We start from the raw sequence: 72,089 nt of genomic DNA on the forward strand, positions 1-72,089 counted from the left end.
AACAACAACCCAAATCAAATCATGTTGTCTATGGGTGTGAGGCAAACCCGTAATGAAGTCCATACTCAAGTCTTACCACTTGCAAGTACGAATTTTAATATCTTGAGCTAAACCTCCCAGTTTTTGATACTCAAATTTCAGTTGTTGACAATTAGGACATTTAGCCATGAACTCTGCAATATCCCTTTTCATGCCATTCCACCAATACACTTTCCACAAATCTTGATACATCTTTTTGGAGACCTGATGAATAGAATATCGCGAACTATGAGGGTCAAACAATATCATTTCTCTCAAACCATCAATATTGTCCAAAAGGTCTTGATATCAAAGTACCCCATCTCCTCCTTGGGAGAAAGACTCAATGGTTTTTTCAGCAATCGTTTTCTTCAATTCAACCAAAGTAGGGTCATTATCTTGTTTTGCCTTAACATCCATCACAAGAGACAATTTTGAGCCATCTTGAACAATAACACCACCATCTTCCGAGTCAACCAAGCGAACACCTAAATGAGCTAGTCTATGAATATCATGAATCAACTCTTTTTCATCCTTAAAATGGGCAACACTATTCGTGGACAATCTACTAAGAGCATCGGCAACCATATTCACTTTATCCGGATGATACAATACACTTATATCATAATCTTTCAATAACTCAATCCATGTCCTTTGCCAAAGATTCAAATTCTTTTGGTTGAACACATATTGAAAACTCTTATGGTCGATGAATACATCAACTGGACACCATAAAGATAGTATCTCCAAATCTTCAAAGAAAACACAACCGTCGATAACTCCATGTCATGAGTCGGATAGTTATTTTCATGCAGCTTTAGTTTCCTAGAAGCATAGGCTATTATTTTATCATTTTTCATCAAAAAACAACCAAGACTAACCCTTGAAGCATCACAATACACAACAAATCCTTCGAAACCTTCTGGTAAGGTTAACACCGAAGCGGAAGTAAGCCCATCTTTCAACTCTTGGAAACTTTTCTCATATGACTTAGACCATTGAAAATTTACCTTCATTTTAATCAAAGTTGTAAGACCCCGGAAATGTGAAAGGTCCTAAACCAAGGAACCAAGGAAGAATTCTTAGAAAGTTACAAAAAACTTGCACCAGAAGCTGACCACGGAGGCCTTCACGGACCATGGTAGGCACCACAGACTATGATGTGCAACTGTGGTAGAGATTCAGAGGCTCAGTCTGTTGAAGACAAACCATGATGGAGGACCACGGATCGTGGTGAGCACTATAAGCTATGAATCCCTCCGTGGTGAGATCTCCCAAAAGTCCTCACGCATTTTCCCAAGGCAGGGTCCACGAACGACCACCATGGGCTGTGGAGACTTTCATGGACCATGTAGTGGTTTGTGGTGGCCACTTTTGTAGGCCTCCTACATGACCTGCACCATGGTCACCCTACACGAGCTATGATGCATTTCATAGACCATCAAGGTGTCCATGAAGAAACTTCAGAGACTACCCTGTAAGTGTTTTTCCCAAAATTCTATAAGTCCCTTACACAGGACCCCACCACAGACCGTGAAGGGTCTTCATAAAGTCTCTTTCGGCCAGATTTTTTATGTGCATTTTAGTCTTTTCTAGTATTTTAACCAAAGTAAGGTCATTTTGAAGGTATATTTCACCTATCTAAGAGACCCCTAAGACTTTCTACACTCATTCACTCTCACTCACACTCTAAGAACAAAAACCCTAACCTCTCAAGTTCCTCTCAAGCTTTCTTCCTCCATCTCCAAGGAAGATTCTAGGGTTTCACTCCAAGAAGATCAACCCTCTATTTCTCTTCAAGTTTTTCATTCAAGAGTTGACTCCTAAAGGTATGTGGGTTTTCATTCATGGGTCCTTCCACCCATGGAGCTCAAATATTTTTCTCAAACTAGCTTTTCAATTTTAAATGATGAAATTTTATGGGCTTTTACATGATAATCCCAAATGCATAGTTCATGATATATTTGAAGTTTACTTGTTTATATTGATATATATGGACTCTCAATTTCATGAAATGAATCTCTTATATGAAGGTTTTAAAGGTAGTTTTAAAATGCATATGGTGAGTTGTTTTGAAGGTGTTTGATCTTATATATTTATATCACTCTCATGCATACAAGTATTCTTTAAATGTATTTGAAGGTCTTTATGAAATGAACCCACCTAGTTTCTTATGATGAAGTAAAATTAAAATGAAGTTTGACTCTAATGAATGTTATGAAGTAAATGCTTATGAATGGGAGTCTTTAAGAAATGGTTGATTAATGAAGGGCTTCTTCGCCAAAGTAAGGTTTCAATGTGAAAGGAAAATTTTCGCATTGAATAAAATGAAAGGTTTTAATGAGTTATTCCACCGATTGATGTTTTGCTGTTAAAGTTATATAATGCATATGTTATATTAATGTTTAAATGTTACTCTGTGGACTTGACCTAGCACCGAATGTATCATATAGATGGGGGCTCGACCGAAGGGGTCCTTAAGTAAAGTTTCATGTCGCATTAACTATGTGCCACCATAGGAGCTCTTGTCGGCTATTTTAGGCTAGTGGATCTACAATTAGCCATTAAAATTAAAGTTAAAGAATTTTCAAAGTTGATCGGAGTTCTACCTGACAAGTAGTCTCCCCATGACAACGTAGAGGGATATGTTGGATTCCATGTAATAGCTCGCATGGTTTTAAATATTGGTTATGGTCTCTTCCCCACAAATCAAATGTTTTAATGATTTACATGATGATTCCTCATGCATGCATTCACTTATGCATATTGCCTATATAAGTATCTCTACTATGTTCTTCATTGTACAACATACTCACATACTTAGTACATTCAAATTACTAATGCGTACTTTTGCCCACATGATATCACCATGTAGGGACTGACTTTGCTCCACACTCTCCTCCCTATGGCTAAGTTGAGCGTTGAAGGCTACCACTTTGGTGAGTTCCCATGTTTCAGGAACGACACTCCTATCTTATCTAGCTTATTTTATGTTTATACATTTAAATTAAGTTAGGTATTTTTGACTTAATCTTGAGGGTGAGGTAGGGATATGTCTTTGCCCCCTCTAAGTTTTAATGTAGAAGGTATTGTTGGACATAGTAAAATATGTTATGTTGTTTTTGACTCTTATTAACATGAAGTCCCTTAGCCCCTATATCCCTTCTGTTTCCACTTGTTTTGTTTATTATTACCAATGAAATGCTTAATGAATGCTATGAGGCTTGGGTGAGGTACCTCCGAGTGTCTCATTCGCCGTGTCACATCTTGGTCCTAGGCTTGGGTCATGACAAACTTGGTATTAGAGCATGAGGTTTTGAATTAGTTCTCGGAGTCCAATATACCACGTCAAATTGGGTCTTGTTCATGGTTGTAAAGCGCTCCACAACTATGAATTAGAGACTATGGGACGTTTAAGAAGGTATTCACTTTTTTTCAATTCATGTCGTGCCCTAGACTGTCCTAAGTTTTACTCTAACTAACAAATGATTTTGTGTTCTTTAGATAATGCCTCTGGAAGACCACCTACAAGATCAAGGGTTGACAATAAGGACCAAGCTCCTCTGATTTTGGATATCCCACATCATGAGGAAGGGGTAACTCATGTCGAGTTCCACAACATCGTCACATTATTGGCTCAAGTTGTAGCCCACCAAGGCCATCAAGGTGTCCCTCCTCCTCAAGTGTAAAATTTGCCCTCTCGAATTCGGGATTTTCAAAGGATGAATCCGCCCAAATTCGATGGTTCTAAGCTAGATAAGGACCCTAGGGAGTTTATTGATGAGATATACCGGATTGTGGCTATCATGGGTGTGACACCGAATGAAAAGGTCGAACTTGTGACTTACTAACTAAAATGCGTGGCTCAAGTGTGGTATGAGCAATGGATTGTTGAAAGGAGTGAAGAAAGGGGACCGATAGAATGGGAAGAGTTCAAAAATGCCTTCCAAGACTGCTTCTTCTCATTGGAGATTAGGTAGACTAAAATCTAAGAGTTCATCAACTTCCATCAAAGGATATGACAGTGAGGGAGTATGCCCTCAAGTTCACAAAACTGTCCAAGTATGCTCCCTTTATAGTCTCCGACCCTCGGGAAATGATGAGTAAGTTTATTTTTGGTGTCTCAAGCTTGGTGTCCAAGGAATGTAAAATGGCCATGTTGGTCAAAGAGATGGACATCTCCTGGTTAATGATTTATGCCTAACAAATCAAAGACGAGAAGTTGAGGGAGAGGTCTATAGGGTTCAAGAAATCTAGAGTAAATGGTGGAGGATCCAACCCTTAAAGGTCTGGATATGGTAGCAATGGCAAAGGTCAAGGTGGGCAACGGTTTATGGGATAATTTTTCACTAATGTTTATCCTCCTAAGTTCAACAAGGATAAGGATCCTAACCAAATGGTCCCGAGAGATAATGTTGGTGCCCAAGCTTTTACCCCATGTAAGAAGTATGGGAGGACCCATAAAGGGGAGTGCTTGGCTGGCTCAAATGCGTGCTTCAAATGCGGCAAACCGGGTCACCATGCTAAGGATTGTAGAGATGGTGGTGGTAATAGGACTCAAGGCCAAGTGTCTCATGGTCAACAAGCTCAAGGAGGTGGTCAATGCACCAACCATTTCTATGCCTTGCACGGGAGAAAAGAGGTTGAGAGAGCACTAAACGTTGTTACCAGTATGTTAAGGATATTTACTTTTGATGTATATGCATTATTGGACCCGGGTGCAAACTTGTCATTTGTTACTCCATTCCTAGCTAATAGGTTTGATTTATTCCCAAAATATTAGTAGAGCCTTATTTGGTGTCTACCCACGTGGGTGACTCGGTTATGGCTAGAAAGGTCTATAAGGGTTGTCCCATGTCCAACTTGTATAAAGTCATTCCTTCTGATCTTATAGAGCTTGACATGGTAGATTTCGATGTCATCCTTGGGATGAATTGGTTACATACATCTTATGCTTCCATAGATTTTAGGACTCATCGAGTCAAGTTTTATCCCAAATGAGTCCATTCTTGAATGGAAGGGTGAAGGGTAGATTCATTTCTTGTCTCAAGGCTCAAAAATTGATTGCTAAGGGTTGTATTTACCACATAGTGAGAGTTAGGTATGTCGACTCCATAAGTCCTCCTCTTGAGTCAGTCCCCGTAGTTAATGAGTTTCCCGATGATCTTCCCGGTGTTCCTCTCGAAAGAGAAGTTAATTTTGGTATCGATCTCCTTTTTGATACCCAACATATCTCTATTCTTCCTTACCGAATGGCCCTGATGGAATTGAAGGAATAATTAAAGGATTTGTTAGAAAGGGGGTTCATAAGGACAAGTATTTTGCCGTGGGGTTCCCCCATTCTATTTGTAAGAAAGAAGGATGGGTCGCTTCGAATGTGCATAGACTACCGGATATTGAATAAGGTGACTATTATGATCAAGTATCCACTTCCTAGGATAGATGAATTATTTGATCAACTGCAAGGAGCGAGTCACTTCTCTAAGATCAAACTTCGGTCTGGCTATCACTAACTAAGGGTGAGGGAGTGTGACATTTCCAAGACGTCATTCTGGACAAGGTACGGTCACTTCGAGTTTGTAGTAATGAGTTTTAGGTTGACGAATGCGCTAGCGGTGTTCATGGACGTAATGAATAGAGTGTTCAAACCCTACCTTGATACTTTCATTGTGGTGTTCATTGATGATGTTTTGATCTACTCTCAGATTGAGGAAGAACATAAGGATCATTTTTCAGGGTTATGCTCCAAATACTGAGGGATAAGCAATTGTTTGCAAAATTTAGCAAGTATGAGTTTTGGTTGAAGGAGGTGGCCTTTCTTGGTCACATAGTATCCGGCGAGGGGATCAAGGTGGATCCTAAGAAAATGGAAGCAGTCAAGAATTGGCCTAGACCATTATCTCCTTCAGACATTAGGAGCTTCTTGGGTCTAGGTAGTTACTATAGAAGATTTTCAAGGGTTTTCTTCCATCTCATCTCTTATGAAAATGTTGACTCAAAAGAAGGCAAAATTCATATGGATAGATGAGTGTGAAAGGAGTTTCCAAACTTTGAAAGATTGACTTACCTCCGCTCCTATTTTGACTCTGCCAGAAGGATTAGAAGGGTTTGTGGTTTATTGTGATGCTTCGAAGATTGGGTTGGGTTGTGTTTTAATGAAAAATGGTAAGGTCATAGCCAATGCTTCTAGGAAATTGAAAGTGTATGAGCGTTACTACCCTACCCATGATCTTGAGTTAGCGGCCGTTGATTTTGCTTTGAAAATTTGGTGGCACTACCTCTATGGGGTACATGTAGATATGTATACCGACCATAAAAGTCTTTAATCTGTGTTCACCCTCAATCTAAGATTAAGAAGGTGGCTAGATCTCCTCAAAGATTATGACATGAGTGTGCATTATCATCCGGGTAAAACCAATGTTGTTGCCGATGCCCTTAGTAGAGTGTCTATAGGGAGTGTAGCCCCTATTGATGAAGGAAAGAGAGAGTTGGTGAAAGATGTTCACCAGTTGGCTAGACTAGGGGTGAAGTTGTGCGGTACCAGTGATGGTGGTATGATTGTCCAAAATGGGTCTGAATCCTCCTTGGTGGTGGATGTTAAGTCAAAACAAGACCTTGACCCAACCCTTGTCGAGTTAAAGAAGTTGGTGAAGGAAAAGAAGGTAGAGGTCTTTTCACAAGGGGGAGATGGGATGTTATATTACGAAGGTCGGTTATGTGTTCCACATGTGGATGGCCTAAGGAGTTTGATATTGATGGAGGCACATAATTCTGCATACTCCATTCACCTCAGTTCGACGAAAATGTATTGAGACTTGAAAGAGTTGCTTTGGTGGGGTGGCATGAAGAAGGACATAGCAAGGTTCGTGTCTGAATGTTCGAATTGCCAGCAAGTGAAGGCCGAACATCAAAGGCCGGGTGGTCTAGCCCAAGATATTGAAATCCCTACTTGGAAATGGGAAGATGTGAATATGGATTTTGTAGTGGGTTTGCCTCACACTCGGAAGCGACACGATTCTATTCAGGTAATTGTTGATGGAATGACTAAGTCGGCCCACTTCCTACCGGTTAAGACTTTCTATAGGGCCAAAGATTATGTAGAGTTGTATATTCGGGAGTTGGTGAGGTTGCATGGTGTGCCATTATCAATCATTTTGAATCATGGTACTCAATTTACTTCTCACTTTTGGATATCATTTCAAAAGGTCCTCAGTACTAAAGTGAAGTTAAGCACTGTATTCCATTCTCAAACCGATGGGCAAGCCGAAAGGACAATTAAAACCCTAGCGGATATATTAAGGGCTTGTGTGTTGGAGTTCAAAGGAAGTTGGGATGATTACTTACCGCTCATTGAATTTTCTTACAATAGTAGTTACCACTTGAGTATTGAGATGGAGCCGTTTGAGGCTTTGTACGTGAGGCAATGTAGATCCCTGGTTCGTTGGTTTGAAGTGGGTGAGATGACCATTTAGGTACCTATTTGGTACTTGATTATTTGGAGAAGGTGAAAATCATTAGAGAAAGGTTGAAGATATCTCAAAGTCGTCAAAAGTCGTATTCCGACACTAGAAGAAGGGATCTTGAATTTAATATAGATAATTGGGTGTGTTTGAAGGTTTCATCCATGAAGAGTGTGGTTTGGTTTGGTAAGAAAGGGAAATTGAGCCCTGGGTATGTGGGGCCTTATAAAATCCTAAAGCGGGTCGGCAAAGTTGCATATGAGTTGGAATTACCTTCGAAAATGACCATGATTCACCCGGTGTTTCATGTGTCAATATTGAGAAAATGTGTGAGAGACCCTAACTCCATTGTGCCTTTAGAGGTAGTGAATGTTGGGGAGAATTTGACCTATGAAGAAGTCCTAGTTGAAATTTTGGACCGGCAAGTCAAAAGGTTGAGGAACAAAGAAGTTGTCTCCGTTAAAGTCCTTTGGAGGATGAACTCGAAAGTGCTACATGGGAATCGGAAGCGGATATGATGAAACGTAATCCTCATCTCTTTCATTCTACTCAAGCTTAAGGTAATAACTCATTCATTTTCAAATGTTTAAGACACTTATGTTTTGGTTTTTCCTAAGTTTTCATATGCATGCATGTTCATGAAGTTGAATTTTAAAGTTATGTTTTATGTTTAAGTTTAAAGATCTCATGGTTGATACATTTCAAGTGTCACTGTATTCATGTTGGGTTACTAGTCCTCGTGCCGTGTTCTTTCTATACTAAAAGTTTTCATTCGAGGAAGAATATCCCCAAAGGGGAGATATTGTAGGGTTGGGGTGGCTTGCTGGGTGAGACTGATAGGAATGAGACAGGGAGTTTTATTTCATTTCCCTCTCGACAGGGAACTTATCTAGAGGAATTCATTTTCTCATACTTGAACTGTTGTAGACAAAATGGTCCTAAACCAAGGAACCAAGGACAAATTCTCAGAAAGTTGCAAAACACTAGCACCAGAAGCTGACAACAGAAGCCTTCATGGACCGTGGTAGGAACCATGGACCGTGGTGTGGTGGATATTAGAGGCTCAGTCTGCAGAGGACGAACCACGATGGAGGACCACAGACCATGGTGCGCACCATGGACTGTGGTGGGGTCCCGTGGTAAGGGACTTAGAAATATTTGAAAAAGGGCTTGCTGGGGTAGTCTCTAAAGTTTTACCAAGGAGCCCCTTCACGGTCCGTGAAGGTCTTTACGGGCCGGGAAATGTGGTCTTGGTGCAGGTCCTACAAGTGGACTTTCAGGGTGTCCACCACGAGGACACACTACGGTTTGTGGAGGGTTCCACGATCCGTGGTGGTCGTCTGTGGACCTTGCCTTGGGAAAATTCTGAGGGTCTTGGGGAGGGCTCACCACGGAGAGCTTCACGGCCTGTGGTGCTTACTACGGTCTGTGGTCCTCCTTTGTGGTCCCTTCCCTGCAAGTTTGAGTCTCTGAATCTCTACCACGGTTTCTCACCATGGTCTGTGGTGCTTACTACGACCATATATGGCTTCTATGGTCAGCTCCTAGTGCCAGGTTTTTGCACTTCATGAGAATTCATACTCTTTTCTTTGGTTTAGGACCTTTTGCATTTCTGGGGTCTTAAAATATCTCCCCTTTGTGAACATTCGTCCTTGAATGAGAATTATTAGCATAGAGAAAGGACATGTCAAGAGGACTAGCAACCCAATATGTATACAATGACACTTGAAATGCATCAAACATGAAATTTTTAAGCGTAGCATAAAACTTAACTTTAAAATTCAACTTCATGAACATGCATGCATATGAAGACTTGGAAAACTAAAACATAAGAGTCTTAAATACTTGAGCATGAATGAATTATTACCTTAGGCTTGAGTAGAATGAAAAAAATGCGGGCAACGTTCCATCATATCCACTTTCGCTTCCCATGTAGCACTTTCAACTTATTGATTCCTCCAAACGACTTTAATGGATCAGACTTCTTAGTTTCTCAATCTCTTGAATTGTCGGTCTAGAATTTCCATCGAAACCTCTTCATAGGTCAAATTCTCTACAACGTTCACTATCTCCAAGGACACTATGGAATGAAAATCTCCCACACATCTCCTCAACATAGACACATGGAACACCGGATGAACCATGGCCATTTTCAAAGGTATTCCAACTCATAAGAAACTTTGCCAACCCGCTTTAAGATTCTATAAGGCCCTACATACCTAGGGCTCAATTTTTCTTTCTTACCAAACTAAAACACGCCCTTCATGGATGACACCTTCAAATACATGCAATCATCCACATCAAACTTAAGATATTTCCTTCTAGTATCGGAATAGGACTTTTGACGACTTTGAGCCATCTTCAACCTCTCTCTAATGACTTTTACCTTCTCTGAAGCATCAAGTACTAGATCGGGGCCCAATAAGGTCATCTCACCTACCTCGAACCAACCAATCGGAGACCTACATCGTCTCCCATACAAAGCCTCAAACAACGCCATCTCAATACTTGAGTGGTAACTATTATTAAAGGCAAACTCGATGAGCAGTAGATGATCATCCCAATTTCCTTTGAACTCCAACACACAAGCGCTCAACTTTAAAATACGGTGCTTAACTTTACCTTAGTTTTGAGGCCCCTTTGAAATGACCTCCAAAAGTGAGAGGTGAATTGGGTACCACGATCCAAAATAATGGACAACACACCATGCAACCTCACCAACTTCCGAATATACAACTTGGCATAGTCTTCGGCACTATAAGAAGTTTTAATCGGTAGGAAGTAAGATGACTTAGTCATTCTATCAACAATTACCCAAATCAAATCATGACGCTTTCTAGTGTGAGGCAATCCCACTACAAAATCCATATTCACATCTTTCCACTTCCAAGTAGGGATTTCATTGTCTTGGGCTAGGCCACCCGACCTTTGATGTTCAGCCTTCACTTGTTGTCAATTCAGATATTCGGACACGAACTTTGCTATGTACTATTTTATGCCACCCCACTAGTAGAACGCTTTTAAGTCACAGTACATTTTCATCGATCCGGGATGAATGGAGTATGAAGAATTATGAGTCTCCATCAAGATCAAACTCCTTAAGCCATCCACATCCGAAACACATAATCGACCTTGATAATATAGCACCCTATCTCCCCCTTGTGAAAAGACCTCTCCTTCCTTTCTTTCACCAACTTCTTTAACTCCACAAATGTCGGATCAAGGCCTTGTTTGGACTTGACATCCACTACAAAGGAGGATTCGAACCCATTTTGAATAATTATCCCACCATCATTGGTACCACACAACTTTACCCCTAATCTAGCTAATCGGTGAACATCTTTCACCAACTCCTTCTTCCCTTGATCCACATGAGCCACAATTCCCAGGTACACTCTACTAAGTGCATCGGCAACCACATTGGCTTTTACCCGGGTGAGAATGCAAACTCATGTCATAGTCCTTGAGGAGATTTAGCCTCCTCCTTTGCTTTAGCTTGAGGTCCCTTTGGGTGAACACATATTGGAAACTTTTATGATCAGTACATATATCCACATGTACCCTATAAAGGTAATGTCTCCAAATCTTTAAAGCAAAAACAACGACAACCAATTCAAGGTCATGGGTAGGGTAGTTACATTCATGCACCTTTAATTACCTGGAAGCATAGGCTATAACCTTACCATTTTGCATCAATACACAACCCAAATCGATCTTTGAAGTATAACAATAAACCACAAACCCTTCTAATCCTTGCGGTAGAGTTAAAATAGGAGTGGAGGTAAGTCGATCTTTCAAGGGTTGGAAACTCTTCTCACACTCATCCATCCATATGAATTTTGCCTCTTTTTAGGTCAATTTCATTATAGGAGATGAGATGGAAGAAAATCTTTCAACGAACCTTCTATAGTACCAGCTCTTGACCGTCTTCGTTTTCTTAGGATCAACCTTGATCCCATCTCCAGACACTATGTGACCAAGAAATACCATCTCCTTTAACCAAAATTCACACTTACTAAATTTTACAAACAATTGCCTATCCCTCAACGTTTGAATCACAACCCTCAAGTGATTCTTATGCTCTTCCTCATCCTGAGAGTAGATTAAAATATCATCAATGAAGACCACAACTAAAGCATCAAGGTAAGGTTTGAACACTCTATTCATTAGATCCATAAATATCGTCGATGCATTAGTCAACCCAAAACTCATCACTACGAACTCAAAGTGACCATACCTTATCTAGAAAGCCATTTTGGGAATGTCACACTTCCTCACCCTTAGTTGGTGATAGCCGAACCAAAGGTCGATATTAGAGAAGTGACTTGCCCCTTGCAATTGATCAAAAAATCATCTATCCTAGGGATTGGGTACTTGTTCTTAATCTTCACCTTATTAATTGTTGATAGTCTATGCACATTCGAAGTGAGCCATCCTTCTTTCTTACAAATAGCACAGGAGCACCCTATGGCAAAATACTTGGCCTTATATCATGACCCGACCTAGAGCCTAGTCATAACACGGCGATCAAAACCCTGAAGGGCTCCAACCAAGCCTCTTGTACATATCATAAGCATACATAAGGTAAAGTAAAAGCGGAAATATCATAACAGAGTCTAAATCATGAATAGTAAATGAAGAAATGTCACATGACAACATAGACTTAAAACATTTATCCAACTAGATGCCTCTACACATGAGTATGAGCGGGGGCTAAGATATGTCCCTAGCTCACCCTCAATATGAAACATAGCAAAAGTCTTTAAAAATAATGACTAACTCAATAACTAGTCCCTGATGAATGAGGACTCATCCCAACTGCTTGATAGGGAAGCTTAACTAGCCGCGTAGATGAGTGTGATCTTCAACCTCAACCTCTACATTATGAGATAATGTAGGCAAAAAATATGCATTAGTACGTTGGAATGTACTAAGTATGAGGGCGTGACATGCAACATAAATCATGGTATGCAATGGTAAAGTAAATCACATGGTAAGATGAGATAATTAAAGTCATGAGAAAAATTATATTGACCAAAGCATTTAAAAAGCATAATTTAAAATCATAGCATACATAAGAGATCATACCTATGTGGGATAGGAACCATAACCGAAAATAAGACCATGCGAGCTATAACATGGAATTCCGTTGTCTCCCCATACAACGAAGAAAAAGGGGAATCTACTTGCCAAGGTAGACTCTACCCCACTAGGCGGGTCATACATATGCTATATGTGGATCCAATAGTTAGGCCATGAAGGCAACCTACGATGCCACGTAGTTTATGGGACATGAAGCTGCTACTAAGGCTTTTGGTAGGGCCCCCAGCTCAAGTCCACTCGATGCTAAGTCAAATCTCACGGAATACATGCATAGCATAGAAATTATAATTTCATATATCTTAGTCATTATCATAGGTTTGAAATCATAGATGTTACACCCCACACTTCTGAACTCGAAATGTCTCTTAAGTTTTTTAGAAGTTATCATGTGAGTCGGGAATCTACTACACCATCAAACAACTCTAAGGAAAGAAGAATACAATACCCCGTGAGAAAAAAGGTTGGAAATAGGGCTAGGAGAGTTCGGAAGGAGTTGGAGGCCAGTAACGAGTTGTAGGATTCGATTTACCTACGTAAGATACTAATTTAGAAGTCTTGTATACCTAAGACACTTAAGTACATACCAAGCTTACATTGAAAGGATTACATGAGTTCTTAAAATAAAATGAGATTATGAACCCACGCGGAGAAAGAGAGAACGACACGTGGCAGCAAGAGGAGGCGCCACGTGGAAGCCTAGGAAAATGCCACATGGAAATAGGTGACCCACCTGCTTGGGGTCAAGTAGGTGACCCACTTACTTAGGGGTGCCCCCACCAAGGACACGTGGCAACCTAGGAGCCATGACATGGATACATGGCCCAATAGGGGCTGGACACGTGGCACCTCCTAAGCCAACATATATATGTATGTTATGTGACTATTAACTTCAGTTCTCAGCCAAAACTTCAGCCAAAGAGCAATAAGAGAAAGAAACGTAGAGAGGAAAAAAGAAGGTAGCCACGGTTTGGAGAATTTAAGGTAAGTTCCAATTTTCCTCTGTGAATTAATTATATATGGTGTTAATCAACAACGTGGATATGTATATATGTATTTTATGATACCTAAGGAACCATGTCTTCAGCCCTACACTTGGAAAACTTAGGAGAAAGTTGAAGAGAAAAATGCTAGGGGCAAGAAAGGAGGGCTACGGGTTTGGGGTTGCCAAGGTAAGCCTCCGACTTTCATTATGTGAATTAATTATTTAAGGTGTCCCAAGGTTATATAATAGTGTTTTATGACATAAAATTCCATTTCGGGGCAGCAAGGAAGTGATACAAAAAGTCCGCGTAATTTCAGCATGTTTAGAGAAGTTCCAAGTCGCAATTTGGCAGTTTTGGCCAATTTCGAGTAAGGTAAAATTTCTTCTTTCAATTTGAAATTTATGGTGTTGTTATGAAGTGTATTACATGTCCTATAGGTGGCTGGAAGTATAAAATTTGCATAGAAATGCTTGACGTTGAATACAATCTAAATTGGAGTCGCTATAGTTAAATTGTAGACAAAGCAAGGTGTTGTGCTTGTGGTGTGCTACTGCAGGTGTGTGGTGGTGTGTTGTAGGGCCTAAAATTATTCTAAAAGAGGTGTGGGATCTGCTGGTTTAAGCCACACGACCCCTCATTTCGTATAATTAAAGGTTTTGTAAAATAAAGACTAGAAACCCTAATTTGGTATCGTAATTTTCAGCAAGTTGGTTGGAGTTGGTATTGTGTAATGTTGCCATATTTTGTGTGTATATGAGCTGCAGGTTATTGTTGTTGGTTGGATGTAGTACTTAGGGATGTAATTGGAAATTCGAATAGGGCATGTTATAGGAGAGGTGCTGCCAAATTTCCGGTAACGCTTTAGCTAATTAAAGAACTAATCGAGGAGACAAACAAGGAAATAGGTTCCATGAATACTAAGGTGAAATTTAAGATGCCGAAAAGCCAAGAGTGATTGATATTCGTATTACTTCCGTGTTGAATAGGTTCAAAGGATAACGAGGAGAACGTGACAAAGGGTAACCCGTATGAGGTATGTAAAGCCCGTCTCTCTTTTCTTTTGGGCATGTCTTAGATTTAAGTGACAAATGATATGTGTATGAAGCCTGGGGTAATTCTATTCATGAGCTCTGAACATGATTCATGATTCATAATTCGTGTTCACTTCTGAATGTTAAGACTTCTAAAGTAGTTAAGCTCTCATTCCTTAAGTCTTCTATATGTTGAAAAGTAGTGTATGTAAAGCTTACTCCTTCTCTTGGCATGTCTTTGGCATCAGTATGTAAAGCTTATCTCTTCTTTTCCTTTGGGCATGTCTTAGTCTTAAGTGGATTGTGTATGTAATATGGGAATGATTCCATTCATAGAACCTCGAGTATGGTTCGTCAATCTTATTCCCTTCTCGATATTAGAACTCCTACGATAGTTGAGTTATGGACTTGTAAGTCTTCTACATAACGAAAACTAGTACACGTGAAGCCTATTCCTTTCTTCTCTTGAAACAGTTAAGGTAAGTGAAGCGATATATGATATGAGCTAGAGGTGATTCCATTATAGGTTTCGGGTATAACTCAGGACTTGTACTCACTTCTTGAGGTTAGGCTTCTTAAAGTGGTTAAACTCCTGTTCCTCGAGCCTTCCATATGCTGAATAATGATTGGAGGCGTAAGCTCCTATACCTAGAGACTCTTTGACACATCTTATGATGATATTCAGGAGACATTTGTTATGCTACCAAGGTTTACGTGCACGTATATGCATTATTATATTATATAGGGATCGAGCCGAACGTTCCTCGGCACTAACATGTTATATATAGGGATCGGGTCGTGCGTTCCTCGGCACTAATGAATTATATGTATAGGGATCGGGCCGTATGTTCCTCGACACTAACCTGTTATATATATGGATCGGGCCGAATGCTCCTCGGCACTAACCTGATATATATGGATCGGGTTGTACGTTCCACAACACTAATAATATACATATACCTATCATGATAGATGATGTATTTGTAACACCAAGTCCCCGAGCAGGCCAGATACGGTACGTGATAATGGTATACAGGACTTTATTTTGTGAGGTGCAGGTACAGTACCCTACTAAATGCTATACTTGATTTCCTGCATCCCTGTTTCAATTGTTATCTCAATTATGTTATGCTTATATACTCAATACATATATCGTACTGACCCCCCCTTTCTTCGGGAGGCTACGCTTCATGCCCGCAGGTATAAACGCAGGTGTTGGGAGTCCGCCAGCTTAGGATTCCACTCAGCCAGTTTGGAAGAAGCTTCATTGATTCTGAGCCGAGTTGTAATACCAAACCTCTTATGTATATATTTGTTTATTCAGGGGTACGGTGAGGGCCTTGTCCCGCCATATGTTACTATTAATGTTCTTAGAGGTCTGTAGACATTTGTGTGGGTTATACGTGTAAGTTCTATTCAATTATGTCTACATGATGTATTGGAAATATTAAGATACTATGACAGCCTTGTTGGCTTGCACGCCCTTTCATGATAAGATACAAATGAAAGAGGCTACAGGTATGAAAATGTTATGGCCCATTGGAGTTCTTATGTATAGTTTTTATATTGATCATTACATCTAATAGATACGTCTCCGAGGGGTCTAGGTCGAAACCCAGTCGAGGTCCACGGGGTTGGGTCGTGACAATAGAGTAGATTATTTTCATAAAATACTTGTAATGTGAGAATTTTCCTTTCATCATTATAATCATATTTTCATAATTCATATCATTAGGCCTTAGGTCACCACATAGGGCCCTAAGTCACATTTTTTCATAACTTGCATGAAAATCATCCTTCAAAACATACTTATAGTCCATGATCATAATTGAAATACATAATCATAATTTATGCTTGAAAATTCATGATCATAGCTTATACTTGAAATTTAGGTAAAGCATGAATGCATGGTCAATTGATTTGAAAATCATGTACTTGACTTGAAAACATGCATGATCATAAACTTTATATCAGCACATACATAATTCATATAGATAATATCATTAGGAAGTATAACTGAAAATACTCATAATATTCATCATAAACCCTAAAAATTAAACTAGGAGTATTCATGGAAAACTCTTCAATTTAATGCAATAACCATCAATTTATATCAAAATAGACTCATGATCATAATTTGAATCAAAGTTCATACAATATGAGTAGAGATCATAAAACCCATAAAATATCATACTTTAATTTGTTAGAAAACCTTGAGAAATTGATTGGGCGTCATGGATGAAAGGATCCATGAATCAATACCCACATACCTTAAATAAGAACACCAATTAATTTGGAAGAACTTGAGAGTTTTGATGGAGAGCTTGAGTGAATTTACTTGAAGTCTTCAATGGAGTCCTTGAGAGTCTTTTGTAGAGAGAGAAATATTTGAGTAGGTGAATTGTAGAAGAATGAATAGAATTAGAGGTTTAGGTTAATTTATAGAGTTGACTTAGGTCCTAAAAACATCTAGGTTCATTAGCTAACAATTTGGGAAAAGTCTAAAACACCCTTACTAAAAACTAATTTTGGCCATGAAAGATCATCACCAGGTCTTCGACGCGGAAGGGAGCAAGTTCGTGACGTAGACTTGTCACGCACCTTACTGTTTTGGGCAATTCCTTTGAAAATCTATCTTTTGATATACGGGTCCTAAAAATTCACCAAAACTATTTTCCCGCAGGTTTTGACCCCCTAATCGATATTCCGGACTCGGATTTTCCAAAAAGATTAAGGATGATGCATTACTTGAGCGGCCTATTCCCTAGGCATTCTTAAGGCACTTATGAGCATTTTGAGGGATGTTACACCTTATGAACCCCTTTTCTAACAAGTCCTTTAATTATTCCTTCAACTCTTTTAATTTCGTCGAGTCCATTCGTACGGAGGAATAGAGATAAGTTGGGTATCGGGGAGGAGATCATACCAAAATAGACTTCCTTTTCGGGGGGGATACTGGGAAGGTCATCAGAAAAGACATCAGGAAACTCATTAACTACGGGAATCGACTCAATAAGAGGACTTTCGGAGTCAACATCCCTAACCCTCACAATATGGTAAATACAACCCTTAGCAATTAATTTTTAGGCCTTAAGATAAGAGATGAACCTACCTTTTACCACCAAATCACGACCCTCCCATTCAAGAACAGACTCATTTGGAAATTAAAACTTGACTCAACGAGTCCTACAATCTATGAAGCATAAGATGCATATAACCAATCCATCCCTAGTATAATATTAAAATCTACCATGTCAAGCTCTATGAGATCACAAGGGACAACTCTATGCATGGTGGACAAGGGAAAATCCTTATAGACTTTCTTAGCCACAACCGACTCACCAACGGAGGTAGACACCAAATAAGGCTCTACTAATATTTCGGGCAATATATCAAACCTATTAGCTAAAAATGGAGTAATAAAGGACAAGTTTGCACCTGGATCCAATAATGCATATACATCAAAAGTAAAGATCTTTAACATATCGGTAACCATATTTGGTGTTTCCTCAACCTCCTGCCTCCCATGCAAGGCATAGAAACGGTTGGTGCATTGACCACCTCCTTTAGCTTGTTGGCCATGAGCAACTTGGCCTTGAGGCCTACCACCACCACCACCTCTACAATCCCGAGCATGATGACCCGATTTGCTGTATTTGAAGCATGCATTTGAGCCCGCCAAACACTCACCTTTATGGGCACCAACATTTTCTCTTGGAGCTATTGGATTGGGACCTTTATCCTTGTTGAACTTGGGAGGAGAAGTATTGGTGGAACCTTTTCCCACAAACTGTTGCCCACCTTGGCCGTTGTCATTGTTACCATAACTGGACCTTTCAGGGTTGAACCCTCCACTATCCACTCTAGCCCTTTTGAACCCTCTAGACCTCTCCCTCAACTTCTCTTCTTCGATTTGTTCCGCATAAGTCATTAATCGAGAGATGTCCATCTCTTTGACCAATATGGACATTTTGCACTCCTTGGACACCAAGTTTGAGACCAAAAATAAACTTGTTCATCCATGCCCGAGGGTCAGAGATCATAAATGGAGCATACTTGGACAATTTCGTAAATTTGAGGGCATACTTCCTCACACTCATACTCCCTTGACAAAGGTTGATAAACTCTTGAATTTTGGCCTCTCTTAGCTCCAATGGGTAGAAGAGGTCTAGGAAGTCACCTTTGAACTCCTCATCATATTGGCCCCATTTCTTCATCCCTCTCAACAACCCATTATTCGCACCAAACTCGTGCTACTCCTTTGAGTTGATAGGCCACTAGCTCGGCCTTCTCATTTGGAGGCACACCCATGATAACCACAATTTGATACACCTCATCAATGAACTCCATAGAGTCCTCATCGATTTTGGAACCATCGAACTCGGGTGAATTCATCCTTTGGAAATCTCGAATCCTAGAAGCCGGATTTTGCACTTAAGGAGGAGGAAAACCTTGATTACCTTGGTTGGCTACATCTTGATCCAACAACATAATGATATTACAAAACTCGACATGGGTTACCCCTTTCTCATGATGTACGACATCGGGAACTGGAGGAACTTGGTCTTCGTCGTCGACCCTTGCTCTTAGAGGTGCTCTTCATCAAGGCATTATCTAGAGAACACAAAATGGATCGTTAGTTAGAAGAAGGCTTAGGACACTCTAAGGCATGACATGAATTTTAAAAAAGTGAAAACTTTCCTAAACGTCCATAGTCTCCTATTTATAATTGTGGCCCATTTCACAACCATGAATAAGACCCTATTTAACGCAGCATATTGGACTCCGAGGACCATTTCAAAATCTCGAGCTCTGATACCAAGTTTGTCATGATCCAAGCCTAGGGCCTAGATGCAACACGGAGAATGAAGCACCCGGAGGTACCTCACCCAAGCCTCTTAGCATTCATTGACCATTTCATTGGTAATGATAAACAACAAGCTGAAACATAAGGGGTAATTGAGACTAAGGGATTCTTACATTCAATAAGAGTCAAGGTCAACACAACATCATTTTCTATGTCTAATAATACCTTCTATATTAAGACTTGGCAGGGGCTAAGACATGTCCCTAGCTCACCCTCAAGATTAGGTCAAATTATCAAAATATAACTCAAATGTCTAAACATAACATAAGCTAGAAAGGTTAGGAGTGTTTTTCCCGGAACATAGGAACTCACAAAAAGTGGTAGCCTTCAACGATCAACTTAGCCATGAGGAGGATAATGTGGAGCAACGCCGATTCCTACCTGGTGATACCATATAGGCAAAAGTATGTGTTAGTATTTTGAATGTACTAAGTATGTGAGCATGCTAAAATGAAGGACATCATGTCATATATAAACAATATGCGTAAGTGGATGCATGCATGAGAAAAATCATATGAAATCTTAAAATATTTATTTTGTGGGAAAGTGACCGTAACCGACATTTAAGACAATGCGAGCTAATATATGGAATCCAACATAACCCTCTACATTGGCATGGGGAGACTACTTGCTTTGTAGAACTCCGTCAACTTTAAATATTCTTTAACTTTAACTTTAATGGCTAATCGTGGATCCACTAGCCTACATAGCCTACAATGGCTCCTATGTTGGCATATAGCTAATACAATATGTGACTTTACTTAAGGACCCCTTAGGTCGAGTCCCCATCTACATGTTACATTCGATGCTAGGTCAATCCCACAGAATACATTTAGACATCATAACAGCATAAGCATTTATATAACTTTAACATTAAATCATCATTCGATAGAATAGCTCATTAAAACCTTTCATTTTATTCAATGCGAGAATTATCCTTTCACATTGAAACCTTACTTTGGCTAAGGAGCCCTTTCCATTAATTAATCATTTCATAAGACTCCCTTTACGTAAACATTTACTTCATAACTTTCCTTTGGAGTCAAAAGCTTTCAATACAACTTCATTGAAACATTCAAAACTAGGTAGGTTCCATTCATTCAACCTTTAAATCATTTAAACCAATGCTAGCATGCATGAGAGTGATGAAATACATCAATTTAGAACATCTCAAACAACCCATCATTCATGCTTTAAAGCTACTTTTAAATATTCATGTAAGAACCTTTATAAACATTCATTTCATGAAATTGAGGATCAATATATATAAATATAGGTAAATAAACTAAAAATACTTCATAATCTAGTCATTTAGAATCATTATGTAAAAGCCATAAGATTTCATCATTTAGAATTTGAAATAACAAGTTGAGAAAACATTTGGGCTCCATGGGTGTAAGAACCCATGGATGAAAATCCACATACCTTGGGGACACAAAATCCCTATGAAAACTTGAGGAAGAATGGAGACTTGAGATGCCTTGAATAGAAAACCCTAGCTTTGCCTTGAAGTTCTTGGGAGAGCTTGAGAGGAGGGGAATTTAGTATATTGAGTATAAGTGTTGAGAATGAGGGTTTTAGAGGTTTTAGGGACTATAGATAGAAGAACTCAGCCTCCAATATGACACCATTTCAAAATAAAACGTAGGAAAAAAATAAAATGCCCCTTTTAAAATCTGGCCGAAAAAGACTTCAAGGGGACCCTTCACAGTCCGTGGTGCTCACCACGGCCTGTGATGGGGTCCCATGGTAAGGGACTTATAAATATTTGGAAAAGGGCATGTATGGGTAGTCTCTGAAGTTTCACCATGGAGCCACCTCACGGTCCGTGAGGGTCATTACAAGCCGGGAAAGGTGGTCGTGGTGCAAGTCCTGCAAATGGACTTGTAGGGTCTCCACCACGAGGACAGACTATGGTCCATGGAGGGTTCCACAATCCATGGTGTCGTCTGTGGACCCTACCTTAGGAAAATTCTGAGGTTATTGGGGAGGGCTCACCATGGAGGGTTTCACTGCCCGTGGTGCTCACCACGGTCCGTGGTCCCTTTCCTACAAGTCCGAGTCTCTGAACTCTACCACGGTTGCTCACCACCATTCGTGGTGCTTACTACGGCCTGTGATGGCTTCCATGGTCAGCTCCTGGTGCCAGTTTTCCATACTTTCTGAGAATTCATCCGCATTTCCTTGGTTTAGGACCTTTCACATTTCTGGGGTCTTACATTACCAAACGTTCCTGCCTTCTGAGCAATATTTTCAGATCTAAAAGGTTAGTTCCTTGGCTCTTTGGTGAGTCGCCAAGACCTTTTGACGAGCTTCAGAATCCAGTTTTCATTATTTTCCCTCTTTAACTAAAATTTTGACGTTTCAACTTTTGGAGCCTTACATCTTCAAACTGATCCTTCAACTTCTTAATTTCTGTTGAAGCTATACAGTAAGGAGGGATAGAAATAGGTTAGGTATCAGGGAGAAGATCAATACGGAAGTATATCTCTCTTTCGGGAGGGATACTTGGGTGGTCATTGGAAAAAACTTTTGGAAACTCATTAACAACCTAAACTAATTCAAGAGTAAGAACTTAAGATTTAGTATCCCTAACCTGCACTAGATGATAGATGCAACCTTTGGAAATCATTACCTGAGCTTTAAGGTACGAGATGAATTAACCTTTAAACACGGAATTACCACTCTTCCATTCTAGGACTGGCTCATTCAAAAATCGAAACTTAACCACATAGGTTCTACAATATATTGAGGTATAACATGCATGAAGCCAATCCATACCAAGTATAATATTGAAATCAATCATGTCAAGCTCTACTAGATCACATGAAGTAACTTTGTGAAAAACTGAGATCAGACAATTTATATAGACTCTCTTAGCCATAATTAAATCACCAACATGAGTATAGATCAAAAAAGGCTCTATCAAGGTCTCAGGACTAACAAAAAATCTCAATGCAAAATAAGGAGTAAAAAAGATAGAGTAGCAACTAAATGTAATAATGCATAATCATCAAACTCAGAGACTTTTAACACACTGGTAACCACATTGCAGGACTCTCCCAAATCCTGCCTAGTCTGAATAGCATAGAATTGGATTTGGCACTGACTGCCACCGAAACCTGAAGTATTACCCTACTGAACTGCATGACCTATCGCCTGAGTCTGAGCCTGGGGTCAAGCATCACCTCCACAATTCTTTACATGGTGACCTAGCTTACCACACCTATAACATGCACCTCATCCTACCAAGCATTCTCCTTTATGGTTCCTTCCACATTTCTTACATGTGAGGATGACTTGATCACTCAGAGCTCCTCCTTGAACCTTAGGGTTAGCCATTCTATCTTTATGAAACTTTGGAGCCGAAGGGTTGGAAGCATTTTGGCTCAAATACTTTTGACGAAATTGAACGACCACTATTTTTGGACCCAGAATGTGATATGTCACCACCATCGGCCCTTGCCCTCTTGGACTCCCTTGCCTTCTCCCTAATCTTTTAATTCTCAATTTGCTTGGCATGTGTCATGTGCCTTGAGCTATACATTTCCCTAATTAGCATGAAGGTTTTACACTCTATGGAAACCAAGTCCAAAACACTCGATACGAATTCCTCATGCGAGCTCTTGGGTCGGATACCATAAATGGGGCTTACTTTGACAATTAGGTGAATTTGAGGGCATACTCCTTAACACTTTTGCTATCTTGTTTCAAGTTGATAAACTCTTGAATCTTAGCCTCCCTTAGATAGAGAAACACCCTTTTGAATTCTTCCCAGACAATAGGATCTCCTCTCTAGCTCGCTCAACTTTCCATTGATCAAACCAAATTCTAACAACCCCTTTCAATTGGTAAGCGGCCAACTCCTCCATCTCCACCGAGCTTACCCCCATAATCTCCACAATCTTTTGAATGCTTTCAACAAATTCGTATGGATCCTCATCTACCTTTGGCCAATGAAACTCCGGTGGACTCATCCACATCAAATTGCAAACCTTTGTTTACATCGTATCTATATTTAGGTTCACGGGAGAAACTACTTCTCTATTGGATTGAGCCACCACGGCTTGAGCAAATACTTGGAAAGTGTCTCACAACTCCGCTTGAAAATCTTGTTCATTCAAGGGATCATTTGGAGCTTGTTGTTGCTCAACATTTCTTCTCAAGGAAATTCTTTGTGGAGGCATGATTCTAAAATTGCAAAGATAAAGAGTTACAACGAAAAGCCTCAATGTTTAACTCTATCACACGACATAATAATGAAGAAAGAAGTGAAGTTTCCTAAATGTCTCATAGCCTCCTATTTATAGATGTGGGCGCTTCACACCGATGAACAAGACTCTACTAGACGTGGCATGTTAGACTAGTAGAGTATGGGTGGGGTCTAAGACACGTTGATTAAGCTAGACTCTAGGCATGACACATTGATTAAAATATCAAAAGAGTCAAACCAAGCCACTTAACATATCATACATGAGAATACTGTCACGATCCGACATAGGGCCTAGTCGTAACAAGGAGATTGAAACCCCGAAGGACTCCAACATCATAACAAAGTCTAAACCATGAATAAAAATCAGATAATGTAACATGATAACATATACTCAAAATATTTGTCCAACTAGATGCCTCTATTCATGAGTATGAGCGGGGGCTAAGACATGTCTCTAGTTCACCCTCAATATAAAACATAACAAAAGTCTTTGAATACAATAACCAACTCGATGACTAGTCCCCGATAAATGAGGACTCACCATATACATCGCTAGATAGGAAAGCTTAACTAGCCACGTAGATGAATATGATCTTCATCCTCAACTCCTATATTATGAGACAATATAGGTAAAAAGTATGTATTAGTACGATGGAATGTACTAAGTATGAGGGCATGATATGCAACGTAAATCATGAGATGCAATGGTTAAGTAAAACACATGATAAGATGAGATAAGTAAAGTCATGAAAAATCACAGTAACCAAAGCATTTGAAAAGCATAATTTAAATTATTGCATACATAAGAGATCATACATATGTGGAATAGGAACCATAACCGACAACAAGACCATGCGATCTATAACATGAAATCTTGTTGTCTCCCTATACAACGAAGAAAAGAGGAATCTACTAGCCAAGGTAGACTCTACATGCCTAAGTGGACCCACTAAGCGATTATGTGAACTGGGTACTCACCCCTAGTTCTTAGACTCGGATATTCACCTCTAAGCCTTGATATTTCGAGTACTCACCTCTTAGAGATTTGAGTATTCGCCTATAATTCCTTTGTTCCTACAGTGACACGTAGTTCAAGAGACATGAGGTTGCTACTAGGGCTTTTGGTAGGGACCCCACCTCAAGTCCGCTCAATGCTAAGTCAAATCCCACAAAATATATATATATATATATAGCAAAGAAATCATAAATGACATATATCATAGTCATGATCATAGGTTTGAAGACATAGAGTAGCTCATTTTTATAACATAAGTGAATTGCGGGTATTGTCCTTCCACATTACCAATCATATATACATAGCTCATATCATTAGGCCTTAAGGCACCACATTGGGTCCTAAGTCACCCTTTCCATAATTTGCATGAAAAATTATAATTCAAAATATACTTATAGTCTATGATTATAATTGAAATACATAATCATAGTTCATACTTGAAAATTTGGGTAAAACATGAATACATGATCAATTGACTTGAAAATCATGAATTTGACTTTAAAACATGCATAATCATATACTTTTTATCAGCCCATATATAATTCATAAGATAATATCATTGGAAAATATAATTAAAAATATCCATAATTAATATAATGAACCCTAGAGATCAATATAGGAGAATTCATATAAAAACTCTTCAATTCAATGCAATAACCATCAATATATATCAAAATAGTCTCATAATCATAATTTGAATCATAATTCATGCAATTGGACTAGAGATCATAAAATCATAAAATATCATATTTTTAATTTGATAGAAAACTTGAGAAATTGATTGGGCTTAATGGATGAAAGACTCCATGAATCAATACCAACATACCTTAAGGGAGAAAATTAAATAATTTGGAAGAACTTGAGAGTTTTGATGGAGAGCTTGAGTGAATATATTTGAAGTCTTCAATGGAGTTCTTGAGAGTCTTTTGTAGAGAGAAATATTTGAGTAGGTGAATTGTAGAATAATGAATAGAATTAGAGGTTTTTGTTAATTTATAGAGCTGAATTAGGTCCTAAAAACATCTAGGTTCATTAACTAACAATTAGGGAAAAGTCTAAACTGTCCTTGCATAAAACTAAATTCGTCCAAAAAAACTCGTCAGGTCCGCAACACGGACTTGGCATGGACTTTGCTATTTTGTGCAATTTCTTCGAAAATCTATCTTTCGATATACGGGTCCTAAAAATCCACCGAGATTATTTACCTCCAGGTTTTGAACCTTGATAGATATTTCAAACTCGGATTTGCCAAAAAGATTAAGGATAATGCATTACATTAGAGGCCTATATTCCCAAAACATTCTTAAGGCACTTGTGAAGATTTTGAGGATTGTTACAATATCTCCCTCTTGGGAACATTCATCCTCGAATGAGATTTAATTAATATATGAAGGACATGGAAAAAGGACTAGCAACCCAAAATGAACAGGAAGACACTTCAAAAAATGCATAGAGCATGTAAACTTTATACTTAACATAAGACTTAGTCCTTGAGAAGAAGAATCATTTCTCATGAATCATGCATACATATGAATGACATATGGAACTGAAATGTAGGAGTTTAATCGATATAATCATGAACAACTTAGTACCTTTAGGCTTGAGCGGAAAGAAAGAGATACGAATCACGTTTCATCATGTCCGATTTTGCTTCCCCCTTAGCACACTCTACTTGTTGATTCCTCCATAACACTTTGACGGATGCAATGTCTTTATTTCTTAACCTCTTGAGTTGCCGGTCTAAATTCTCAATCGGGACCTCCACATAAGTCAAATTCTCTTCAATACTCATATTCTCCATTGGCACAATAGAATTTGGATCACCCACGAACTTCCTCAATATTGACACATGAAATACCAGATGAACTAAAGCCAACTCAAATGGAAAGTCTAACTCATATTCCATTTTGTCAATATACCTTAGGATCCTACACCTATATAGGAAAATTTATCCCAAGAGTACTACTCCTCACCACCACATTTTATCAAACCTTGAGACCTTATCAAGGAGCACCCAATGCACCGCACACTCACCCACATGCCATCCACCTTCAAGCCTAGTTATATAACCATTCTAATACACTCACTTGTAATCATCATCAATTAAGAATTTTTATTTCTATATTAGCATCTCTACATTTACGTTTGCATTAATTCCTACTAACAGACACACCAATATACTCTTACCTATATATTGTTCATAATAAGATCCATCTAGCTCTTCCTCCATGTCTATAACCTTAAATGGGGTAAGCATACCACAGTTTATCAAAATACGGAATGGCTACTCTCTATCTATCTATCATGACCCTAAACTAGAGCCTTAAGACAAGAACTGAAGCTATCCCTAACTACTGAATTATGACCCTTCCATTATAGAATAAACTCATTTAAGAATTGAAACTTGACTCAATGAGTTCTACAATCTATATAAGCATAAGATGTATGTAACCAATCCATACTAATCATTACCATTTCAAAAGGGAGTTCACACTTATTGGATGAAGCACCACACTAAGTTTGGAGACCAATAGAGGGGTAAGGCTGAGATCGCTGATGACTATCTGTATCATCCTTAGAAACCCATGGACAATGCCTCAACTTATGATCCTTCGCACCACAATCAAAACAAACACCCGAACCGGCTAAACAATCTCTTGGATGGTACCTTCTGCACCTTTGGCATGCGAGAAAAGCTTGACCACTATAGTTTTCACCTTGATATCTAGGGTTAGGCACCCTATCCTTGTGATACTTAGGCACTGAAGTGTTATCAAAAGATGATTCATTCTCAATTCGGGCCTTCTTAGTCAGCCTAGGAACCTCCTTAAGTTTTTCCTCTTTAATTTGCTCAGCATGAGTCATGAGTCTAGAGATATCCATTTCCTTTATTAACATGGCCATCTCACATTCTTTAACAACCAAATTTGAAACCCCTGATATAAACTTACTCATTCGGGCTCGAGGGTGGGACACCAAAGTCGGAGCATACTTAGAGTACCATTCTATTGCACGCTATAGATCATGAAAGAAGTGACGATTTCCTAAGACGCCTCATAGCCTCCTACTTATAAGTGTAACGCGTTTTACACCCATGAATAAGACTCTACTTGATGTGGCATGTTGGACACCCTAGGACACTTGAACCTTGTGCTCTGATACAAAGTTTCTCACGCTCCGACCTAAGGCCTAGTTGTAAGAACCCCAAGGGGCTCTAACCAAGCTTCTTGTACATATCATACGCATACATAAGATAAAGTATAAGCGGAAACATCATAAGAAAGTCTAAACCATGAATAGAAATTGGAGAATGTCACATGACAACATAGACTCAAAATATTTGTCCAACAATATGCCTCTACGCATGAATATGGGCGGGGGCTAAGACATGTCTCTAGTTCACCCTCAATATAAAACATAACAAAAGTCTTTGAATACAATAACCAACTCGATGACTAGTTCTCGATAAATGAGGACTCACCATATACACCGCCGGATAGGAAAGTTTAACTAGCCACGTAGATGAATATGATTTTCATCCTCAACTCCTATATTATGAGACAATGTAGGCAAAAAGTATGCATTAGTACGTTCGAATGTACTAAGTATGAGGGCATGACATGCAACGTAAATCATGAGATGCAATGGTTAAGTAAAACACATGATAAGATGAGATAAGTAAAGTCATGAAAAAATCACAGTAACCAAAGCATTTGAAAAGCATAATTTAAATTATGGCATACATAAGAGATCATACATATGTGGAATAGGAACCATAACCGACAACAAGACCATGCGATCTATAACATGGAATCTTGTTGTCTCCCTATACAACGAAGAAAAGAGGAATCTACTAGCCAAGGTAGACTCTACATGCCTAAGTGGACCCACTAAGCGATTATGTGAACTGGGTACTCACCCCTAGTTCTTAGACTCGGATATTCACCTCTAAGCCTTGATATTTCGAGTACTCACCTCTTAGAGATTTGAGTATTCGCCTATAATTCCTTTGTTCCTACAGTGACACGTAGTTCAAGAGACATGAGGTTGCTACTAGGGCTTTTGGTAGGGACCCCACCTCAAGTCCGCTCAATGCTAAGTCAAATCCCACAAAATATATATATATATATAGCAAAGAAATCATAAATGACATATATCATAGTCATGATCATAGGTTTGAAGACATAGAGTAGCTCATTTTTATAACATAAGTGAATTGCGGGTATTGTCCTTCCACATTACCAATCATATATACATAGCTCATATCATTAGGCCTTAAGGCACCACATTGGGTCCTAAGTCACCCTTTCCATAATTTGCATGAAAAATTATAATTCAAAATATACTTATAGTCTATGATTATAATTGAAATACATAATCATAGTTCATACTTGAAAATTTGGGTAAAACATGAATACATGATCAATTGACTTGAAAATCATGAATTTGACTTTAAAACATGCATAATCATATACTTTTTATCAGCCCATACATAATTCATAAGATAATATCATTGAAAAATATAATTAAAAATATTCATAATTAATATAATGAACCCTAGAGATCAATATAGGAAAATTCATGGAAAAACTCTTCAATTCAATGCAATAACCATCAATATATATCAAAATAGTCTCATAATCATAATTCATTCAATTGGACTAGAGATCATAAAACCATAAAATACCATACTTTAATTTGATAGAAAACTTGAGAAATTAATTGGGCTTCAAGGATGAAAGACTCTATGAATCAATACCCACATACCTTAAGGGAGAAAATCAAATAATTTGGAAGAACTTAAGAGTTTTGATGGAGAGCTTGAGTGAATATATTTGAAATCTTCAATGGAGTCCTTGAGAGTCTTTTGTAAAGAGAAATATTTGAGTAGGTGAATTGTAGAAGAATGAATAGAATTAGAGGTTTAGGTTACTTTATAGAGCTGAATTAGGTTCTAAAAAGCCTAGGTTCATTAACTAATAATTAGGAAAAAGTCTAAAGTGCCCTTGCTAAAAACAAAGTTCGATCAAAAAAACATCGTCAGGTCCGTGATGCGAACTTGGTGCGGACTTTACTGTTTTGTGCAGTTTCTTCAAAAAATTTATCTTTCGATATACGGGTCCTAAAAATCCACTAAGACCATTTTCCCACAGATTTTGACCACCTAATCGATATTCCGAACTCAGATTTGCCAAAATAATTAAGAATAATGTATTACATGAGCAGCCTATTCTTAAGGCACTTGTGAGTATTTTGAGGATTGTTACAAATACATAAGGTAGTTAAGATTAGGGCTGTTCAAAACCGTCCGCTACCGATAACTCATTCGCAAAATTGGCTTACTGGCTTATTGGTATTGGATTATCAGATTAGCGGGTGGAAAATGAATTTAAATTTTATAATTAATGGCTTATCGGTGTGGGGGATGGATTACTCAATTTTGTTATTGGATAAACTGTTAATCTGTTAAGAATTTATTATATTTTATCCATAAACATATAAAATATGTATAATATTGAAAATTATAATTTATAAATCTAAAATAAGGGTCAATCCCATTTAATTAAACAGGCCAAGCCCGTTTAATTAAACAGGCCAAACCCATTTAATTAAATAGGCAAGCCCATTTAAAGTAGCAACCCTACTTCTACTCTTCTACAAAGTTCTACACTTCTACTTGGACACTTGGCTAAGCTTAGCTACTTGCCGTTGCCGCCTCTGTCTTAGTCTCTCAAACTCTCATCTCTCATTCTCTCTTGCCAGTTGCGCTGCCTTCTCTTCTCCTCCACCAGACCTCCCCTCCTTTCCCTTAGGCCGTCGAACCTCCGCCTCTATTCTCTTTCCAAAAGCTGGGTATGAACACTACAGAGGGAGAGAAGGGATAACAACAATTCAAAATCTCGACACAAAAAAGGGTTTCAAAGATTCAGTGATATGATATCAGTAGTGGTTTAGGGATTGATTACTATCATACTAAAGCTGTCCTTCCTTCACCTAGAGATCTTATTAATACGGTAAAGTTTTTACCTAATATAAGATATATGACATGTGCCGGAGTGCTTTTAGTAGTGTGATTTACCCCAAGACTCGTTCTTTGTAGTGACTTTCTTCACTTTGATTCTTAATTTACTTGTCCAAAAAGCTTTGGAACATACCTGACACAATTGTTGTTGTACTGATGAGTTTAAGCAATGAATAATACATGTCAAAATATGTTTCTTTTTATTGTCCCATGGAGATGGTCATTTGAGATGGCTACTGGGTACAAGTTTTTCTTCCATTTGTAAAGTTTGGGGGGGCTGGTGATATGTGTGCTGACAGCAGAAACCACCTTGCTTGCCACGATTTATAGTGGGCAATAGATAGGTTGCTTTCGCGTTTAAAATTTTACTAATGCTACAAAACTTCTCAAAGTTTTGATTGACAGATTGCAAGGCTACAATGTATATCAGTCTGCTAGAATTTTTAAATTATTGTCTTTGGGTTGATTCTGAAGATACAAATAAATTCGAAATGCCTTTTACTCGGTAATCTATACTTAATCGATACACCATCTGATAACCGCTCGATAATTGCTAATCCGATACCGAATCAACCAATATCTTATAGGTTGGCTAGCGGATTAGTACTTTTAAAAGCCGATAACCGTTAAGTCAAACCGTTAAACATAATAATCCATCTGATCCGCCCGATAAGCAGCCCTAATTAAAATATAACAAGAAATATCATAATGCGGAATAATGGTCTCAACATGAATATCTCGATAAAAGAGAAATTAACCTTAACTCTAATGGAAAAGACAACATAGACTCTATGAACATCTAACATGCCTCTACTAGTAGTTTAGATATGGCATAAGACAAGCTCCTATCTCACTAAAATAAGGAATAAAAGTCATAAGGAATAATAGAAATCATAATGTCTCATCCTCGAATCAGGATGACTCACCAATCAAGAGGAAAGTAAGTTCAATCTCTAGCCACGAGTGAGATATGCGTGATGTACGTTCGACCCTACATTATGATACAATATAGGCAAAAATTATACATTAGTACATGGAATGCACTAGAAATGTGAGAAACATGCATGAAAAATGATAATAGGACATAGTTAATATGAACAAGGGATGCATGACCAATATCTAAAAAATATGAGTAAAACATGAAAATATTTGAATATCATAATCATATGAGAAATGCATCATAAACATCAAGAGAACTTATAACATAGCATATACATGTGTGGGATACGACCATTAACTGATATATAAGACCATGCGAGCTATAACATTGAATCTAATGTAACTCCCACATCGAGAAGAGAGAGGCTACTTGTCAAGGTAGACTCTGTGAGAACCTCTTTAACATTGAGATATTTGTGGATCTACTAGCTAGTCCATAAACTCAAACCTAATGGGGAAACTTAGTTAGGGACTTGAAGTTTCTACTAGAGTTCCCTTAGGTCGCTACTTGAGCTTCTGGACCTCACCTCACCTCAAAGACCTTCTGGTGCTTATTCAATATCCCAACATAAGTCATAAATCATAGTCATTAATATCATTAGGAAAGGCTATAATGAATACCAATCCTCATCATAAAATAATCACAAGAGTAGCTCATTAACTTGATGATTCATACAAGAAAATCTTTCGTCTTTATGAATCTATGAGTCGGTGAGAAAATCTTTCGCCTCTTTAACATGAGTGTGTGAAGAAACTCATCACAACCATTATACTTGTTTGAAACATCATTGAACTCATTATTCATTACTTTCAAGAGTCATTCATAAGTCCTTGATAATCATTCATAAATTCCTTTATCAGTGATGATTATAATTCTATAAATTCATACTTGAAAATAGCATAAGGAATGGGTCCATGAAAATCAATTGAAAACATGCAATTGAAACTTGAATCATGCATAAATAGATCAATGACAATGAAATAAATCATAATTAAATTGACCCAATGCAGTTTGATAAGAATTAGGGCTATAAGATAATGCATAGAAGAAGAATTGGAGAAAAGCTTTTGAGACTCCATGGATGGAAGGATCCATGGATGAATTCCAACATACCTTGATATTAAATCCTAAACAATGGAGATTAGGAGACTTGAAACCTTGGAGTCTATGAACCCTAGCTTGACTTAAGAATTTAACCTTGAAAGTATTCTTTTACAGAGAGAATTATTGCAACTAATGATTGGAGAAATAATGAGGGGATTTTAAAGGGTTTGGGTGGTCATAGTCTTTAAGAGTAGGCTTTAAACGATGTAGTCTAGGAGTTAAACAAGATGAAAAGGGAGAAAAATACCCTTATTAAAAGTCTGGCGGGGACCACTTGGCGAGGTCAGTCGAACTCGCCTTCCAGGTCGGTGAGTCACCAATCCTCTGTCTAAGAGCTCACCTAAGTCTCCAAAGTCCATGAACTACTCCGCACGATATCCAAATCAGTAAAGAAAACTTGTACTATGATCAGTAGGGTGCAGAAGTATAGTATGAGTACCAACAAGCGACACTCAGTATGCATCGGCCGACTAAGCTCCAAGATAAAATAAGTATAAAGAACATGTAATCAAGCAGTATATATCACAAGTAACTAACAAAAATAATATGGAAGCCTGCAATAAGAAGCATTAGATATAACAAAGAGAGAAAAGATAGGAAATAAGCAAGGAAACCAATGACGTACGTGGTGGCGCCAGCCCAGGACCTAAACAAGACGACACACTACGAAGGAGGACAACTAAGTGACAACCTACTAATAGAATTAAACACACATATCACATAAAGGCCCAAAGGACCGTATCAACTAAATCCCTGCACAAAAAAGTTATATAAATAAGAACAAGGGCAGTAATTACCTTCAAACAAGAGACCACCCTTTATACCGCCACAAGTTTGCAAATAGTAAGGCAATACCTCCCGAGCGCCTATGTGCCCAAGAAGTTCACTCACAAACGGGTAAACTCGCACGGCATCCCATACTACCAACAAGTACAAATAACTATGTTGGTGATAGGCAATGCATATATGAATGAGAGTCATGCAATAAAACCAATAGTACCATTAGTGCCAAGTGTCTTATACCAAGATATATAAACATACTACGCCTATCTTGGATAGCTATGGGGGGCTCGAGACCGCCCATATATACCTGTCTATTTCTGATCCAAGTCTTATATCAATATAGTTATTAATCTGTATGTCTGATCATCAAAAATCCACTCCATTGCACTGACCAGAGATAAATAGTCAAATCAGAATAGAAAGGGTCGAAAAATCTCTCCGATCGAACCGAAATCATAAAATGACCACATCTTTGATGCCTTGATCTAATATCATAAAATGAGTGCATCTTCGATGCCTCCAGTCCACTAAAAATAGTAGTAATAAAGGTAGTACTACCCCTATTCAAAAATCGATATAAAATAGTTTGGGTTACAACCCAGCTTTGTCAATTGAATTTCAAGAACCAATGCATGCATCGAGATCGACTACATCCATGAGAAAATAATGATTCAATGCAATGCATGTCATCATCAACACCTAAACAACACGCACAATTACATACAATAATGATGTCACAAGCACCTTACCCTCTAGAGCATAGAACCAGGACTAGCATATGCAACCGACCTCTAACCAAGGCCTAGGGCTCAAATCTACTCCTCTAACTCAGCAACAAAGCCCAAAAGGGAAATCAACCCTAATTGGGTAATAAGGAGGAGGAAAATGAGGAAACAGGTGCTAAGCTAGTCAATCAATACATCTAGATCCAACTGGGAATACAACCTCGAGATTTCAAACACAGCTAGCCCCGCCAAACAGCAAAAAGAAAGCATAGGGAATTTTAGCTCTAAATCCAGAAATGGAATCCAATAGTAGTTCACAAGCCTAACTGGATGGAAATCACTACACCAAAGCTTCAAGATAGGTGCTACAATAGTAAAGGACACAGTCTCATAAATTCCAGCCAATAACGGCTACACCAACTAAGTTTTTTATCCACCAACATGGGTTATGGTGCAGTGGTGGGGCTACTTCACCCTTACCAAAGGTCTCGGATTCAAGCTCTAGAATGAAAAAAATTATGTTGGGAGTGCTACCTCTAAATGGGCCTTGGAGTGCGCAATGTGAATTTAGTCGGGGCTCCATGGGCTCCGAACATCGAGTGGAAAACCAAAAAAAAACTAAGTTTTCTCCCAAAATCAATCCTCAGGTGTGAATCCGCCAATCACCATAAACATCAATCAAGCCACCTAACATAGTCTAATTACGGCCAAACTTAGGCATAATTAATAGTCTTACCAACTAGACTAGAAGTCTCAAAAAACAGCCTAGCCTAAGGCTCACGTCGAGACAAAGAAGAAAGAAACTCGGAATTGAGTGTAACCCATCACATACAATCCAAACTACAAGCTATTTATACTAAACAATGCCACATGAAGCTCAATCAAAAGAAAGGAGACTGTAGCCTACCTCGAAGCCGAACACGTGCGCTCCAAGTCCACTTCACGGTAGCTTTTCATTCCAAAAACAACTCCAAATGCCCCCACGCTATCAAAATGTTGATCATCTCGTCAATACAGACATTTTGACACAAAAATCGTATTTTTCGGAGATGGACCCAAGATTGGATCCAAAAAGGGATTGTAGGACCCGCAATAAAAATCCCAAAAATGAGTCTGTGAAAAGATTCTAAATGTATTATTGAGCTTGTACCCCAAAATGGGGGCACAAATCGATGCTCAAATGAGAGAAAATATCCCAATAGTAAATTCCACCATTAAAGCTTAAAGTTAAGCTAGGACAGCCCTTTTGGGGAAAAAATAACCTCAAATCGATGCCTTTCACGCTTCCCAGAACCGACCAACACGTAGCCACGTCTCCCACCAACCCAATGCACTTGGAATCGCCCAAAATAGAGCTCTTTAGCTCCTAAATTGGAAGAAAAGGAAATGGGGGTTTGGGATGTTCGCGTCACTGGTCTTAATTAAAAGACCAATGAAATGCTCTCCGTGAATGCAAAGGAAAAGGTCCACGAATGCGGAGGCTAAACCCCCAAAGCTCCACGAACTCGGCAGGTACCCCGCGAATGTGGAGACCAATACTTAAGCCTCCGTGAACGCGGCCCCATCTCCGCGAACACGAAGACCAAGGACCCTGGCTTCCGCAAATGCGACCAAGGTGGCGCGAACGCAGAGACCAAAATGGGTCTGCACCAGCTGATGCACATCACCTGGTTTTGGCAACTTTTCCAACTCCGGTGGGGTGCTCAGAATTCGTTCAGAACCCTGTGCATGCAAACGAAATATGCTACCCCATCAAATTCGATGTTCTAAACTCAATGATGCAGTTGAAATTTCCATCTAAGGTCGTCTTGACAAAATATACGTCCCACACCAAAGAACCAAATTGAACCAAAATCTATAAAAGGCTTGAAATAAGACCAGAAGCCTAGGGACATGAACGAAAGGTCGTTCTAGACCAAACTCAATATTCCAGAGCTAATCACGCTGATGAAATTTCAATCCAATCGCGTTTCCCAAGAATGATGATCAAAGTCAACCTTAAGCCAAATTTTAAAAACTAAAGCGCCAAATGCCCTCAAACTCGCACCGATTACCTCGATACGCATGTCGACTATGCTACTAGCCTAATTTGGAGTTGATGGAACCGTCAGAATTTTATTTTGACGTCATTTTTCTAGAATTTTGACCAAAATCAACCGATCAAACTCCAATAGCTCCAAAATAGGGAAACAGGCATAAAACCCAAATGAACTGCCAGGAGACTGAACTGTCGGTGTTGGCAAGTTATAAATGACTTGGGTCACTATAAGAAAGCTCTAAACGCTGAAAAGATCAAAAAAGATGAAAATAACCTTGAGGGTCATTACAACATCCACTACTTAAAAGGACTTTTTTCCTCGAAAGTCAAAGGATAGAAAAGGACTCAAGGGCACGAAAAGATTAGAAAGCTAGGCCCACAAGCTCCGCTAGAACTACAGATACCTTCTCGGGTCGGGCAACGCCAACCCAGAATTCAAGCTAAGAGAAAACTCCCAAATTCACTTTTCTCCTTCATAACCCAACCCAACTTCCATTTCCTCTCTTTTGATACTAACTTCAACTCAACAAGAATAAACTTAACCGAACGCACCAGACTCATCCGAGTTAAACCAAAATCACATAGATTTCTCAAAATTAGGTGACTAACAAACAAGAGAAGCTGCTAAATAAATCCCAAATTCATGACTCTTTAATCATCATTGGTATCCTACCCATCCTAAACCACAGTAACAGCTCCTAGCATCATCTGAACATTGCCCAAATAACCACGAATGATATGCAAGCATCACCTAAACATCAAAGACTGGCAAGAACTCAAAATAAACAACTCCGCCCAGGGCACAAACCTAAAGTTCCAACCTAATGACTCCTAAAACCCATAACTTTAGTCTGAAATCTATCTTTCAAGACTAAAAAGGTTGCTCCAAGGGACAACCAATTCCACTGGAGGAGAAACTGCACTGAGATCAACTCCAATGTCACTTTGCTGCCAACAAAACTTCTAGAAAATGAACCAAAATGAGAATCTAACCCCAAAAGTAGTCGAAACTAATGTCATGAGTCCATGTATCACTCCACGAGTGCAAATCTGAGTAAGCCACCTATCCAGGATCAAAACCGACCTAATAAGCAGTTTATTAGCATATTAAACCTGCCAAAAGTGACCCAATAGAACCGAACCATCGCAACAACTACCACAAGCGGACCCGCCAGTGTAAGTCTGAGCTAACCACTCAAACTCAAGAAAAGCTAAGCCGACAGGTAGCGAGTAAATAGATCAATCCATCAAAAGCAACTCAAATGAAGTTGAACCATGGCAAGGTACACCACAAGGAACATTGTCAGCTAACCATAATGACACACATGAACCTCGCACCCTGAACAAGAAACCAAGAGATGATACCACGAATTACTTTGACTCCATCCTAAAGTTGGGCCTTCAAAGAGAAATTTCATTCACCCATGGAAGCCAAAATCTGAACTAGTCAAAGCACACCACAACAGAAAACCCAAGTAAAAAATCTGACTCTTTAAACCATCGACACACCTGCGATAGATTACCGATAGAACCAAGGCACAACATGGAATCACCGAGATTGAAGGTAGTCCTGGTTGTAAGGTTAAAGAAGCATGTGATTGAAATTGCCGACAAGTATTGACTAACCATCTAAAAGTCCAATAAACACAAGAGTACACCAAGGTAATCCTGATAGGCCACAACTCATCAATATGAACGCTCCCATTCCACAATAACCCCCTCCCGCTAATTGTTGGTCGGTCACAAGCATAAGAAGACCACCATTTCCATGAACCCAATAGAACAATTTGTACAAGACACTTCAAGCTAAAACATCACTATACTTAAAATAAACAAAGACAATTTCAGTTCTAGTCTTCCCAACTCAAACATAGCCATAAAGAGACAGCCTAACATATGCGAAGGGCAAACCTTAACTTCGCCACCTAAGGAACTAAGAATGGGAAATCACGCAAAGAAAGAATTATCAAACGAGATCTACAATAAACCACAAGGGCCACAACTATAGACACACCCTTCTCTCGACAGCAACCTCATACCAGCTAAGCATACTGGAGGGGGAGACAAGCTAAGAGGGGAAAGGACTAACCCAAGAAAACTCTAGAATGGTTAAACGAAACCCATCAGAGCAATCAACTAAGCTCAACATCCATAAGGTATAACTCTACCACTATTGCAACATAACAGTAAGACCAAAATGATCCACTACTAAAAAAAATCATCTAGGGGAGATAAACACATACATATAGATTCAGGTAAAGCTATCATAGAAAACAACAGGCAAGTAATCAGACTAAATAAGTACGCTCACATAAGTCCAAGTAAAGTAATTGACAGAATCACAAGATGAATCTAACAAGTCAAGTAATCACCGATGAGTATGAAGACCCCAACACCCAACCACTACAAGCAAGGAAGGTCCTAGAAATAAAATTTTCACAAATCCAATTGATACCTAGGGCCTCGTCCTCTGTCTGACCTGCAGAAGCATGGAATGGAATGTGCCTGGCCTCGAACTGAACACCTATACCACTAACTGCAACATTCAAGGTACCACCTCTAATGGACTGTACCTGAGCCCTATGAACCCGATACTGCCAAGCTTGTCGCCTGCGATGGGTGACTATAGGATAATACCTAGCCAAATGTCCCGACTCATTGCATGTATAACACCGTCTACTAACTGCAACCCGCTGAGATGGCCTGATTAGCATAAAATGAACCCTAAAATCTGGATGCTTAGAAGACATACCCTTAGAAGTTTGTCATGAACTTTGTCCACCGTGGGTACCATAACCTATCACAGGATTGCCTGAAACCTAAGGTGCTCCCACCATGGGTTCAGTAGGTCTAGAGTGAGGCTGACCTTCACTAGGATGATGTCTACCTCAGGGCGAGATGCTACCTCTACTGCACTGACGGCGGGATCTCCTACCTCTACCTCTATAAATCTCTATACATGCATGATCCATAGATCGTACATAACTGACCACCTAGGGGAAAAGTAGACCCCACTGCTATCAAGTACTGTGATGCTAAGTTGAGCAGCAAAATCAATCCCTCGATAAATCGCTAAGTCATGTCTCGCTCCATAAGAAACAATGTAGTGCCCTGTTCAGTCTAGAAACTCCATCACATACTCAAAGATCAATGAATAACCTTGCTGAGGACCAAGTCCAACCCTAGGCTGCAAACCACTTGGTGCACCCAAAACCACACTTTCCTATGTTGTATGCTCATCAAGACGCTAAATTTCTAACGCTGGATCCAAAAGAGCCGAGGTGGTCATAGATACCGTCAAAGCCTGGGTAGTATGCATTGATGCTCTAGCCATGTCCATCGAAGAGCTCGTACTATCCATCTAATGAGGAATGAATTCTAAGAAAGTATTTAGAGATTGATCAAAAAAAAATCACACGATAAGGAATCAAGAATGGAGTATCCCTAAAACGCCTTATTGCCTCCCGAAGATAGGATACAGATATCTCCGCACTGATTCACAGAACTCTACTAGGCACTTGCTCTTATATCAACGATACCGACGAACCTAAACTCTAATACCACTCTATTACGATCCAATTTCTGAAGTCATAATGACACCTACTATCAACCTACTAGTAGGTATGCCTAACCCCCACAGTCTGAAACCATTGACAACAAACCATCACAAGCGGAAGGAAAGAAGCAAATAATAATAATATTAATAACAAGAAAAGAAGAATAGTAACTGACGCACCACATTTTTCTCAAAATGCAATTGCAACGACGTGACAGCACTTTCTAAGATTTTACAAAAAGAGAAGAGTCGTCATCTAACGAATTAAAGGTGCGTTAGGGCACCATCTATTCTATATTTTAAAAAATAAAATCAAATTTAAAGGTCTACAGTACCAGAATTCGGGTAAGGGTTCAAATTACCTCAAAAGAAAAATGTTAGGCACCTTTCAAAGTCCACAAATCTGGGTTCCAACCAAATCTTACAATCTATATGGGGATTTTAAAATATAGCAAATAAGATCTCTACTTTTATTAAATTAAAGTAGAACTAAGTGATGGAAAGATTTTTCTTTAAAACAAAGACATAAAGAATTTATACATTAATTAACATAATAAAGAAAGAGACAAGCAAGAATACAAAATTTACACAATCCCATGTAGAATGAAAATAATCATTTTTATTAATATTTAAACTACCCCAAATAAATGCAAACAAAAATATTAAGTATATATTAATAAATAAGGATTTAACTAAACTAAATTAATTTTTCCGGATCGGTGTTAGGCTTATTAACAGAAGACAAGATACATAAAGTATACCCGAATCACCTTTGCATCATTTCTGAGGGGCCTATTTATCCCTACCCCATCCTAAATTCATTTGTTATTATCCTAAGAAGCGATCTAAAAGAAATATAAGAACTAACGTAATAAAACGTGTCTATCGTCCCATCTTAATATCCAAGAAGCACTGAACTTGATAATTGGTAGGTTCTAGACTAAAAGAAAATATAAGTCTCCTTAGTAGACACGTCGTCAAACAAAACAAGGAGGACGAGCATTTAGCACATAAAGTCTCAAATAAGCATCTAATGAATTAATTTTACCATGCTTGAAAACACAAACAAGTAATGAAGGTCTTAATAAATATGTGTGTGCAAACATAGTTAAATATAAGAGTTAAAAGTAGAATGTCGTGGAAAAGGATCAATCATTAAACATATGAAGGTAATTTCAATTGATAGACTAATTATAATAAAAGAAGACATTCTTAATAGCTTTAATTATTAACTAAAAGTATTTATAAAATTCTATAAATATGATTTCTAGTTAATAACATGATGAAGATTGATTAAAGTACTATAGGCATGGTTTCTAAGTGAAATGATATGCTGAAAATTTATTTAAAAAATATTGTAGGTATGATCTTAAAAATAATATGATAAATAATTACTAAAGACCTATTGGCATGATTTCTACATATGATATCATGTTAAAAATTTATAGCAAGTATTATATGCATGATCCTTAGATAAATTGACAATGAAAATGTATTAAAATTTTGTAGGCATGGCTTCAATATAAAATCACATGTTAAAACATTTATTAGATCCTATAGGCATGATCTCAATAACATAGTGGAAGTAATTATTAAATCCTAGATATGATTTCTATATAAATTAACATGTTGAGAATTAGTTATTACGTCCTATAGGCATAATTTCTACGTAAAACATTCTAAAATATTTTTACACCTAAATGACATGCTGAAATATTATTAAAACCTATAAACATGATTTCTAGATAATTTTAGCATGCTAAAAGAATATTAAATAAATCCTATAAAACATTATTTCTAAGTAATGTGACATGTTAAAAATATTTATGAAGATCTTGGGCATGATTTCTATACGAATTGATATACTAAAATATGAAAACCTATAAGCATGATTTCTATAACATAATATACTCAAAATATAATTAAATTAAATAGGCATGATTTCTATATAATTTTAACATGATAAAAAATCCTATTGGCATGATTTCTAATTAAAGATATGTTTAATATATAATTAAAATTAAACACTAATTTTAAAGACATGAGAGGGTGACTTTACTTTAAACTAAATAAGGATAATCATGTAAAGGTTAGGCTACACATGATAATGGGCAATATTAAGATTGAACCAGTTTTATTAATTTTAGGCCGATTTTAATTAAGCAAACAAATATCCGTAGAAATAAAATTAAAATCATATTTAAAATTAATCTAAACATGATGGCTATGATCAAACAAATAACTCTTATATCACATACACACAAAATTAAGGTGAAAATAAAAATACAAGTAGCACATAGTTCTCCTCCCCCTTAGATTGTCCCCAATTATTTTATTATATAGAGCATTGTTTTACAAAAAATATTACAAAACCAAATAGAGAAGCAAGTAAATAAAATAATACAAATTATAAACAAAATATTTAAAGTAAAACAATAAAATCCCGGCTTCGCTGCCAAAGCGAACTCTTCGTGTCTTGAATTTTAATTTAAAACCTGTTGAACTATTAAAGTATACAAACAAGATATCGAATAACAACAATATACAAAGATTACATAGCTTTCAAAATAGAGAAGGTGGTAACATATACATATTAACATATAATAGAGTAAACATGCATATATAGAGAAAGGTATGGAACTAACCTGGATGCCTTCCATTTTATTTAACAAGATAAATCATACGAGAACTTAAAAATAAGACAATGTAAGAAATGCTAATAAGAGATAATTATTCTTAATAAGAAATACTAACCGGTTAAGTAGGCAATAATAAGAGATAATAAGAGAGTTTGGAGCACAATCAATTCCTATCTCCAACACGTCAAGATCACAAGAACCTCGAGGGTTCCGAGCAGTGCTCGTGTCAGAGAAGCCGGAAGAACAAGAAAGAGATTTTGAAATGTGAGAGAGAGCTTAGTGAAAACGTTCAGTGCTCAAAATGTAAAGTATATTTTTTGCTAGAGTCCAGTGAACAAGTGTGTATGAAAAATGTGTATCCAAAGTCGTGAAAAGTGAGTAAGAAAAAGTTGTCTTCCCCAGTGATGTTAAGTATAAGAAAACGCCTAGACAGTAAAAAAAAAAACCTATCCCAATAATGACTAAAAGCTTTTCTTATATAGTGATGAGTAGAGGGCACCATAAGAAGAAATAAAATCAATTAAGCATGAATCAGTGGGAAGTCCCTTCCTTAAACACATAAAGAGGATCAATACATAAATCAAGTAACATTTACCATAATAGGGACAACTACGAATCCTAAGAAATTAGATTAAATAATAACAAACATCAATTATACATACTACAAAAGGAAGATTGATCAAGAAATATTACTCTTACCATAAATAAATTCCAGAATCAAGTATCTAATCGACAAATTAGATTACACACAATTAAATTAAATACAAAATTTATTTTAATTTCAAAAAGCTACTGAATCAGTTCAGTGAATGAAATGTGCAGAAAATAAAGGCATAATCAGTATACTAAAAGCTTTAATAATGCCAAAATCAGTTCAAACCATACCAAAATTAACAAAATAATTTAGCAAATTTGAAGCTAATTTAGACCAAAAAAAAAAGGGAGGCTTCATACTAAACTACTTAACACCAAAAATATTCACTTTAGATTTCAGAAACATTCAAGGATGAAATAAATAGCCACACACATAATCCGAAACCTTAAGACGAAGAAGAATGTGAACGAACCAAATTCGAGTATCTCAAATTTAGTAATTCCTTGGAGAGAAATATAGAACTGAATGGATGTATAACAAATACACTGTTTCAACCAAGACTTTAGTAAAAAATCAACCAACAGTAAAATCTTATACTCAACTAACAGAGGACAAAAGATTGAAATGAACATACCCGGACATCCGTCTTTGACAAACGATGAGCTTGACCTCTAGTTTCCAATCGATCTGGCCGTTTCCAAAGAGATCGTCGTCACTGTTGCTTCGGACTGGAGCTGGCTGGTGACTCGACGGAGAAGAGGGAGGAGTTCGACTGGGTCTCCTGGTGTCTCTCTTCGCCGGAGAGTCGAGAGTGAGCAGAGAAGAGGAGGCAGTTCCTTTGTGAAGAAGGAGGAGTGGTGGTGTTTGGTGGCTCTATCCGCCGGAGGAGAGTGACGCGGCGGCTCGATTTGCCGGTGGAACGGCGAGACACTCTTCTTGCAGGCGAGGCTTCGCCGGAGACGAAGCGGAAGAGAGACGCATGGGTTGTGGGCTGCGTTTTTCAGAGAAGAGAATAGGGGAGAGGAGGTCGGCGATGGCTCTTTTGGGGAAGGAGAAGCGGCGAAGGTCGTCTCTCCGGCGAGAGATACAGTGGCGGCGAAAGAGAGGCGGATGGCGGAGAGGAGAGGTGGTGAGGTCTTATTAGGAGGGGGGGCTGGTTCCCTCCTCTTTTTGGAGAAGAAGAGAATGAATAGTTTAGGGCTTTTTTTTGGGGGGTTGATCAATATAGAATAAACGAATGAGATTAACATTGAGATTTAAAATTAAGTTATATTGAATTCATATGGGCTTAGAATTGATAAGATTTGCACTAAAATTAGTTAGGATTGACATGAATTGAATGAAAAAGGCTATGATTTAAATAAATTGGAGGAATAAATAAATAAATTATTATTTAATTTAATAAAAATACTACACATATTAAATAAATAAAATAAGTAATAAATTTTCAGATAAAAATAAATATATTTCACAATATATTATGTAATATATACATAGTAAGCAAATATTTAAAATTCTAAACTTATATAAAATTATTATTCTAATTTAAAAATCCATAATAATACATAAATAAATAAATAAATTATAACAACATACTTAAATAAATACTAAAAAAGTTGAATGTAAAAAAATCATTAAAAATTTAATAATTCATAAAATAATTAAATAATTATATGAATAATAATAATAAAAATAAAAATAATAAAAATAATAAAATTTTGTAAATTATAAAGGTAAAGATATGTAAATAATCGGATAAAACTTAAACATAAAATAAAATATATAAGTTTTAAAATACTTACTCGATTAAATAGCAGTCCGAGAGTGGGTTTTAGGTCGGTCAAAATTGGGTGTCAATATTAACAATACAACAAGATAACCCTCAAGACCTAGTATCAGTGGGCAGTCGAGCTACTAAACTAAAGTAAAGGAATACAAGGATTTTACAAGTACAATAATAGTGCAACTCTTTCCGAATACAAAATAAAAACTAGTCCAAGCTAAAATACAAATAGATAGGCCACTCCGAATGCCAAGAGCTCACCCAAGTCTTCAAAGTTCAAGAGCTACTCCGCACGATATTCAAATTAGCAAAGAAAACTTGTACTATGATCTGTAGGGTGCAGAAGTATAGTATGAGTACCAATAAGTGGCACTCAGTAGGCATCGGCCGACTGAGCTCCGAGATAAAGAAAGTATAAAGAACATGTAATCAAACAGTATATATCACAAGTAACTAACAAGAATAATACGAAAGCCTGCAATAAGAAGCATCAGATATAAGAAAGAGAGAGAAGATAGGAAAAAAGCAAGGAAATCAATGACGTACCTGGTGGCGCCAGCCCAAGACCTAAACACGATGACACACAACAAAGGGGGACAACTAAGTGACAACCTACTAACAAAATTAAACACAGATATCACATAAAGGCTCAAAGGATCGTATCAACTAAATTCCTGCACAAAAAGTTAGATAAATAAGAACAAGGACAGTAACTACCTTCAAACAAGAGACCACCCTTTATACAGTCACAAGTTCACAAATAGTAAGGCAATACCTCCCGAGCCCCTGTGTGTCCGAAAAATTCACTCACAAACATGTAAACCCGCAAGACATCCCATACTACCGACAGGTACAAACAACTATGTTGGTGATAGGCAATGCATATATGAATAAGAGTCATGCAATAAAACCAGTAGTACTATCAGTGCCAAGTGCCTCATACCAAAATATATAAACCTACTTCCAATCTTAGCCAGGAAGTAGGTTTCATGCGCCTTTCTGAGATTGCCATGGGGGGCTCGAGAACGCCCCTATATACCTGCTTGGTCCCGATTCAAGTCTTATATCAATAGAGATATCAATCTGTATGTTTGATCATCAAAAATCCACTCCGTCGTGGTGATCGGAGATAAATAGTCAAATCAATATAGAAAGGGTCGGGAACTCCCTTCGATCGAACCAAAATCATAAAATGAGCACATCCTCAATGCCTTGATCCAATATCATAAAATGAGTGCATCATCGATGCCTTTGGTCCACTGAAAATAGTACTAATAAAGGAAGTACGACCCTCATTCAAAAATCGATATAAAATAGTTTGGGCTAAAACCCAGCTTTCTCAAATCAATGTCAAGAACTAATGCATGCATCGGGGACGACTACATCTGTGAGAAAACAATGATTCAATGCAATGCATGTCATCACCAGCATCCAAACAACACGCATGATCACATACAATAATGACGTCACAAGCACATTACCCTCTAGATCATAAAACCAGAACTACCACATTCAACCGACCTCTAACAAGGCCTATGGCTCAAATCTACTCCTCTAACTCAGCAACAAAGCCAAAAGGAAAATCAACCCTAAATGGGTAACAAAGAGGAGGAAAACAAGGAAACAGATGCTAAGCTAGTCAATCAATACCTCATAATCCAACTGGAATACTACTTCTAGATTTCAAACAAAGCTAGCCCCGCCAAACGACAAAAAAAAAGCATAGAGGATTCTAGCTCTAAATTCAAAAATGGTATCCAACAGTAGTTCACAAGCCTAACCGGGTGAAAATCACTACACCAAAGCTTAGAGATAGGTGCTACCATAGTGAAGGACACTAAGTCTCATAAATTCCATCCAACAACGGCTACATCAACTAAGTTTCATACCAAAATCAATCCTAAGGTGCAAATCCGCCAACCACCGTAAACATCAATCAAGCCACCTAATTAGGCTAATCACGTTCAAACTAAGGCATAATCAATAGTCTTACCAACAAGACTAGAAGTCTCATAAAAACAATCTAGCCTAAGGCTCACACCGGGACAAAAAGCAAGAAACTTGGAATTGAGCCTAACCCGTCACATACAATCCAAATTACAAGCTATTTATACTAACCAATACCTCATGAAGCTCAATCAATAGAAAGGACACCATAGCCTACCTCGAAGTCGAACACGCGTGCTTCAAGTCCACTTCCTGGTAGCTTTTCTCTCTAAAAAAATTCCAAATGCCTCCACGCTATCAAAATGTTGATCACCTCGTCTATATGGACATTTTGACACCAAAATCGAATTTTTCAAAGACGTACCCAAAATTGGATCAAAAAAGAGATTGTGGGACCCGCAATGAAAATCTCAAAAATGACTTTGTAAGATGGTTTTAAACACATTATTGAACTTGTACCCCAAAATGGGGCACAAAGCGATGCTCAAAATGAGAGAAAATATCCCAACAATAAATTTCACCATTAAAGCTTAAAGTTAAGCTAGGAAAGCCCATTTGGGGAAGAAATTACCAAAAACCAACGCCTTGCATGCTTCCCTGAATCTACCAACACATAGACATGACTCCTGCGAACCCAATTCACTTAGAATCGCCCAAAATGGAGCTCCCTAGCTCCCAAAATCGAACAAAAGGAAATGGGGGTCGAGGATGTTCGCGTCACTGGTCTTAATTAAAAGACCAGTGAAATTCTCTTCGCGAACACATAGGCTAAGCTCCCAAAGCTCCGTGAACACGGAGACCTCATTCGTTAGGCCTCCACGAATGTGGAGACCAAGGACTCTGGCTTCGCGAATGCGGCCCAGGTGGCGTGAACGATGGGTCTGCACCAGCTGATGCACATCAGTTAGTTTTGGAAACTTTCCCAACTCTAGTGGGGTGCTCAGAATTCTTTCAGAACCTCGTGCACTCAAATAGAATATGCTACCTCATCAAATTTGATGTCCAGACTCAACGATACAGTCGAAATTTCTATCCAAGGTTGTCTCGACAAAATGTGGGTCCCACACCCATGCACCAAATTAAACCAAAATCCATAAAAGGCTCGAAATGAGATCGGAAGCCTCGAGACATAAATGAATGATCGTTCTAGACTAAATTCAACATTTTAGAGCTAATCGCGCTGATGGAATTTTAATCTGATTGCATTTTCCAAGAATGGTGACCAAAGTCAACCTTATGCCAAATTTCAAAGGCTAAAGCGCCAAATGAACTCAAACTCGCATAAATTACCTCGATACTTGTGTCAACCATGCTACTAGCCTAATTTGACCATTCCAAAGCTGATCGAACTGTCAAAATTTCATTCTTAGGTTGTTTTCTTAGAGTTTTGACCAAGGTCAATCATTCAAACTTCAATAGCTCCAAAATAGTAAAACGAGCATAAAGCTCAAATGAACGATCAGGAGACTGAACTGTCAGTGCTGTCAAGTCATAAATGACTTAGGGTTACTACAGGAAAGCTTTAAACACTGAAAAGATTAAAAAAGATAAAAATGACCTTGAGGGTCATTACATGTATGAACCACCCTATGGACCTTACCTTTTCCTACAATTCATAGGACCCCTTCGGGGAACCAACCCTAAACACAGTGTATTTTAACCTCCATCTACGAGCTCCTCTACGTCCCGTATCTCCTTCTAAGGCCGTCCTGTGGGCTCGTAGGAATTTTTTAGAGAATTGGAAAATATTCCCTCTTCAAGACCTTACCTACGATCCCTATTTACGGACTGTATGACCTTGTACGGTCCATTTATCAAACTCGTAGATCCTTCTTGAGACTTAAACTTTTTCCCTAACTTCAGTGCCTCATCTACGACCACCTTCTACGGATTATAGGACCTTGCACGGTCCGTAGGTAGGTCTCTTGCAACACCTTCTGAAGCTAAATTTTTCCCAAGTGTTGGACTCATTCCATGACTAGTTCCTAGAGACCATACAATACTCTACGATGTACAAATGGGTCATAGAACTAGTGTACCAGAAACGTTTTGGATTTTCCTTTTTCCAACCTAACTTTACAACTTCTAAGGTGTTACAATATCTCCTCCTTGGGAACATTCATCCTAGAATGGGAATAATCTAGCATGAATAGAGTAGGGAAAGAGATCTAACAACCCTACATGAATGCAATACATATCAAAATGCATAAAACCAAGGAGTAATCATCCCAATCTAAAACATGACTTTAAAAAATGATTTCATGAACATGCATGCACATGGGATCATGAGAAAGCTGGGATGCATGAATTTGAGAGAGTAAATATGAGGAACTAATACCTCCAGCTGAAATTTGAGAAGAGGGAAAGAGATAAGGATACCCAGGATATCATAACGACTTTGGCCTTCCAAGTAGCACCCTCAACTAATTAATTCCTCCAAAGAACTTTAACGTAAACAACTTCTTTATTTCTCAACTTCCAAACTTGACTATCTCAACCAGAACCTCTTCATCGGATAAACTTTCTTTCACACCAATACTCTCCAATGGCACAATCAAAGTAGGATCACCAATATACTTCTTCAACAAAGAAATAGGAAACACTGGATGCACAGATGCCAATTCCAAAGGCAAATCCAACTCATAGTCCACCTTACCAAAATGCCTCAAAATATGGTATGGGCCTACATATTGGGGACTAAGCTTTTTTTTATTACCAAAATACATCACACCCTTCATAGGTGAGATTTTCATGTAAACCCAATCATTAACTTTGAATTCAAGCTCTTTTCTTATGACCTCCACATAGGATTTCTCTCAACTTTGGGCAGTCCTCAACCTCTCTCTAATGAGTCTAACTTTCTCCATCACCTTGTGAATAGATTCAGGCCCTATTAAAGTAACCTCACCAACTTCAAACCAGCTAATCAAAGATCTACACCTTTTACCATATAGAGCCTCGAACGGAGCCATCTGAATACTCGAATGATAGTTATTATTATAGGAAAACTCAATCAAAGGCAAATGGTGATCCCAATTACCCTTGAAGTCATAACACAAGCTCTCAACAGATCCTCTAAAGTCTGAATAGCTCGATCGGCTTGACCATCGGTCTAAGGGTGAAAAGTTGTGCTAAGCTTAACTTGAGTACCAAGACCTTTCTAAAACGATCTCCAAAACTAAGAAATAAAGTGAGTACCTTTGTCAGAATTGATAGACAACGAAACATCATGCAACTTAACCAACTCTCGAATGTAAATCCTAGCATAATCCTTGGGGGAGTAAGAAGTATTAAGGGGAAAAAAATATGCCAAATTAGTCATTCGGTCTCCAACAACACAAATAGAATCATATTGATGACTCATATGAGGTAAACCCATAATGAAGTCCATATTCAAATCTTTCCACTTCTAAGTGGGAATCTCAATATCTTGAGCCAAACCTCTTGGTTTTTTATGCTCAACTTTCACTTGTTGACAATTCAGACACCTAACCACATATTCCGCAATATCCTTCTCCATGTTATTCCACCAATAGACTTTTCTCAAATTATGGTACATCTTAGTGGATCCCGGGTGAATGGAATACCAAGAAATGCGAGCTTCTAATAAAATATGTTGTATCAAATCATTAACAACTGGAACACACAAACAACCTTGGTAATAAAGAACACCATCTCCTCCTTGGGAGAAAGCCTCAATAGCTTTTTCTGAAATCGTTTTCTTCAATTTAACCAAAGTCAGATCACTATCTTATTTTTCTTTCACATCTGACACAAGAGACAATTTTGAGTCATTTTGCATAATAACACCACTATCCTCAGAATCAACCAAATGAACACCCAAACAAACTAGTCTATGGACATCATGAACCAACTCTTTCTTCTAATCCTCAATATGAGAAACACTATTCATGGATAGTCTACTAAGAGCATCGGTAACCACATTTGCATTTTCCGGATAGTAAAGAGCACTCATGTCATAATCCATCAATAATTCAAGCCACTTTTTTTTCAAAAATTAAATTTTTTTTGCTTAAACACATATTGAAAACCATTATGATTGGTGAATTCATCCACTTGAACACCATATAGATCGTTTCTTCATATTTTTAAAGTAAACACCACCGCCTCTAACTCCAAATCATGACTCGAGTAATTCTTTTCATGAATTTTAAGTTGCCTACAAGAATAGTCTATTACTTTATTATTTTGTATCAAAACACAACCAAGACCAATAATCGAGGTATCATAATAAACAACAAAACCATTAGATCCTTCAGGCAAAGTCAAAATTGAGGCTGAAGTAAGTTGATCCTTCAACTCTTTGAAACTCTTCTCATATGCTTCAGACCATCGAAATTTCACATTCTTCTGAGTCAAAGTAGTCAAAGGTGAATCAATAGAGGAAAATCCTTCCACAAACCCTCTATAGTAACTAGTTAACCCTAAGAAACTCCTAATAAATGAGAGACAAAGAGGTCTAGGAAAATTCTTAATTGTCTCGGTCTTCTTAGGATCAACTCTAATACCATCACTAGAAAAAATATGTCTAAGGGACGCAACCGACCTCAACCAAAACTTACACTTGCTAAACTTAGCAAACAACTGACGATCCTTAAAAAATTGCAACACAATCCTCAAATGATTGGCATGCTCATCCTCACTCCGAGAATAGATCAAAATTTCATCTATAAACACAATGAAGAACATATCCAAATACTTCTTGAACACCATGTTCATCAATTTCATAAAAGTTACAGTAGTATTTGTTAGTCCGAAAGACATAATAAAAAATTCAGAGTGACCATACCGAGTTCTAAAATTCATCTTTGGAATATCACATTCTCTCACTCTAAGGTTATGATAACCTGATCAAATATCAATGTTAGAAAAGTAACTAGAACCTTGAAGTTGATAAAAAAGTCATCAATCCTTGGTATAGGATACTTATTCTTGATTATGACCTATTTCAACTAATGATAATCAATACATATACAAAGACAACCATCTTTCTTTCGAACAAAGAGAATCGGAGCACCCCATGGAGAGATACTTGATCTAATGAAGCCCTTATCCAGGAGGTCATTTAACTGATTGTTCAACTCCTTAAGTTCTGCCAGAGCCATCCTATAAATAGGAATAGATATAGGTTGGGTATCTAGAAGAAAAATAATTCCAAAGTTAATTAATCTTTTGGGAGGAATACGAGGAAGATCATCGGGAAACACTTCCAAAAACTCATTTAGAACATGAACTAACTCAAGACTAGGGGTTTCAAAATTTGTATCCCTAACTTGTACTAGATGGTAGATTCAACCTTTAGAAATCATCTTTCGAGCTTTAAGGTACGATATAAACTAACCCTTAAATGCTGAATTACTATCTTTCCATTCTATGACTAGTTCATTCGAAAATTGAAACTCGACCACACAGGTTCTACAACCAATAGAGACATAACAAACATGAAGCCAATCTATACCAATAATAACATCAAAGTCAGTCATATCTAACTCTACAAGATCAATTGAGGTGATTTTCAGAAAAACTAAGACTGAGTAATTTATATAAACTTATTTAGCTAAAACTGAATTGTCGACCAGAGTAGAGACTGAGATATATCCTAACAAGATTTCAAGAACAATATCAAACTTCATAGCAACATAAGAGGTCACGAAAGAAATATTTGCTCTAGGATCTAACAAAATACAAACATCAAAAGATCTTAACATACCAGTAACCACATTAGGGCAATCCTCTTGATCCTGTCGAGTTTGAAGAGCATAAAACCTATTCTGACGTTGACCACTACTAGAATCAGATGAAGTACCTTATTGAGTTGGGCTACTTGAATAAGTAGTCTAAATCTGACGTCGACAATCTCTACCCTTGCTAGCAAGCAAAGGACAATCCCTCACCTTGTGACCCATCTTACCACAACCAAAACATACATTAAACTCGGCTAAGTAATCTCTCCGATGGTTATTTCCATACTTCCTACATACGGGGACAGTCTGACCACTCAGAGCCCTCCTTTGAGGCTTAGGATTGGACATTTTATCCTTGTTTAACTTTGGAATTAGAGCACTAGAAGAATATGGGTGAGAGTACCTCTATCAAAACTGAGAACGACAACCATTACCTGACCTCAAATGTAAAAATTCACCACTATCGATCCTTTCCCTCTTTGTCTCCCTAGCCTTCACCTTAAGCTTCTCTTCCTCAATTTGTTGAGAATGGGTTATCAACCTCTAGATATACATATTCTTGATCAACAATGTGGTTCTACATTCTTTTACCACCATCTCCGAAAAACTAGAAACAAACTTGCTTATACAAGCTCTAGAGTTGGCTACCATAGTGGAAGCATACTTAAAGAATTGGGTAAACTTCAAGAAATATTCCTTCACACTCATATTCCCTTTTTTAGGTCGATGAACTCTTGAAATTTTTCCTCCCTCTTCTCAAGGGAAAAAGAAACGGTCCAGAAAAGTACCCTTGAACTTGTCCCATCCAAAGGACCCGCATTGGTAGCCCTCTCTTTCTTTTATTGGTTAAACTATATTTGAGCAACCTCTTTCAATTGATAAGCAGTGAAATCCTCCTTATCAACGAAAGTCACACCCATGATGTCCACGATCTTTTGAATCCCTTCAATGAATTTTTATGGATCCTCGTCCACCCTTGAACCATAGAATTCCGAAGGATTCATCCGAGTGAAGTCTCGAACCCTAGTCATATCCGTACCCATATTTAGGTTCACCGGAGCTATAACCTCACTATTAGGTTATGATGCCATGGGTTGGGAAAGCACTTGAAAATTAGCCTTAAAATCGGTATGAGTAACTTGTTCTGCCAAAGGATCAATCGGAGTTTAAGGTGCTTATTGCTCCTCATCTTGATTCATGTTCCTTCTCAATGGAGATCTTCTTGGAGGCATTCTGAGACATATAGAACATGAGTTAGAAGGAAACTTGATAGAGTTCAACTCTATTGCACAACTTAAGAGTGATGAAAGAAGTGAAGTTTCTTAAACGTCTCGTAGCCTCCTATTCATAAATGTGGCACACTTCACACTCATGAACAAGACTCTGCTTGACGACTTGTCAAACACCCTAGGACACTTGAACTTGATGCTCTGATACCAAGCTTGTCAGGACCCAAGCTACAACCTAGATGTGATATGGTGAATAGGATCTCAAAAGATCCAAAACAAACCTCTTAGCATAAGCATGACACTAAATAAACCAATATAAACAAATAAATCAAAAAGAGGAAGATAAGTCCAGCATAGCACTCTCAATATAAAGAGAATTTGAGTAAAATAATTGATAGAGAGGAAATCATACTAGGTCTAAGATAGCCTCTACTATCATAAGTGTGGTATAGGACAAGCCCTATCTCACAAAATAAGTTTGAAACTAAAAGCTAAAAGAAGTCTAAAAATGACATGAAAGAACTCATAATGTGGTCATGCCCTCAAACCATGAGGACTCACCAAAGTAGTATACGCTGAGAGGATCTAATACTAACTGTGGGCGTGAGATGGACGTCGTGACCTATATTATAAAATAATATAGGCAAAAATAGTTTGTGGTTAGTATTATGGAATGTACTAAGTATGGAGAATATGAAATGCATGACATAAAATATGATAATGCAATGACCAAGCTAAAACATGAAAAAATCCTTTAAAACATTGTTAGAAACATGAAAAATGGTCAATCCAAAACTCATAAGAAAATTATAATCAAAGCATAGTATAGTGAGAGATACCTTTAACTGACATATACCATGAGAGCTATAATATGGAGTCTAGTATCTTCCTGTCACGACTCAAGCCTAGGGCCTAGATGTGACATGGCGAATGAGGAACCCGAAAGTACCTCAAACAAGCCTCTTAGCATTCTTTTAGCCTTTCATAGGTAATGATGATAAATAAATAAGCAGAAATCAAAATAGTAAATCTTCAACTTACATATGTCCAACAATACCTCTAATTATTAGATTTAACGGGGCTAAGACAAGTCCCTAGCTCACCCTCAATCATAATAGAAGAAATGTCATACTAAAATATCTTAACATATCATAAGCTAGAAAGATAAATGAGTATTATTCCCGGAACATGGGAACTCACCAAAAGTAGTCTTCAATGAAAGCTCAACTAGCCATGTGGAGGAGAACGAGGAGGAGCACTGGTCCCTACATGGTGATATCATGTAGGCAAAAGAGTATGCGTTAGTACTTTGAATGTACTAAGTATGTAAGGATGCATGAACATTGAGGAAACATTATAACATTTATGTAATAAGGAACATAATGTAATGCATGCATAATAAATCATATAGATATCCTTTAAAACATTTATTTTGTGGGAATATAACCATAACCGACATTTAAGACCATGCGAGCTATTACATGGAATCCAACATAACCCCCTACGTTGGCCGAGGAGACTACTTGCCAGGTAGAACTCCGTCAATTTTATTCATTTCTTTAGCTTTAACTTTAAGGGATTTCATGGATCCATTAGACTAAGCCTACAAGGACTCCTATGTTGGCACATAGTTAATGAGACAAGGGGTTGCTACTAGGATTCCCTTACCGAATCCCACCTCAATGCCTCATTCGGTGCTAATTGAAAGAGTTTTTGGACTACATGGGTGGAAGAACCCATGAATAAATACCCATATAACTTAGAGTAGAGCTTAAAGAAAATAAATATAATTTATAATATAATCAAAATAATTTAGACATGAGAGTGGAAGAAATACTCTCATTGAAGCCTTACATACCTGGAATCCGAAGCTTTAGTCGGAACCGAAAGACTTAATGAACACTCTTGAGTCCTAGCTTTTCTCCTCATCGGAACGTTTTGTGTACTACCCGGAGTATATGAATCACCGGAATAGTATTTCTTCACTACTAAGAACTAAAAATATATTTGAGAAAGTGTAAAGAAGTGTATAGAGAGAAGACTTGCTTGAGAAAGCTTGATGAATAAAATGAGAAAATAAGGTGGGTATTTATAGGTGGGAAAGAGGACCTAACAATAAATAAAATAATTATAAAGAAAAATCTGAAAATTTAGTGGAAAATTATGATGCCATGGATGATGTTAATTGGAGGAAAATTTATGTCATGAGTGATGTCAAATGTATCTAGATCTTTCCATGGTAGGTGAAATGAGTTATCTTTGACAGAATACTCCTTTTCGGAGCTGCTTTTGAATAAGATAAATTCCTTATTAGGATTTAGTGTATTCATAAGAATTGTAGATATAGAAGTCTAGTTTTATGTCAATCAAGAATCAACCAATTTGGAGCATCCTACAGTGAGATATGAATTTTCTTCTACAAATACTTCATTTCGTCACAGCACACCATCTTATAATAATTAATTTATTTGACCTACTTAACCTCCGAAACGTAAATTATGTTCTTCACAAAAGTTGTAGGTAATAATCTTGTGGTTACTCAGAAATTTGAATTACTCAATTTGGACAATCCTATAAAAAGTTATGCCCAAAATACAGAGGCTGTATCATTTTTAGGCGAGAATTGAAACTTCGTATACAACATTTTTAGGGGATGTTAAACTTCCCTACACTAAAAAGAGGTTGTCTTACTTGAAAAGTAAGGACCATAAACATGAACTATATGTGGATCCACTATCTAGGGCTAATCAAGGCAAAGTCCTATGGGGCACGTAATTCTGGGACTAGGAGATTGCTTCTAGAGACCCGACCTCTACTTATGGAAGAGCCTCCATCCCAAATTCCTCTCAATGCTAAGTGACTCTCAGAAAAATATCATATATAGACACGAACATATCATAAGCTTTGAAAATGGAAAGAACCTTGAAATACCAAATTTATCATAACATACTTAAATTATAAGAATAGCTCCTTTAACAAATCATGACTTCATAACATATTCATAAAAGATACTTATGTAAGGATCTAAATCATGATAAGCTTGTTTATATAAAATCATGAAAATCCTTCATGATGAGAATACTTCACGTTTTGAAGCAACCTTATTTTCATGGAAATCATATTGATACTTTATCTAAAAGCATCCTTAAAATCGTAGTTTCATAAATTTATGATGCATGTATAATTATTTAACATATTTCATAATCATAAAATAGACATAATCCATGGGTTCATGAGAAATTCATCAAAAATATGGAGTTAAGATCAATTATGCATAATAAGATTACATAAAATGAAATAAACCATAATTGATTGAACACAATGTATAATCATGAAAACCTTAGGTTTATTTGGAAGAAATCATAAAGAGTAATTAAAGATTATTTGGGAATCCATAGATGAAAAGAGATCCATGGATGAAATTCTCGCATACCTTAATGAAACTAGCTTGAAACTTGAATAGGAGTCTTGAATCCTTGAACCCTAACTTTATTGGAGAAGAAGACCTTAACAGAGAATTTCTTGAGAGCCTTAGGGGTTTTGAGGGAATGAGAGAGAACGGTGGTATTTGAAGGTAAGGATAATTATAGGTCTTATGAATTAGTTCAAAATGACATATTAGATATCAAAAGAATCAAAAATGACTAAAATATTCCTGAAATTAATCTTCCAGAGGAAATTTATGAATTATTTCTACGGGTCATAGGTCCATCTATGGGTCGTTAAAAGGATTCGTGGAATCGGGGTAAGAAATCCAAGTTTTTGAAATTTGGTCTACGGCCGCCCCTACGGATCGTAGGTACCACTCGTCCTATTGAGCCATCAAAATAACTCTCTGAATCTCTATGTACGAACCATCAAAACAACTTTATGAATCTCTATGTATGAACCACCCTATTCCCATACCTCCCCCTACGGTCAGTAGAACCCCGTTGTGGAACAAATCCTGAACACAGTTTCTCTGGATCTCCACCTACGAGCACTACTATGACCCATATCTCCTTCTACGGCCTATTTTGTGGGCCCGTAGAAAATATTCTGAGACTTGAAAAAATTTCCCACTTCAAGACCTTACCTATGACCCCTATTTACGGATAGTAGGACCTTGTACAATCCGTAGATCACACTCGTAGACCCTTCCTAAGACTCAACTCTTTTTCCCAATTTTAGGGTCTCATCTATGATTGTCTTCTACGGATCGTAGAACCTTGTACAGTCCGTAGGTAGGTCTCGTGCAACAACTTCTGAAGCTAAAAAATTTCCAAGTGCTAGACTCTTTCCACAACTGGTTCCTACGATCCATACAACCATCTATGGTTTGTACAAATGGGTCATAGATGCACAAGAAACTTTTGGACTTTTCCTTTTTCCAACTTAACTTTTTAAATTTTGAGGTGTTATATTATTTTGGTCTTAAACTATCATAATTACTCTGGTCTTAAACTACCATAATGATGGGTCAAATCATTACATTGAGGGTAAGACGATGGATTTATGTTCCATCGCATCAAGAGGATAAGACATCGTATTAGAGTCCCTTAGTGCACCATGATGATAAGATATTTGATTTGAGTGCCATCAAATTATTTTCTAAAACACCTTCTTAATGGTAAGATGTTGCGTTTAAGTCCCAACATAATATGGTGATGACTGAGCAAATTGATATGCTCTTGATAAAAATTGTGAAACCTGTACCACCAAAATTTGTGTCATTCTTTGAAGATAATATGATAGCAATACATGATAAGTTTAAAAGACGACAAATAATTATTGTAGTTAAATGAATGAACGTGAGTGTGACAAAGGACAAAATAATGTTAACCTTCATTGTGGTAATTAAAAGGTTAAACATTATGGGTTCTCAAAATTGTCCTTCAAAGGATGAAGGTAGTTATTGTGATTTGCTATGAAAGATCATGTGACACACAATTTCTGTAGACCTAATTTGATAAATTTTATAAATCTTTCATCAAAATAAAAGAATATATATAAATGGTGGTTCACTTTACCTTTTAAAGTGATATTGAGGTGGGTCATATAAATATGTTAAATGTCAAGGTATGACAATGAGATTATAATAAATAAATAAATTAAGAAGAACATATGATGATAATTCATTTCTTGAAGATGTGACTTGTTTATATCATGAATGTTCGACCGTTCTTGAAAGTGAATGTGTCAAAATATGATAAAAGTTATGAATAACAATGGTCTCATGTATGGTTGGATATATACCAAAACTCACCTCTATGGGAGGTTTGAGAGAAATATTTTAATATTAGTATTATTTTGATATAGACGTTCATTGGACAAGTAATTTTATTGCATCATTAATATTGCAGTATTTTTGTCATGAATTACCAAAGGGTAAAAGTAAGAAATAAGTCTTGCCTATAATATTTTCCTTTTATCATGATCGTGATTATATAATTTTTCTCCTTAAAAGAGATGTTCACCATGTGAATGGTGTTATGAAATATGTGGTAGTACACAAAATTAATTGAAAGTTCTAAAAAAATTAATTTATTACTACCCAATGAATGAAATTATTTATAATATTGGGATGGTAGTAATGGCAAAAGAAACTTGTTAAATTTCAAATGCATTGATTAAAAAAATTATATTGAGACTATAAATTATGGAATGATTTAATATCTTCAAATTACTACAATCGATGTAGATTATAAATATTTATGTAAATGCTTACCCGCTTATTCTTCCTATTTGTTGTACACAAATATGGACATGGTGATAGAATTACATGTAAAAGTAAATTATAAATTTACTGAAATAAAGATCACTTGACATAATTGATTCATATGTTGATGCAAAATTAATTAAAAATTTATGTGGTTATATGTTGGAAAAATAAAAGATTTTCAAAAATTCTCGTGTTGCTTGTTCTCGTAATAAAATGATCATTATATCACCTAAGGTTATGATTGAATCCCTCCTTTGAAACATAATTCAGCCCATTCATCTGCCATGTGGATCATTTACTATTATATGATTTAGTAGAGGCATCTAGGATATGGTCACATGTGCATTTTATATCAACTTGCAATTTTATTTTCGCAAGGTTATTTGCTCAAGATCTTCATTATATGTAATTCAAGTACATTTTATTTCACTTGAAAAAGTGATGTTTTGGACTAATAATTCAAAGACCAAGGTATAATGTTAGTGGTGTTGTAATATAAAGTAACTTGGCAAATATAAAAGAGGGAGAAAAGAAAAAACAGAGAGTAGTATGTTTTCTTCTTCTATATCTGTGTTTTTCATCCTTTCGATGCTAAGGATATTTATACACATATAGATGGCTAAAGGAAGAAGAAAATTAGTGGGTTGCCCACTTTTAGTGGGCCCCACGTGTATAAAATAAGATTAAGTGGACAATCCACTTCATAATACTCCCCCTTGGATGTCCACGTGTAAAAAAAAACTTTACAAAACATAATATACATATTTATCATGAATATCCATAAAGCTTGTGTCTACATATCTGGTAATACGCCTTGATTGCTGCCTCATTAAAAACCTTACCAGGAAAACCCAGTGGGACAAAATCTTGGTTAAGGAAAAAAGAGTGCAGCGCATATTTTACTCCCCCTGATGAAAGCTTCATTTGATATTTTGGAGACGCCGCATTCCAACTTTATATCTTAATTTCTCAAAAGTTGATGTTGGTAATGCCTTTGTGAATAAATCTGCAAGATTATCACTTGAACGAACTTGTTGTACATCAATATCACCATTCTTCTGAAGATCATGTGTGAAGAATAATTTTGGTGAAATATATTTTGTTCTGTCTCCTTTTATGAAGCCACCTTTCAATTGAGCTATGCACGCGATATTGTCTTCGAATATAATTGTGGGTACTTTGACATCATTTTTCAGGCCACATCTTTCTTTGATGAACTGTATCATCGATCTCAACTACACATATTCTCTACTTGCTTCGTGAATTGCTATTATTTCAGCATGATTTGAAGAAGTAGCAACAATGGACTGCTTTGTAGATCGCCATGATATAGCAGTTCCTCCGTGTGTAAATAGATAGCCTGTTTGAGATCGGGCTTTATGTGGGTCCGATAAATAACCTGCATATGCATAACCAATAAGGTCTGCGCAACCTTTGTTAGTATAAAACAAACCCATATCAATCGTACCCTTCAGGTATCGCAAAATGTGTTTGATACCGTTCCAATGCCTTCGCGTTGGGGAAGAACTATACCTTGCTAGCAAATTAACAGAAAATGTTATATCAGGCCTAGTTGCGTTAGCAAGATAAATAAGTGCACCAATAGCACTGAGATATGGTACTTCAGGATCAAGAATTTCTTCATCCTCTCCTGGAGGTCGAAATTGATCTTTTTCCACTTCAAGTGATCGAACAATCATTGGAGTACTTAATGGATGTGCTTTGTTCATGTAGAATCTTTTTAAGATCTTTTCAGTGTAGGTAGATTGATGGACAAAAACTCCATTTGCTAAATGTTCAATTTGCAGGCCTAGACAAAGTTTTGTCTTTCCGAGATCTTTCATTTCAAATTCTTTCTTTAGATATTCAATCGCCTTTTGGACCTCTCGAGGGGTTCCAATGAGATTTATGTCATCAACATAAACGGCGAGTATCACAAACTCTGATTCCGTTTTCTTAATAAAAACACATGGACAAATGACATCATTTATATAGCCTTCATTTATCAAGTACTCACTGAGGCGATTATACCACATACGCCCTGATTGTCTTAAACCATATAATGATCTTTGCAGTTTTATTGAGTACATTTCCCGGGATTTTTTACATGCTTCAGGCAATTTTAATCCATTTGGAATTTTCATGTAAATTTCATTATCAAGTGAACCATAAAGGTAAGCTGTAACTACATCCATTAGATGTATTTCAAGATTTTTATGTACAGCTAAACTGATGAGCTATCGAAAAGTTATTCCATCCATAACTAGTGAATATGTTTCTTCATAGTTGACCCCGGGTCTTTGAGAGAATCCTTGTGCAATAAGACGTGCCTTGTATCTTACAATTTTATTTTTCTTATTTCGTTTTCGCACAAAAACCCATTTGTAACCAACTGGTTTTACACCTTCAGGGGTTTGGACTACAGCCTACAGGTCCAAAAACCTCACGTTTAGCAAGCGAGTCTAATTCTGATTGAATTGACTTTTGCCATTCTGGCCAATCACATCTACGTCGACATTCTTCGACGGATTTAGGCTCAAGACTTTCACTATCTTGCATAAGGTTAATTGCAACATTATATGCAAAAATATTATCCACCATAATTTTCGATCGATCTAAATTTATCTCATCACCGGTAGAACTTATTGAAAGTTCTTCATTCACTTGAGTCTCGGATTCATTGATTTCTTCAGGAATATTAGCAATACTCAAACCTTGACCTTCTTTTTCTAGGATTTTTATCCTTTGAACCCAATGGTCTACCACACTTCAGGCGTGTTTGGGATTCAGAAGCTATGATACTAGTAGATGGTCCTTTAGGGACATCAATACAGATAGGCACATTCACTGCAGGGATATGTGACTTAGTTATCCATTTCAAATCAGTAAATGCATCTGGCATTTGATTTGATATTTTCTGTAAGTGGATAATTTTCTAGACCTCCTGCTCACATGTGCGGGTACGTGGATCAAAATGTGATAGTGATGAAACTTTCCACGCAATTTCTTTTTCTTTTTCGGGTTCCTTTTTCTCTCCCCCTAATGGCAGGAAAATTGTTTCATCAAACCGACAATCTGCAAATCAAGCAGTGAATAAGTCTCCAATCAACGGTTCAAGGTATCCTATTATGGAGGGTGAGTCAAACTCAACATATATGCCCAACCTTCGTTGAGGGCCCATTTTTGTACGTTGTGGTGGTGCTACAGGCACGTATACCGCACAACCAAAAATTCTTAAATGGGCTATATTTGGTTCATAACCAAATACTAATTGCGACGGAGAGTATTTATTATAATGTGTCGGTCTGAGACGTACAAGTGCTGCTGCATGTAAGATAGCATGACCCCAAACAGTAATTGACAATTTTATTTTCATTAGTAGAGGTCTTGCTATCAATTGTAGGCGCTTTATAAATGACTCTGCAAGGCCATTTTGAGTATGAACATGAGAAACAGGATGTTCAATTTTTATCCCAATTGATAAGCAATAATCATTAAAAGCTTGGGATTTAAATTCTCCAGCATTATCAAGGCGAATGGTCTTAATTGGATAATCTGGGAATTGCGCTCTCAATCTTATTATTTGTGCTAACAACTTTACAAATGCCAGGTTGCGAGATGATAATAAGCACACATGAGACCATCTAGATGATGCATCTATTAGGACCATAAAATATCTAAATAATCCACTAGGTGGATGAATAGGTCCACATATATCTCCATGTATACGCTCTAAAAAGGCAGGAGATTCGATGCCAACATTCAGGGTCGATGGTCTGGCAATTAATTTGCCTTGATAACAAGCAACACATGAAAATTTATCATTTGTAAGAATCTTTTGGTTTTTTAACGGATGTCCAGTTGAATTTTTAAGAATTCGTCTCATCATTATTGATCCAGGATGACCTATTCGATCATGCCAGAACACAAATATATTTGGATCAGTAAACTTCTGGTTTACGATCATATGTGCTTTAATTACACTAATTTTTGCATAATATAGGCCAGATGACAAAGTTGGTAATTTTTCCAAAATATATTTCTGGCCTGAGATACTCTTGGTTATACCAAGATATTCAGTATTTATTTCAGTTAGTGTCTCAACATGATATCCATTTCTGCGGATATCTTTAAAACTTAACAAGTTTCTTGGGGATTTAGAAGAGAATAGGGCATCTTCTATAACAATTTTTGTCCCCTTAGGCAGAATTATAGTAGCTCTTCCGGAGCCTTCAATTACTTTGGAATTGCCAGATATCGTAGTAACATTAGCTTTTCTTCTAAGCAAGTTGGAAAAATATTTCTCGTCTTTAAAAATAGCATGAGTTGTTCCACTATCAATTACACAAATATCTTCTTGATTGATCATTGATCCAAACAAGATTTGAGGCATTTCCATATTTTCTTCACAAAGAAAGAAAGTAAATATTATAATTAATACATAATTTATTATACAAAATTTTATTTTATTACATGGATCTAGAAAAATACTAACATAATATTTAATACATACAACAACAAAGAGAATTGTTTAAATATTATCGGGCTTATCAACATTCATATTTACTTCTGGAAAATTAAAGAAATTAGCTACATCCAGATGCATGGGCTCAATATTGTCCTCAGAGATAAAATTTGTCTCTGGATTATTTCTGCCCTCTTTAACGATGCCTGATATAGCTGAACCAGACATTTTGACGACCGATAAATTTGTGACCAGTGCCCCATACCTCCACATCTATGACATATTGTTTTTGAATTATTCTTCGGTAAAGCTTCTGGCTTTTTACCATGCCTTTTATATTGCTGGTTATTTCTCGGTGTCAGCCGAGCATCATGATTAAAATTTCTTCTTTCACTACGACCACGACCACGACTGGGGCCATGGCCTCTTTCTCATTGGTTAGAATTTACCTGATTCACTTCAGGGAGTGGCAAAGAACCAATGGGACGACTATCATGATTTTTCATTAATAATTCATTATGGCGTTCAGCAATAAGTAAGTGAGATAATAATTCAGAATATTTTGTAAAGCCTTTTTCGCGATATTGCTGCTGCAGGAGCATATTCTTTTTTTTTTCTTTTTTATGGGAACAGACCCTACACGAGGCTCCCACCTCTCGTGCACAGTCAGGGGTTAAGCAACACCCCCAAGCCTTAACATAAATAATCAAAATAAAATACAAGGAGGGGGACATAAACCTTACCTCCGATCCTATGGTGGTTCATAAGTCGGCTAACTCATCCCCGATACAAAAAAGAGACTAACTATAACTAGAAAGCAGTAAACCTGTGAGAGGACTCCTCCCGGTACAATTCAACTATAAAAGCATAAATGAGGGAGACTCTCCCCTTCCATGAGAAAAAAGGAAAGTAACCTACACTAGTCCTATTCCAACTATGCTACATACCAGACATAGCTACATTGAAGAAGAACAAGTATACGAAACTTCTATCTCGCATGGGATGGGAAATTCTTTTCATCTTTGCTCTTTTTAGTCTTGTTGTACCAAGTAAATCCAGGTGAAGTGTGCCTTTGTATCAGTATCACTTGTTGTTGCAGGTTAGGTTCAGTAGTAGATTCCTCTTTTGGATGGTGGTCAAGTCCTTGGGATACCTGCACAGGCAAACAAAACCAGAAAAATACAAATCTGGATGCTGCTGTACCATGTACTAGTGACTTGTAGATGCTCATTGAGTGCTGCATATGCTGCATACTGCTGCTGATGTGCTGCATTAGCAACTAACAAAAGGGCAAGCAATTGTGGGAGGTGAAAAGGCTGGTGCAGGTTTGTGTGCAGCTTCTTGTTGCTGCCATTGTAATTAGGCTGCTTGTTGGTCTTTATTTTGAAATGGTTCAGCTTCTTGGAGTACCTGCACAGACAAACAAAACCAACAAACCATACAACCCAAGAAATCTGCATGCTGCTGTAACCATGGTCCTTGTTTGCTGCAATTTGGTGGAGTTGCTGCTGGGGTGTGTTGATGTTAGAGAATGTGGATGGAAAGCTGAGTGTGCTGCTCCATAGAAGCCCCAGGATATTGCAACCCTTATAGCAATTCCAAAGAGGGTCTGCATAAAGGGAAAAAGGCCATGTCCAAAAGGATGGATTTCCAAAGAGGGTGCTGCTGCTGCCAGGAGGATTAAAATATGGTGCCTTGGATATTGGTTGGATCTTGTGAGCCTGCACACAATTCAGGAGGGCTGCTGCAGGTGTTGTAGCAGGGTAGCTTTTGGCTGCACCTACAAGTGCAACCATGCACTTTGTGATCCCTTCACCTGCAAAGAGTTCTGCACAGCAAAAAATGTGCTGTAGTTTCTCCTTGTATGCTGCATGTTGTTGGAATTCCAAACTCAGTTGCTGACCCTCCAGCACCAGCCCCTTGATAGTTCTGGTTGCATGGAGGAATTCCACAAGCTACAAGCTCCAAATGGTGAAGTGCTCCATCATGCCACTGCTGTAATATGCAGCACACATAGCTGGCCCTCCAACTGTGGATTGATATGTTGCATGTGTACAAGTTCCTGCACAGTCAAAAAGAAGAAGGAAAGGAAAGAAAAAGAAAAAGTCTACTCTAATCCTAGGTATGAAATAGCCAAACAGACAGCAGGATGGTCCTTGTGCAATGGTCTTGGAGATTCTATTTGATTTGATGGTTGTATCTGTGATGTCTTCTATGTAGTTGTTGTCATTGCATGTTGATGAATCAATCCAACAACCTGCAACAATACAACAAACAACCAAAAGCAAAAAAGAATTTGCACCAGCTAGCAAAAAAAAAAGGTCCTCCAAGAGTGCTTTGGAGTTTGTCAGAATTTTCAACGACGCTCGACTAACGTCTCCAATTATCCGATTGCGTTGAAACTTCTTGAGATATACCCAAACAGCCTTTTCTTTAGTTCTGCAAGATTTGGAGATTTTTTGCCCAAGTCGGGAAAAAGGCCCTTTCTTTAGGCTTAAGGCAGCTGAATTTTTCAATGTCGCTCGCCTAACGCCTCTAATTGTCCGTTTGGGCTGAAACTTCTTCGGCCTTGTCAATATATTATTTTCTGAAACCTTGCAAATCTTGGAGCCATTTGGACAGGTCCACATGTTGCATCTCACCCTGCACATGCTGCCCTGCTGAAGCTTAGTTGTTGCAGGGTGGTTGGAAGTTGTATTTATGCTTTTCTCTATGTATTGGTTGTTAAAGAATGTTGATACATCACTCCAGTCACCTGAAATAATACAACAACCAAAACCAAACAAAACAGAGCTTGCACAAACTAACAAAAAGGAGGGGACCTCAGTAAGAGCTTTGGAGGCTATTATCTTTTTCCAAGTCATTCGACTAACGTCTCCAATTATCCGTTTGAGTTGAAACTTCATGAGGTCTGCACTTATAGCCTTTTCTTTACACCTGAAAAATTTGAAAGCTTTTTGCCCAAGTTAGAAGTTCCAAACAGCAAAATGCTTTCTCTTTATGCTTAAGGCAGCTGATTTTTTCAAGGTCGCTCGCCTAACATCTCAAATTATCCGTTTGGGCTGAAACTTCTTGGGCCTTGTCAAAATAGTATGTGCTGCAATCCTGCAAAGTTTTGAGGCCATGGTGCATGTCCACATGCTGTAACTCACCCTGCACATCTTACCCTGCTGAAGCTTAGGTATAGATGTTGCAGGGAGGGTGTTGGCCTGAATGAGAGGCTGACTATTTGGTGAAGTCCTAGCATGCCAGGTTGTTGCTTCTCTTTTGTTGAGGTAACTTGAACCTGTAGAGACAAATGACAAGAAGACCAACAAGGAAGATAGATGCACAGGCTGCTGCAGGTTCTTTTGTAGCTCCAAATTACTTCCATAGTAAAGGAGGTTAAGATGCATGTTGTTGCAAGTTACTTCCAAGAGGGGACCCTTAGTTGTGATCAGGATCAGCTCCTTAAGGTACCTGCACCCACCAACAGAAATAGAAAAACACACATACAAACAATTCTGCAAGTTATAGTAACTAATACTAATGACTTGTAGGTGTTCCCTGAGTGTTGCAAGTTGGTGGATCTGTTGCTGGAGGGTGTTGTTGTTGAGGAAGGTAAGAGGCAAGCTGAATTTGCAGTACAAAGGATTCCCTATGCAGGATCCTATTGCTGCTGTAGAGTAGCATATGCAAGTGATGTTGCTGAGATGCTGCAGGTCTATGGTAGGTTGTTGGTCCAAGAATTCCAATCTCAGCTGCTGAAACTCCAATACCAGGCTCAAAGCTTCATGATACCTGCACCAGATAAATAAACAAAAGGAAAATTCCCTTTGCTGATTCCTGTGTTGCATCTCTACAGCATTCTTGCAGCTCCAAGGCCATCTCCAAGTTATCCATTGGTTCATTTTGCAGCTGCTGTGCCAAGAAGCAAACCTCACCTGGCTTGCAGTTGTTTGTTCCCTTTTTCCAAATCTGCTGGTACCTACACAATCAAGCATGAAAAGAAAAAAGAAACTATCTACTCTAATCCTTACCTCTAGGGGTAGGTTGATTGCTCTAGGAAGGCAATAAACAAGGGAGACTCTCTCCTTTACAAAACTCCTAACTATAAATTTATACATAGGGAGTTCTGCACTACTATTAATGGTATACAATTCAAGGAGGTTGTTTGATCCTCTTCAGTTTTGTCCTCCTAAAATTTGGCATCCCCAATTTGTTTAGGATGTAGTATCCTTTTGTTTCCTTAGGAAGCTGTTGAGCACTGTAGAATTGAACCATGCTGTCTACACTGTGGCTATGCTTGGAAAGTGTATCTACAACAAAGTTAGCTTCCCTATATATGTGCTTGCATTGAAAGAAATCCAGCATTATGATCAGCTCCTGCAGGTCTGTGATGTAATTCCTGATATTCCAGGGTGGTGTAATCTCTTGTTTTAGCCATTTCACAAGTAATTCAGAGTCAACCTCCAATAGGACCCTACTGTAGCCATGTTGAATGCACCAAGTGATGCCCAGAAGTGCAGCCTGTACCTCAGCTTGGTTGTTAGAACCAACTCCAAGAGGTGCAGCAAATGCATAAAGGAGGTTTCCTTTGTGGTCTCTTAGGATGCCCCCAGCTCCAATTTTCCCAGGATTATTCAAAGCACTTCCATCAGTGTTAAATTTAACCACATTGTAAGTTGGTTTGTGCCAACTAACTTGGGAGATTTTCAGCTCCTGACTGCAGCTTTCCACCATAATTATTAGCTCCTTCCAGTCACTTGGCCAGCTAAGGTAAGGGAAAGCTGTGAAGATCAGCATGTAAAGTTCTTTGATAACTGAGAACTTCACTCTAGTACTGCTTGACTTTTTTCCTCCATATTTGCTAGCACATCTGTTCTTCCATAGATTCCAACAGATGAATATGGGGGTAGCTTGCATTAATAGTTTATGGACTTCATTATTTGGTTTAACCAACCACCATTTCATCAGAGTGCTCCTCATGGGGCTGCTGCTGTGATGTATACCCCAACAATCAGAGAAATAATTCCATATATGTCTAGCCATGTGTCCTGAGATGAATATATGATCTATATTATCCCATCCTGACCTGTAGCAACAAGAGCACTGAACAGGTGCATGACCAAATTTCTCAATACTTTCATTAGTGGGCAACTTGCTTCTGAGAGTTCTCTAAACTAGAAAGGATATCTTAAAAGGTATATTCTTATGCCATACATAAGTGTCAGTCATGGTTTTATTCCTTTTTGGCCTGATCTTGTTCCAAGCTGAAGCACAAGTGAAGTTTCCATCTGAGGTCAGCTTCCAGTAGGCTGTATCTGGGATGTTAGGTTGATACTTGAAGGAAAAACTAAGAATCTTCTGTATCAGATGTTGTGGTGCATGTTGCCTCACCTTCTCTTCATCCCATTCTCCATTCTTCAGGAACTTGGAGACAGTGGTATTGTTAAGTCTAGGTAGACAGTCTTTGTGATAAGCTAGGGGGCCAATTCCTAGCCAATCATCCCACCAAAAACTGCAAGAGCCTGAGTTAAGGTGCCACTGTATATGAGGCTCAATCTCAGCTTTGTTTGTCATCATGTGTTTCCACATAATTGATTGACCAGTGTCCCATTTCTTAATTACTGGATTTGCCCTTTGGCAATACTTGGCCCTCAGAAAACTCCCCCATAGAGTCTTCTTAGACCTGAAAATCCACCATTGTTTATATTGCATTGTTAGGCAGACATCTTTCAGATTTTTTATGCCAACACCTCCTTCATCTGTTGGGTAGCTGAGGGTCTCCCATAATGCCCAATGGTATTTTCTTTTTTCTTTGTCCCATCCCCAAAAGAAGTCTGCTATTAGGGACTTTATTTGTTTGAGTGTAGTGGAAGTTGGAATCACAGCAGATAAGAGATGAATTGGGAGGGACTGCAACACATACTTCACAAGAGCAGCTCTCCCCCCATAACTGAGAATTTTGGTATGCCATCCTCTAATTCTGGATGTTACTTTGGACACCATACTAGTAAAGTATATGATCCTTTGACCTCCAATATATAAGGGGCAACCCAAGTAAGTAATAGGGCCATGAGTTGTTTTGAAACCAGTGGTAGAAGTGACCCTTTCAGTGATCTCAGGATCAGCATTCAGAGGGATCATGCACTGACTCTTTTGTGTGTTAATAAGCTGGCCTGAAGTCTGCTCATACACTTCCAGTGTCTTCATGATCAGCTTGAGAGAGTAACTACATGTTGAAGTGAAAATGATTATATCATCAGCAAAGCTTAAATGATTAATCAATGGACCTTTCTTCTCCATGTGGAAACCTTTGTACAAATAGTGTTGATGAAGATTATTGAGCATTCTTGATAGTACCTCAGTACCTAAAATAAATAGGGCTGGGGATAGTGGATCTCCCTGTTTGAGGCCTCTTGTAGAGTGGAAGAAACCATGCCTACCTCCATTAACAATAACTGAATACCAGTTATTAGCCATAAGTCTCCAAACCATGTCAATAAATCCTTCTCCAAATCCAAACCTTCTCATGACTAGACATATAAATGCCCAGGACACCCTGTCATAGGCTTTGGCCATGTCTAATTTGATCACAACATTATCTCCAAGCTTTGGTTTTTTAATGCTATGAGTGATTTCCTGTGCCAACATAATGTTTTCAGATATACTTCTTCCCTTAACAAAACCTGACTGATTTTCAGAGATCAGTTGAGGAAGAATAGGAGCAAGTCTGAGACATAGGATCTTTGAAATAACTTTATTGGTGAAGTTACTTAGTGATATAGGCCTGAAATCTGATAACTTATTAGGATGATCTACTTTTGGGAGTAGGACCAAACAAACATGTGAAATGAAATTGGGAATAGAATGCCCACAAAAAAAATATTTCACCAAATTGAATAAGTCTTCACTGATGATATCCCAGCAAGTTTGGAAGAACTTGCCATTAAAACCATCTGGACCTGCAGCAGATACATCACTGAGGGAAAATACAGCTTCTTTCAACTCCTCTTTAGTTGGCATAGCATTAAGAGCTTGGTTTTGATTATCTGTGATGGATTTGGGGATACATCTGAGGATATCTTCATTGATAGCATCATCCTTACCAGTAAAGATCTTTTCAAAGTAGTCACATGCAGCAGTAGCTATATTCTGATCACCTTGATTAGTATTATCCTGTTCATCAGTAATCTGATGGATGAATAATCTTCTTCTCCTTCCTCTAATAATAGCATGAAAGTACTTAGAATTGGCATCTCCCTCCTTAAACCACTGAAGCTTAGTTTTTTGTTTAAGGATGGATTGTTCAGTCTTCAAGTATTTAATGTATTGAGCATTCACAAGATTCAGCTTGATCTTGTTATCCTCAGACTTGTCTTGGATGAGATCAACTTCAGCTTGCTTTACCTTCTCTTCAAACTCTTTGACAGCTTCATATATGTCCCCATACTGTTGCCTTGACCAGCTACTAAGGGTGTTAGCCACCCTCTTAAGTTTCAAGTGGAATATTCTCATTGGATTACCCTCTACTGGTCTTTCCCAATAGACTCTAACAGTGTACTGGAAAGTCTCATTATCCACCCAACAGTTGAGGAACTTGAAGTATTTGATAGGATTACTGTGAGTCTCCTTACATTCAAGTAATAGGGGGGAGTGATCTGAACCTGTTGAAGCAAGATGAGCCACAGTAGTCATTGGCATCATCTCTAACCACCTATCATTCACCATGGCCCTGTCCAGTCTCTTCCAAATTCTAACTTCCATGTCCCTGTTGTTGCACCATGTAAATTTCTGCCCATGGAATCCCAGATCAGTGAGACCACATGCCTCAATTACACTTATGAACTCTAAGCTTTTGTTCATGTTGTATGGTTGTCCTTCTAGTTTTTCATCAACATCAGTGATCACATTAAAGTCTCCAATAATGCACCATGGCTTGTCTGTGTCAGCATACTGCAGCATTTTATCCCAAAGAGTTCTTCTCAGGTAATCCTTACACTTGGCATAAACAAATGTAATAATATGAGAATTAGGATTAGCCACATGTTTGATTTCACAAGTACACTGTTGTTCATCTTGATCTACAATAGAGCAGTCCACATCCTTAGTCCAAAATAACCAAATCTTGTTATTGGGATTATGAATGGCACTGTCCATTCCCAGTTGAATTCTGTAGTGGTTG

General features: G+C 37.8%; 1 long non-coding RNA gene across 3 annotated transcripts; it reads right to left on the reverse strand.

Moving 5' to 3' along the window:
* Nucleotides 1-19,560: 19,560 nt before the first annotated feature.
* On the reverse strand, nt 19,561-44,309 carry LOC129895087 (uncharacterized). Of its 3 annotated transcripts, XR_008767720.1 has the most exons (4): nt 33,004-35,165; nt 31,639-31,703; nt 28,172-28,238; nt 19,561-19,843 (listed from the first exon to the last, which is right to left on the reverse strand). It is a non-coding gene; the product is annotated as an uncharacterized LOC129895087 (long non-coding RNA). The 3 variants fall into 3 exon arrangements; XR_008767719.1 differs by lacking the exons at nt 28,172-28,238; nt 33,004-35,165 and adding an exon at nt 43,727-44,309; XR_008767718.1 differs by lacking the exon at nt 28,172-28,238.
* Nucleotides 44,310-72,089: the final 27,780 nt, after the last annotated feature.

The sequence above is a fragment of the Solanum dulcamara genome, chromosome 7 (assembly GCF_947179165.1).
Source record: "Solanum dulcamara chromosome 7, daSolDulc1.2, whole genome shotgun sequence".
Classification (NCBI taxonomy): Eukaryota; Viridiplantae; Streptophyta; class Magnoliopsida; order Solanales; family Solanaceae; genus Solanum; species Solanum dulcamara.